The sequence below is a fragment of the Papaver somniferum genome, chromosome 2 (genome assembly GCF_003573695.1).
Source record: "Papaver somniferum cultivar HN1 chromosome 2, ASM357369v1, whole genome shotgun sequence".
In the NCBI taxonomy this organism is placed as follows: domain Eukaryota; kingdom Viridiplantae; phylum Streptophyta; class Magnoliopsida; order Ranunculales; family Papaveraceae; genus Papaver; species Papaver somniferum.
In genome coordinates this window covers 69,134,243-69,206,331 of record NC_039359.1, presented here as the reverse complement: position 1 = coordinate 69,206,331, position 72,089 = coordinate 69,134,243, and the positions used below count along the sequence as shown (strand labels likewise).

General features: G+C 36.3%; 5 protein-coding genes, 1 long non-coding RNA gene and 1 pseudogene across 6 annotated transcripts; 2 read left to right on the top strand and 5 right to left on the bottom strand.

Moving 5' to 3' along the window:
* Positions 1-14,684: 14,684 nt before the first annotated feature.
* LOC113353482 (omega-hydroxypalmitate O-feruloyl transferase-like) lies at positions 14,685-16,335 on the bottom strand. Its single transcript, XM_026597065.1, has 2 exons — positions 15,790-16,335; positions 14,685-15,675 (listed from the first exon to the last, which is right to left on the bottom strand). Exons 1-2 carry the CDS (start codon positions 16,273-16,275, stop codon positions 14,815-14,817), a joined length of 1,347 nt encoding a protein of 448 aa, XP_026452850.1. The 5' UTR covers positions 16,276-16,335; the 3' UTR covers positions 14,685-14,814.
* A 2,415-nt stretch (positions 16,336-18,750) lies between these two features.
* LOC113353481 (omega-hydroxypalmitate O-feruloyl transferase-like) lies at positions 18,751-20,312 on the bottom strand. Its single transcript, XM_026597064.1, has 2 exons — positions 19,752-20,312; positions 18,751-19,658 (listed from the first exon to the last, which is right to left on the bottom strand). Exons 1-2 carry the CDS (start codon positions 20,202-20,204, stop codon positions 18,804-18,806), a joined length of 1,308 nt encoding a protein of 435 aa, XP_026452849.1. The 5' UTR covers positions 20,205-20,312; the 3' UTR covers positions 18,751-18,803.
* A 23,983-nt stretch (positions 20,313-44,295) lies between these two features.
* Positions 44,296-45,861, bottom strand: LOC113351316 (vinorine synthase-like). Its single transcript, XM_026595325.1, has one exon. The coding sequence runs from the start codon at positions 45,859-45,861 to the stop codon at positions 44,296-44,298; it is 1,566 nt and encodes a 521-aa protein (XP_026451110.1).
* A 1,290-nt stretch (positions 45,862-47,151) lies between these two features.
* LOC113351315 lies at positions 47,152-49,310 on the bottom strand (annotated as a pseudogene).
* Positions 49,311-64,033: 14,723 nt separating this feature from the next.
* On the bottom strand, positions 64,034-65,220 carry LOC113347955. Its single transcript, XR_003359357.1, has 3 exons — positions 65,075-65,220; positions 64,853-64,947; positions 64,034-64,115 (listed from the first exon to the last, which is right to left on the bottom strand). It is a non-coding gene; the product is annotated as an uncharacterized LOC113347955 (long non-coding RNA).
* A 1,034-nt stretch (positions 65,221-66,254) lies between these two features.
* LOC113347952 (fatty alcohol:caffeoyl-CoA acyltransferase-like) lies at positions 66,255-67,882 on the top strand. The gene is made up of 2 exons (XM_026591642.1): positions 66,255-66,812; positions 66,915-67,882. The coding sequence occupies exons 1-2, from the start codon at positions 66,360-66,362 to the stop codon at positions 67,767-67,769; spliced, it is 1,308 nt and encodes a 435-aa protein (XP_026447427.1). The 5' UTR covers positions 66,255-66,359; the 3' UTR covers positions 67,770-67,882.
* Positions 67,883-70,346: 2,464 nt separating this feature from the next.
* Positions 70,347-71,870, top strand: LOC113351314 (vinorine synthase-like). Its single transcript, XM_026595324.1, has one exon. The coding sequence runs from the start codon at positions 70,347-70,349 to the stop codon at positions 71,868-71,870; it is 1,524 nt and encodes a 507-aa protein (XP_026451109.1).
* The last annotated feature ends 219 nt before the right edge of the window (positions 71,871-72,089 follow it).

Genomic DNA, 72,089 nt, shown 5'->3' with positions numbered 1-72,089 from the left:
AAAACTCATAGGTATATCTGTGGGATACATATTTATCTATTCAATAGACTTTTCTGCGTGAGACAGATTGGTTTATCAAGTCTTAGAATTTGGGTCGTATCAACTCTTAGTTGTTGGTGAGATCATCTAAGGGAATCAAGTGCGCAGAATCCGGTGTGGTTTTTGAGGCGTAAGGAACGCGACTGTACCTTTATCACTGTGAGATTGGTTAGGGATCAACTACATTCCAGTCTGAAGTTAAGTTGGAGTAGACTAGTGTCTGTAACGGCTTAATACAATGTGGTGTTCAAATCTGTACTAGGTCCCGGGGTTTTTCTGCATTTGCGGTTTCCTTGTTAACAAAATTTCTGGTGTCTGTGTGATTTCTTTTCCGTATTATATTTGTTTATATAATTGAAATATCACACGTTATGCGTAAGTTCAATCAATTGTGAATCCAACCTTTGGTTTTTGATTATATTGATTGACACTTGGATATTGGTTTTTGATACCGTCCAAGTTATTTCTTATATCCAATCCGGCTCGTAAATTCCTATACGTTTGATTGCAGATTGAATTAAGAAATAGAGATATAACTCTTGGATGTACTTTTCTTAAGATTGAGTCTGACTATGTAGTTGATTCTCTTGAAAGTATATTGGAGTTAGTCCATACACATTACTAAAATAAATATTGGGTATGTTTGTTAGCCCCCGGTTTTTCAATTGGTATCGGAGTAGGAAAACACGTTTAATACCTCATAAGTCTGTGTTTGATGAAATCTAGATATTATGGACGAGTTTATCTCTGATAACGTACCATGTCAGAAATTATTAGATGATTCTCAAAGCTTGGATTCACCTGGGAGAACTGTCACATCTAAGTCAATATCTAAACATTCTCTCAATGTAGAAACTGTTGATTGGGAAATACGCCTAGAAGAACAGCTGGATGAACTTTCTGATGAAGGTGATTCATATATTTTTAGAGATGTTGATGAGGAAGTCTCAGGGTATGTTAAGGTATTAAATTCTTTGGAAAAGAAAAATATGACAACTTCTCATGTCACACCTTTTCTGATTCCTCTCTGTCGAGAAAACAAGAAATTGAAAAGGATTTACGTGAGGTCTTTATGGTTGGAATCGCTCTTGCGAATCGATCCTCAAAGATTCTGAGGAAAACCTGAGTAGAAATTCACTTGAATGTGATAATGTTTATCAAAAATACTTCTTGTTGGAAGAGAAACTTGCAGAAACTGAAGCAAGGATTAACTCCAAACATTAGCAAAGAGGTAAAATTTATCAAGGCTAGTGATTCTTTTGGACAAAAGGTTTTTACTGATGGAAAAAGTGAAATACCTTCACCGGAAGTTAAGGTTCATAAGAATAAAGTATATCAACCTCCAAAGAGAGCACACACGGATCGAGGTAAGAATATTCCTTATGTTTTCCATTATTACGGAAATAAAGGTCACCTGGAAAGGAGATGTCGTTTCCGTATAAGGAATGAGAAACTTCATAATGTTTTTTTTTTTTGGGAATCACAAGAAGTTGTGAAACCAAGATCATATGTTAAGACTAATCCCCTTAACGTTACAGGTTGTAACCGTCCAACCTTTAGGCAAAGGAATCAGTGTTGTGATAAACCTAGATTTTTCTATAAACGTCATATGAATCCTTTTCACAGTCGTGATGGTTATAAAAAGGATAACTTCGTAAAGACGAATAAAAGATCCGATGCTCCCAATTGGAGAAAGACTAACTTGCAAAATAATAGTCAATCCAATTCTCTTCCGAGAATTATAGAAGATAGTGGTGGGAAGAAGGTTCTGGTTGTTTCTAAATGCACTCAGAAGTGGATACCAAAGAAAGTCAATGATGTTTTGAGTGTGAAAATGAATGATATCCCAGAATATTCCATGAATATGGAGAAAGCAATATCCATGATGTTGGAACTTAATAAGTTCTTTGGAAATATGGATTTGGATATGAAAGGTTCTAAAAGCGATCTCTTTCATGATAATCCAAAAGTGAAATGAAATAAAACAAAAACTATAGATGGTGAAAATTCCATAGTTGCGGAAAAGTCTGTTTCAGTTACTTGTGGTGAGAAAGACCTTATTCACCTCAACAAAACTTGATTGTGTTGTAAGTACATCCTCACCAAGGAATGCCCTGCTATGTATACTGTGAGGGAAGCACGAGAATTGGGGCGCACATATTATGTTCGGTAAGGATGTATAATTCGATTGGGTTCTTCTAAAAAGGTATGTCTATGAACTTGAGCAATCTTTGTGTTTTTATTTAATTAGAGTACTTATAATGATCCATGTACCTTGCTTATTTTTCATTCCTACCTAACTTGATCTATGTTTAAGGTTCTTAAATATTTAGGTTTGAAAATAGTAGTTCGGGACGTTTGGACTTCGTGGTACATATACCAGGTATGCATACCATCATTTAAAAGAAAAATCCGTGGATTTTAGTACGCAAACCATTTTGCAAACTGCTCCAGGTCACGAAAATTCGTTTGCAAAACGGTATGTGTACTAGCCTGTAAACGTCATTTTTTTGGTAAACATGTTTTGGCCGTAACTACTTCATCCAAACTTGAAATGACCTCATTCCTTTTGCATTCTCTTCCTCTTTGAATTCTCTTCAAAATGGTGATGAGAATTCCTGAATTAGGATGAGTTAAGATTGTTCATTGTCCTATCCCTTGTTTTTGAGTGTTTGCTCCGTTTCTTCGCACTTGTTTCACTTCTCTTGGACTTGGAAACTTGGATTCTTTGAGTACTTCTCTTCTAATCTCATTTGTAACTTTTGGAAGATGATTTTTCAGTATTAATCTTTATTGGTTTCATATATTGCAAAAATTGTTGTGGGATATGTGTGTTTGCGTCCGTGAACTATGATTGTCCCATATATGTCAAAAGTTAAGCCTATTGTGTCATTATGCAAATATTGATGGAAGATAGGATGAACTTTTGATTACAAAGATTATTCTATACTATCATTATGCAATTATTTATAAAAATAGAATGAATCTTTGAATATTCCGTAGTATTGATCTTTCCCTGATCCACTTTTGTGTGAAAGTACTATGTGGCTCTGTAAGTTCTCTTATGTTGAGCATTTCCGATTAAATTAATCATGGGTTCTCTTGTGGTTAGTTTAATTGAGTTTTCTGGATACAAATTCATGTTTCATGTAATTTGTTAATTTACAAATAAATCATTCTTTTCTTGTAAAAGCAAGGTCGCTCTTGTTGTTCTTTCGGGAGTGATATTTTATGGGGGAGAGTTCTTAATTGAACTTGTGTTTCTTTGCCAAATCTTTGTGGGGAGTGCGGCTGTGGAATATTGTAGGAGTTTTATTGTATCTTTATTAACTCCTTGATGAATGCATTTCGTTTCGACTATATGATTGCATCTAAACAAAGTTGATATGTTCTCTTTTGGTCATGAAGTATCTCTATGGAAATTTCATTAGGATCCCAATAGTTTTCGTACCTTTGCCAATTTATATTGAAAAAAAGAGGGAGAATTAATGTGTAGTTCACACTAAAAATACATATGGTTTAAGGATCATTATGTAAGGGGGAGTGGTTTTCATTGTGAGATGAAGTATTGACTAAGGGGGAGTGATACATATCACCATAGTATTGTTGTCAAAGTTGTGGTACAATTGAACTTTGATGTTGAGTAATAATACTATTGAAAATGCGGGGGTCTAACAACCACACCCAATAATTCGTTTGGCAATCTGAGAGGAATTACTCTAATACACTTTCTAGAGAATCAAGTGGACAGTCAGACTCAATCTAGAATAAAGTATACCAAAGAGTTTAATATCTCTAACTCTTAATTCAATCCGCAATCAACAAATAGAAATCTGCGAGCCCGATTGAATATAAGAGGAGTAAACTTGAACGGTGCCAAAGACCAATTTTCAAGGATCAATCAATATCAATCAACAACCAAAGGTTGGATTTCCTAATTGATCGATAAAACGCACAACCTGTGATATTTTAATTATATAACAAAATATAATGCGGAAAAGAAATAACATAGACACCAGAATTTTGTTAACAAGGAAACCACAAATGCATAAAAACCCCGGGACCTAGTCCAGTTTGAACACCACATTGTATTAAGCCGCTACAGACACTAATCTACTACCAATTAACTTCGGACTGGACTGTAGTTGAACCCTAATAAATCTCACACTAATTAAAGGTACAGTTGCGCTCCTTACGTCTCTGATCCCAATAGGATACTACACACTTTATTCCCTTTACTGATCTCACCCACAACCAAGAGTTGCTACGACCCAAAGTCTAAGACTTGATAAACAAATCTGTCTCACACAGAAAAGTTTATAGGATTGAATAAATCTGTCTCCCACAGAAATACGCAAGAGTTTTTGTTCCGTCTTTTGATAAATCAAGGTGAACAGGAACCAATTGATAAAACAGACTTATATTCACGAAGAACAACCTAGTATTATCAATCACCTCACAAATAATCTAAATTGTATGATGGCGAAACTAGATATTGTGGAATCACTAACGATGAGACGAAGATGTTTGTGACTACTTTTCTATCTTGCCTATAGAAGAAATAAATCTCAAGCCAATTTTACAATTGTACTCGTATGATAGAAACATCAAGATCAGATCATACAACAACAAGAGAAGTAGTATCGGTCTGGCTTCACAATCCCAATGAAGTCTTCAAGTCGTTAACCTACAGGGTCTCGAGAAGAAACCTAAGGTTAAAGGAGAATCGACTCTAGCAATACAACTATTGTCACACAGGAGGTGTGGTGATTAGGTTTCCCAGTTTTTATAGTTCTCATTTATATAGTTTTTAGATCATGGTTTGCAGTCCAAGTTACCTTGGTAACAAAGCACTCAATAATCACCGTTAGATGAAAAACCTGATTCAACCAAGCTAATATCTTTCAACCGTTAAATCGAACTTAGCTTGTTACACACAAATGAAATGTACCCTCATTTAGGTTTATGTAACCGTACCCAAATGTGTACACTCATGTTGGCTCAACAATTAGTTAACCGAGGTTAGCCATATGTTTACTATCATATTAACCTTATTCATCTTATCCATAAATAGTTCAAATGATTCAAATGAAACTAGTTAAAGAGTTGTTCAATTGCATAGAAGACACAATTGAAACCAAATCGGTTTGATTCACTCGAATCAATCATGAACATTATAGCCACGGTTTTCAAAGATTGCATTCCTTAAGATTTGAATGTTTAAGTTCATGAACAGACTGATTTGACAAAATAACTAGCTTAAGTATGCGTACGGGTATTCATACTTAAGCAATCGGATTTGAGTTTGTTAAGTTTCCAAACTCAGCAGAAATTCTCGGTTCGAAAACTTCCGCCAGTATGCGTATGGGTACGCATACTTAAGGTGACTAGTTTAGGAGTTTGTAATTCCCAAACTCAGCAGATATTTTCGGTTCGAAAACTTCATCTAGTATGCGTAGGGGTACGCATACTTAAGGTTACTAGTTTAGGAGTTTGTAATTCCTAAATACAACAAATATTTTCAGTTCGAAAACTTGTACCAGTATGCGTAAGGGTACGCATACTTATGCTGTCTCCTTCACCAATTTTGTATACACACATATGCATACACTTGGTTCCCGGTTTATGGATTTATACACTAATGTGCGAACACAATATATATGCTTATATCCAAAGATGGTTATATCATCAACTCTTAATTTCAATCATTGAAACTTTCTTAGAGGACGTTATATAGTTGTTGTTCACAAACTATTTTTCGTCAAAACGATTTTCAAGTTATTGAAATTATCATAATGAAACATTCCAAGGAAACACCAAATGATTGTATCACACAAACCATGTTAGATGTAACTCCGTAATTTTCATATGATCTTATTCGGACTTTTGTCACAAATGTAAGATGAACATCGCTAAAGAGAAAGCTTTCCAACACATATTTCGAGAAATATATAAGCGAGATAAACTCAGCTCGAAATCTCAAATGTGTATAATAGATAACTATATCGTAACACGACTTATGTCTCAATATAGGAGATAGAGTAGAAATATACTTTCCAAGTGATATATAAGTTTAAGTCTCCACATATATTTTGTTGATGAAGTTCCACAAGATCCCCTTTGTAGTTTTTAGTCTTCAAATGATGAACGCCGAGAGATCTAAGCTCAAATACACTATTTATGTCCTAGTCCGAGACATCTATAAATAGGCTAGAAATCAAGACTTATAGTTTTGACCACTAACATTGAAAAACATGCTTGACATAGCAACGCATGCGAGATTGACCGATCAATGCTCTAACAATCTTCCCCTTTGTCAATTTTAGTGACAAAACTATCAATACATATGTATTACAAAATAAATAAAAAATTGAAGCTTCATCTACATGCTTGATCTCCTTGGCATCTTCAACACGACTCGAAATCTTCGTCACTTCCAAGTACTCCATGATTCCAAAGGTTGTAAGTTTACTCTCATAGTTGTTGAAGATCCGTAGCTATAACAATGAGAAAACAAATTCTCTCTATCATTGTTATGCAGTGTCATGATATTATTACACAACATCAAAGTTCAATTGTATCACAACTTTGACAATAATACCATGGTGATATGTATCACTCCCACTTAGTCAATACTTTATCTCAACATGAAAACCACTCCCCCTTACATAATGATCCGTAAACCATATGTATTTGTAGTATGAACTACACATTAATTCTCCCCCTTTTTGTCAATAAAATTGGCAAAGGTACAAAAATTAGTGGGATCCTAATGAAATTTCCACGGAGATACTTCATGACCAAAGATATATTAACATACCAACAAATTTAGATGCAATCATAAAGTCGAAGCTAAATGCATTCATCAAGGAGTTTATAAAGATACAAGACAACCCCTAAAATATTCCATATTCGCACTCCCCATAAAGATATGGCGATTAAGCACAAGTTCAAAAGAACTCTCCTCCATAAAATGTCATTCCTAAAGGAACAACAAAGGCGACCTTGATTTTACAAGAAAATAAGGATTTCTTTTGATATAACCAAATCACATGAAACATGAATTTGTATCCAAAATACACAATTAAATTAATCACAAGCGAACCTATGAATAAATTCAATTGGAAAACACAACTAAATTACCACAAGAGTGTGATCAATTCAATTGGTCATGCTTGACGTAAGAGAACTTATGGAGCAACACAACTAAACAAACCATGAATATGATCAATTCAATTGATTATGCTCAAACATAAGAAAGCTTATGAAGCAACACAGTACATACACAAAAATGTGGATCGGAGATCGACCAATACTGCAGAATATACAAGGATTCATTCTATTTTTCATCACTATTTGCATAATGACATATAACATACTTATCCTTGTGAAACAAAAGTTTTATCCTTTCTTTTATCAAACTAATGACATAAAAGGATTTAACTTTTGGTTGTCAAAAGTTCATTCTATTTTTTATCAATACATTCATATCAACATAATAGAGATATCTTTTGAGAAAGTATGGGACAATCATAATTCACGGACGCCAACACCATTTCCCATAACAATTTGCAATATATAAAACATAAAGATTAAAATTGCAAACAATCATCTTCCAAATAACTTAGAATTTAAATAAATAAATCTAAAAACATTGAAGATGAAAATATTGGACATAGCTATGTGTACTAACGATAATGGCTATTTCAGACTCTAGTAATCCTTCTCAAAAATAAGAATAAATTCTCATAAGAAGTTTCCTAGGCATCAAGAAAAACTCGTAATGCACATATAAGATGATTTGTCCTTAGAGGATATAATCAATCTTTTTCGCCCGTATTTACACCAAGAATAGCTACCAAAGGTATATAAAAATATTTTCTTAACAAATAAGAACATACAAAGTCATTAATGACCATGCACCATAGTTCACATAAAATGATTGTGAACATTCAAGAATCCCATAGTAAAGCATACTAACTACTGCCCATTCATGAACTTCCTTCTTTGTGATTCACCAAAAACATTCTTGTATAAGCTACAAATAATCTTATAAGAGTAGTAATTCAAGAATCCAAGTGCCCAATTCCAAGAGAAGTGGAACAAGTGCGACGAAACGGAGAAAAACACTCAAAACAAAAGAGACAGGAAAAATACCAATCTTAACTCATCCAAATTTAAGGATTTATCATCACCATTTTGAAGATACTTCAAATAGGAAGAGAATGCAAAAAGAATGAGGTCATTCCGAGTTCGGACGAAGAAGTTACGGCCAAAACAAATTTACCGAATATCGACTTCAAGTATGCATACGGGTTTGCAAACGAGTTTTCGTATACTGGAGCAGTATGAAAACGGGTGTGCGTACTTAAACCCATGGATTTTGATTCTAAATGATGTTATGCATACCTGGTATGTGTACCATGAAGTTCAAACATCCCGAACTGTTATGTTCAACCCTAAACATTTAAGAACCTTAGGAAGATATCAAGTTAGGTAGAAATGAACGATAAGAAAGATCATCATAAATACTCCAAGAAAATAAAAACACAAATCTTGCTCAATTTTATAGACATACCTTCTTATACAAATCCAATTGAATTCTACAGCCTTACCGAATATAATATGTATGCTTCAATTATCGTGCTTCCCTCACCGTATACATAGCAAGGCATTCCTTGGTGAGGATTCACTTACAACACAATCAAGTTGTGTTGAGGTGAACAATGTCTTGCTCACCACAAGTGACTTTTGGATTATCATGAGAGAGATCGCTTTTAGAACCTTTCACATCCAAATCCATCTTTCCAAAGAACTTGTTAAGTTTCAAGATCATGGATACTGCCTTCTCCATAGTCATGGAATTTTCTGGGAGATCATTCCTTTTCATACTCAAAACATCATTGACTTTCTTTGGTATCCATTTATGAGTGCGTTTAGGAACAATTGGAATCTTCTTCCCATTACTCTCTTCTAGAATTCTACGAAGAGAATCGGATTGACTATTCTTTTCCAAGTTAGTCTTTATCCAACTGGGAGCATCGGATCTTGTCTTCATTTTTACGAATTTATCTTTTTGATAACCATTACGATTGTAAAAAGGATTCGTATGACGTTTATATGCAAATTTAGGTTTATCGCAGCACTGATTCATTTGCCTAAAGGTTGGACAATTACAACCTGTAACGTTAATGGGATTAGTATTAACATATGATCTTGGTTTCACAACTTCTTGTGATTCCCAAACAAGAACATCATGAAGTTTCTCATTCCTTATACATAAACGACATCTCCTTTCCAGGTGACCTTTATTTCCGCAATAGTGGCAAACATAAGGAATGTTTTTACCTCGATCAGTGTGTGCTGACTTTGGAGATTGATATACTTTACTCTTTTGAACCTTAATTGCCGATGAAGGTATTTCACTTTTTCCATCAGTGGAAACCTTTTGCTGAGAAGAATCACTAGCCTTGACAAATTTTACCTCTTTGCTAATACTTGGAGCATCTATTCCCTTATATCCCAATCCTCGTATATCACGATGATTTTTACTTTCTCCTAGCATAGTGGTTAACTTGCTTGAACTAGTATTGAACTTTTTCAAGTCATCTTCCAACATCTTGATTTATCAAGAGAAGCAGCTAAATCAGCCTCAAGACGTTTTTCTCGAGAGGGAAAAGCGCTTTCTCTGTCATCAAAACTAACTTGTTGAGAGTTAATCCTTGCTTCAGATTCTGCAAATTTTTCTTCCAATGAAAAGTACTTTTGATAAAGATTATCACATTCAAGTGACTGCATACGTAGGTTTTCCTCAGAATCCTTGAGGATCGATTCATTAGAACGATTCGAAACATAAACACCTGCGTAGCATCTTCTCAATTGCTTGTTTTTTTGACAGAGAGGAGTCAGAAGAGGTGTGACATGAGAAGTTGCAATCTTCTTCTTTTCTAGCGAATTCAAAACCTTAACATACTCTGAGACTTTCTCATCAACCTCTCTATTAATATCTGAATCACCTTCATTAGAAAGTTCATCTAACTGTTTTTCTAGGAGTATTTCCCAGTTATCAACATTTTTCACATTAAGAGAATGTTTAGATATTGACATAAGTGTGACAGTTATCTCAGCTGAATCCATGCTTTGAAAAACATCTGGTAATTTTTTAACTTGTACATTATTAGAGATAGACTCGTCCATTATCAGATCGCTATAAACACAGACTTATAAGGTCTTTAACGTGTTTGTCTTCCATGATACCAATTGAAAATACGGGGGTCTAACAACCACACCTAACAATTAGTTTGGCAATCTGAGAGGACTTACTCCAATACACTTTCTAGAGAATCAACTGGACAGTCAGATTCAATCTAGAATAAAGTATATCAAAGAGTTTAATATCTCTAACTATTAATTCAATCCGCAATCATCAAATAGAAATCTGCGAGCCCGATTGAATATAAAAGGAGTAAACTTGAACGGTACCAAAGACCAAAGTTCAAGGATCAATCAATCTAAATCAACAACCAAAGGTTGGATTTCCTAATTGATCGATACAACGCACAACCTATGATATTTCAATTATATAACAAAATATAATGCGGAAAAGAAATAACACAGACACCAGAGTTTTGTTAACGAGGAAAACGAAAATGCAAAAAAACCCCGGGACCTAGTCCAGTTTGAACACCACACTGTATTAAGCCGCTGCAAACACTAGCCTACTACCAATTAACTTCGGACTGGATTGTAGTTGCACCCTAATCAATGTCACACTGATTCAAGGTACAGTTGCGCTCCTTACGTCTCTGATCCCATCGGGAAACTACGCACTTGATTCCCTTAGCTGATCTCACCCACAACCAAGAGTTGCTACGACCCAAAGTCGAAGACTTGATAAACAAATATGTCTCACATAGAAAAGTATATAGGATTGAATAAATATGTCTCCCACAGAAATACCCAAGAGTTTTTGTTCCGTCTTTTGATAAATCAAGGTGAACATGAACCAATTGATAAACCGGACTTATATTTTCCAAGAATAGCCTAGTATTATCAATCACCTCACAATAATCAAAATAGTATGATGGTGAAACTAGATATTGTGGAATCACAAACGATGAGACGAAGATGTTTGTGACTACTTTTCTATCTTGCCTATAGGAGAAATAAATCTCAAGCCAATTTTACAATTGTACTCGTACGATAGAAACAACAAGATCAGATCACACAACTACAAGAGAAGTAGTATCGGCCTGGCTTCACAATCCCAATGAAGTCTTCAAGTCGTTAACCTACAGGGTCTCGAGAAGAAACCTAAGGTTAAAGGAGAATCGACTCTAGCAATACAACTAGTATCACACGGGAGGTGTGAGATTAGGTTTTCCAGTTGTTAGAGTTCTCCTTTATATAGTTTTCAAATCATGGTTTGCAATCCAAGTTACCTTGGTAGCAAAGCATTCAATAATCACCGTTAGATGAAAAACCTGATTGAATCAAGCTAATATCTTTCAACTGTTAGATCATACTTAGCTTGTTACACTCAAATGAAATGTACCCTCATTTAGGTTTATGTAACAGTACCCAAATGTGTACACTCATGTTGGTTCAACAATTAGTTAACCGAGGTTAGCCATATGTTTACTCTCATATTAACCTTATGCATCTTATCCATAACTAGTTCAAATGACTCAAATGAAACTAGTTAAAGAGTTGTTCAATTACATAGAATACACAACTGAAACCAAATCGGTTTGATTCACTCGAATCAATCATGAACATTATAGCCACGGTTTGCAAAGATTGCATTCCTTAAGATTTAAATGCTTAAGTTCATGAACATACCGATTTGACAATATAACCAGCTTAAGTATGCGTACTTAAGCAACCAGATTTGAGTTTGTTGAGTTTCCAAACTCAGCAAAAATTCTCGGTTCGAAAACTTCCGCTAGTACTTAAGGTGACTAGTTTAGGAGTTTGTAATTACCAAACTCAGCAGATATTTTCGGTTCGAAAACTTCTTCTAGTATGCGTACAGGTACGCATACTTAAGGTGACTAGTTTAGGAGTTTGTAATTCCTAAACACAGTAGATATTTTCTGTTTGAAAACTTCTACCAGTAAGTATGCGTAAGGGTACGCATACTTATGTTGTCTCCTTCACCAATTTTGTATACACACATATGCATACACTTGGTTCCCGGTTTATGGATTTATACACTAATGTGCGAACACACTATATATGCTTATATCCAAAGATGGTTATATCATCAACTCTTAATTTCAATCATTGAAACTTTCTTAGAGGACGTTATATAGTTGTTGTTCACAAACTATTTTTTCTCAAAGCGATTTTCAAGTTATTCAAATTATCATAATGAAACATTCCAAGGCAACACCAAATGATTGTATCACACAAACCATGTTAGATGTAACTCGGCAATTTTCATATGATCTTATTCGGACTTTCGTCACGAATGTAAGATGAACATGGCTAAAGCGAAAGCTTGACAACACATATTTCGAGAAATATATAAGCGAGATAAACTCAGCTCGAAATCTCAAATGTGTATAATAGAAAACTATATCGTAAGACGACTTATGTCTCAATATAGGAGATAGAGTAGAAATAGACTTTCCAAGTGATAGATGAGTTTAAGTCTCCACATACCTTTTGTTGATGAAGTTCCACAAGCTCCCCTTAGTAGTTCTTCGTCTTCATATGATGAACGCCGAGAGATCTAAGATCAACTACACTATCTATGTCCTAGTCCGAGACATCTATAAATAGGCTAGAAATCAAGACTTATAGTTTTGATCACTAACATTGACAAACATGCTTGAGATAGCAATGCATGCGAGTTCGACCGAGCAATGCTCTAACAACTATGACACTATATAACAATGATTGAAAGAAACTGTTTTCTCATTATTATGGCTACGGATCTTCAACAACTATGATGCTGAGTTGAACACGTTCAGAATCACTGGAGTACTTGAAAGTGACGAAGATTTCGAGTAATATTGAAGAACCAAGAAAATCAAACATTTGGATGAAAAGCTATAAAATTTTATTTATTTTACAAGCCTTTAACCCGGTACATACGCACATAGAGTGTGTAAAGTGTTTGTACATAAAATTTGCATTAACTAACCCCTACATGATTAATTTGTACTACAACCTCATCAACTGTGAACTCCGTACCTAGTTTGTGATGCAGAAATGGCATGCAACAAAGGAAAAGTATACCTTGATTTATGTGCAGAGATGACGTGCAACAAAGGCAAAGTATAGCAGTATATGTTGCACCGGTCGATGTAAAAGCAAACATCGAATTGTATTTTCTAATGTTATTCCGGAATCTTTTTCTGACCTTGGTCCGCTTTTATAGTCCAAAATTTCCTTCTAAAATGGAGTAGATTTTATTACCAGATGTAACCTTTTCTTGTTGACAACATATCAAACATTTGGGATTTGAGGTTTTCTTGCTTTTATAATTTCTTTCTTCATAACGTAACATGGCTCCACATAATTGGTAAGTTATAATGGACAATTAAAGCAGCCACCTGTGATTTGAGGTTTTCTTACGAATTTATTTTGTTTTGCCAATTAAAGCAGCCACCTGTGATATAGTTGGTAAGTTATAATGGACATGCATCTTTTTATCTCTTGCCAAGGACCCTCAATCTGACTTTTGCCTTTTCAGATTCTTCATGACTATCTTTTGCCATTCTGAACCCCTGTGCAAAAGAATTAGTATTCCCCCTACCAATAATTTCCCTCTTTCTAGAGACTTCATTTGCAGTATAATGTATCAAATCTTATGATTATTACCTACATAAGGTTCTTGCCCTCAATCCACTTGCTGTGCAAATATGGTCGGTTTCCATCATTAATTTGTTTTATCAAGGGTTCCACCCATCGATGTGAAAGCAAACACGCATCGAACTGTATTTTTTTTTTTGCCCTTGTAATCCAAGGGTTCCTCCAAACTATTTATAAACTCGCAAGATGTAATACAATTCTGGACTTCCAACTCGTTCAATTTGGAGTGTAGCCTTTGTATTGTTGTCATAAACAGGTTGAGTGTACAAACTAATATCCACGGGCATCGGCTTCAGATTATGTACGTCGCCTTTCCCCATCCTCAACATTCAACATTCATTCTATAGACTGGTTATGTGTGCTCAATTATTCTTCTGGTATGCATGCTTCTAGGAAAACGCGCATTACGTGATGATCAAAACATGGTCTAGAAAAAGGAATTAGATATCTGACAGAGTCACCAGGGATAGTATTTCACTTCTGAATTGGCAATCCTCTTCAAAAAGGATTAAGGAGGAAGAGATAATGTCTGGATGTGTAGAACTGACCTATGATGGGTTCACAAAGAAGCGAACGTATGTAGTATGTACCATCAAACATACGTACCTGCTCTAAGTCACATCATAGAGTTAGAGACATGGAATTTTTTGGAATAACAGACATGAATCACCAATATCAGTTTTATGTTTCTATAACAGACATGGAATTTTTTGGAATGCGACACAAATCATAACGCAATACACATTTCTCCCTAAGTAAGTTAATGATAATCTATAGAAATAACGAAAATGATACTTTTATTCAATAATCAAGTGAGATAATCTTGTTGTATTGAATACAAGAGCAATTGATTACACACAATCATGCATACCAAATATTAAATCAAGATCTTTGTTTTTTTATTTTTTTGTAATATTGTGTATATATGGAATCTTACAGATTTTCCTCTCGATTTTAATCGATTGCAGTAATTGTTTCTTCGAAGATCTTCATGGCAGAAACAGGGAGACTTAGACACAAGTTTATGCTTTTCCTTTCTTCTCCATGAGCCAAGAAAAAGACTACACTTGTTGGCAAAGTTGGAGGGCCTGAGAAAAAAGGCCCTCCCGAACCAAAATCCATATCATGGAATCCTATCCTAGTCCAAACACTTAGAAACAGGGTGTGAGCTTTAGGTAACGGATGCTCGTATTCTTCTAAGGAATCTATTGCTGATCTCATGTATTGGTCTGTAACCAACTTAATTAATTGTCGAATTCGCTCTATCATTGATGACAATGGACTTCGTAGAATCTCACTCACGCTGCATTGGCAGTTCTTTAATGCGAATGCATTTCCAAAGTAACCTTTTGGTAATGGCGGGTCGAATCTAGACCGAGCATCAACAGGAAAGAGTAGCCTTACTTGTTGATCAGGATGAAGTCTTAATGATTTAGTTCTCGCTCTCCAAATGAAAGAAGTAAGTGCTTCGAAAGTGCTGCAGTTTTTCAGAACCCCATCTTCCATGGCTTTTTTCTTTAGTCTTTCTAGCTTGTGGGGGTGAAAAATGAAGGATTTGTTAAGTAGATTTTCTTCCTCCCAAAGAGCATTAGTGTTTGATATGTCTATGATTTCCTCGAGTATATGGTTGAAATGGGTCTTCAGTGGGGTTCGTGCTTTGAGTAAGGTTCGATCTAGGAACGGCGGTTTCGTTAGTGGCAATCCTCTCGTAACTTCACCCCATGAGATCACAAACTCCATTGCTCCAGTTCCATCAAATACTGTGTGATTCATGCTTAGTCCAAGAATAAATCCTCCGCACTTGAATTTGGTCACCTTCATACAAAATACTAGGAGAATAAGAAGAAAGAAAATACCAACATACTCAATTAAAGATGAGTTCAAGAATTAACTTCGTAATTAAAAATATGAGAGGCATGTATTATAAACCTGAACCGCAAGTAGAGGAGGATTTTCATGTATGTTTACTGGACCAGGATTGCCATAAACAAGTTTCTTAAACTTAGCAGGATTGGGTTGCGTCAGGTCACCCATCTCTTCCAACGTACAATCCGCCTCAGCCTCAATAAAAAGAGTACCTTCGCCTGTGCAATCTATTGCAAACTTATTTTTATCATTCAAAATAAGACGTCCAGCAATAGGATAGTAGTGAACAAGAACTTTTGCTAAGCCATCTTTTAAGGCTTGAGCTGCATCTATTTTTTCATCGATTGTTTTTCTAAAACAATTAAAAGTTTGAATCATGTCAGCTCCCCTGTCAATGTTTGACAAGAAGTATATACCCTTTGGTGTCTCTTCTGCTGGAGTAACCAAAGTTGGTTCTCCAATAATCTTGACATCAAGATTCACAATATGTTCATCGTCAAAAGTTTCCACATAGACTTTCTGACAGCTAGAGTCGAGATTCTCCCCCATTTGTAAACAAAAAGCGAAAATGAAACTTAATTATGAATAAGAGCAAACAACTTTATTTATTTATTTATTTATTTAGATTGTCCGACTAGTTATATGAATCATGAATAGATCAAATGCAACTATATATGACCGAGAGAGTACAATTGTTTTCCTTGCTTCAAAAGAAAAACCACAGGCATTAAACTCAGTTGGTCCTGAATGATATCGATAGTTATCTAATACTCCCTAGTTTTCCTTGTGTGAAAACCGAAGTACACATCTGATTCAAGATAGGGTGGGGTGGCAGCCTCAAAACCTTACAGGGCTCAAAATGAGGAATAAGACAGAACAGGCAGTGAACCATAAAAGGAAAGAAATCGTGGGTTTCTATGCACCACAACTTTCACCTACTATAAACATAACAACGCCAAAGAAGACTTTATGACCTTATGAATAAGATGCCGAATCTAATTTTGATTAGACAGACAGACAGACAGTCACATCACATATGAACGAACATTGGAGCTTACCTTGCGTGAAAGCAGAAAGTTGGACTCTGCGAAAAATAAAATTAAAAAAGTCAAGATTTGTCCCACATTTTCTTGTGACATATTGTCTATACTTATTGGTAAGTCTCCCACCGACATTAACTGCTAGATGAAATATATTGAAAAAAGTCGTACTAGAAGTAACGTCTAGATCGACCACTGAAGGAACAGAACTCATGGACTACTGAAAACGATTGTTGAATGATTCATGAGGACTTTTTAAGTATAATGAAGGAGAAAACCCAGTTGTAGTGTGCGTGGTCTCCATCATCTACCTACCTATAATGGCCGAAAATCTAGATATAAATTAAGTAAAAGAATTTAGTCTGGGGTCAGTTCCATAAAGATTATTAAGATTGGTATTATGAAGATTGGACAGTGCTACTGCTAATGCCACTGTAAGCTGGGGGAAACATTTTGAAGGTTGGACGGTGTCATGGCAACCATAAGCTAGGGCGAACTATGAAGACTGGAAGGTGCCATGGCCTCTCTAAGATCGTTGGAGACAACGTAGGGACTAGTTTTAAATTAAAAAATTTAGTTAGGAGGCCCAAAGGGTTAGGTCACTACACTGAAAGAGCTGAGTAATGCTTATGGGAATTTTAAATAATGACTTCGTAAACTTTGTCTTTCTCCTTTCGTACCATTATAACTTAACCATTACGTAAATGGCTTAAACAATTACCTAATGATTCTCTTGAAATTAAAGCCTTTAATTAAGTAGGAAGATGTTCTGAAACAAATAAAACCAGGTTTTGAAACCTACACCATTATCATATGTAAACTTCACATATATAGCTCATAGGACGTACTTTTAACATGCGATAAGCGGGTCAACAACAATAAACTGGCTCAGTCTAAAACTGAGTCTGGTGTAGGGCTGCACAACGGGTAGGGTGGGTAGGATATGACCTATACCCGCCACCCTACCCGTTTACTGGCGGTTAAGAAAATCTTTACCCGCCATCCTACCCGCCATCCTACCCGCCAAATAATGGATAGGGTAGGATACGGTTAAAAAACTGGCAGGTAGGGTAGGGTTGGCGGATATGAGTACGGTATGTGCATCCCTAGGTAGGATGGGTAGGATATGGCCTATACCCGCCACCCTACCCGTTTACTGGCGGTTAAGAAAATCTTTACCCGCCACTCTACCCGCCAAATAGTGGATAGGGTAGGATACGGTTAAAAAATTGGCGGGTAGGGTAGAATTGGCGGATATGGGTAGGGTATGTGCATCCTTAGTCTGGTGTGGGGGTATATCACCCAGCAATATCAAATTGGTTTCGCACAGCTATATATATATCAAAGTTACGCCCACAGTGGTTATTGTACAAAAATCATAACTAAAACCGATTATAGCATGGCTTTTTCGGAATTAACGATTCTCAATGATCAAACTAAACTCTAATAAAGAGAATAAGAGAGAACCATGTTCTGAATCAGTACTATACGGATACAAGTATTGATGGGATGTTGTGTATAAATATAACAAGATTCCAAATTACATCGATGCTCCCTAATTATTTTTAACGGAAAATGGGTCATTTGTCCAAATATTTTTAAATCACGTTTCAAATAGACGGGTAAAAAATAGTTTGGGTGAAATGGTCAAAAAAAAATAGTAAGGATGAAACTGGTTTCATCCTAACTTAAATTTAAAAAATAGCAAGGATGAAACTGGATACATCCTGTTTAAATTAAAAATAAGAAAAAATATTTGAAAATAGGCACGATGAAATTGGTTACATCCTGCCTATTTTTACATTTTTGGCCATTTAAACAAGATCAAAATCTAACTGTCCATTTCACCCAGGAATTGTCGATTTTGATCTTTTTAACCAATTTTGTGCATTTTTAATACTGAACTACAGATAGACGAAATAAAATTACAGTAAATAATAAACGAAAATTATGAATTCCCAGATGCTCAAAACCACACGTCTAAACACACAAAAAGTAAAACTCAAGCAACAAAGACTTGTAATCTTTTTCTTACCTCTAGATATCAATTAGTTCTTCGAAGATCTTCATTGCAGAAGCAGGCAAACCAAGAAACAAACTTATATCTCTCTGTTCCTTTCCATGAGGTAAGAACAAAACCATATTTTTTGCCACATGCAAGGGGCCTGAGTAAATAGGTCCTCCCCAACCAAAATCTGCACTGTGGAATGCTAGCCTAGACCAAGCATTTAAGATAATGGTATATGTTAACGGTTTCCTTTCATGTTGTTCTTCAAAATAATCTATGCTTGATCTGATGTAATCATCGGTAACCATCTTAATTTTTTCTTGAATTTTCTGTATTGTTGATGACAATGGGTTGTCTAGTATCTCCCTTGCGCTGGACTGGCAACTCATTAACATGGCTGCATTACCAAAGAATCCTTTTGGTAGTGGTGGGTCTAATTTAGACCGTCCATCAACCGTGAAGAGTACCCTTACTTGTTGATCGGGATGAAGTCTTAATGATCTAGTTTGAGCTCTCCACATGAAAGCAGCGAGTGTTTCAAAAGTAGTACATTTTTTTAGAACCTCATCTTCCATGGCTATTTTCTTCAGTTGTTCTAGCTTCTCCGTGCGAAAAATGAAGGACTTTTTGACATGCATTTCTTCTTCCAACAGAGCCATGGTGTCTGACATGCCGATTATTTGTTCAAATGCATGGGCGAATTTTACATTAGGTGGGACTCGTGCTTTCAGCAAGGTTCGATCTAGGAATGGTGGGTTTGAGATTGGCAACCCTCTTGTAACTTCACCCCATGAATTCACAAACTCCATTGCGCAAATTCCATCAACAATTGTGTGATCCACGCTAAATCCCAAACAAAATCCTCCGCATTTGAATTTGGTCACCTTCGATAATATATAAAGCATACAAAGTAAAGAATAAGAAGTTCTATACATAATAGAGAAATAAAATTCATATACCTAATATGCAGTACTAACCTGAGCTACAAGTAGTGGAGGGTTTTGTACACCATCAATATCATAAACAAGTTTCTCGAGAGCAACAGAATCAGGTTTCATGAATTCATTGATGTCTTCCAAGGTACAATCAGCCTTAGCCTCCACAAAGAGAGCACCTTCACCTGTGCAGTTGATAATAAACCTGTTTTTTTCATTCTTTGCTACACGTCCGGCAAGAGGATAGTAGTAAACAAGAACTTTTGCTAAGCCCTCTCTGATAGCTTTAGCAGAATCTAGTTCACTATTGAAAGTGTTGTTAAAACAATAAATAGTATGAATCATAAACGGACCACCATCGAGGTTAGACAAGAAATATTCATCCTCAGGTGTCTTCTCTGCTGGAAATATCGAAGTTGGTTCTCCTTCAATCATGACATTAAGATTTACAATAAGCGCGTTATTAGAGGTGGTCGAGTTGCTAGTCTTTTCCATTACAGAAACAATATTAAGATGTTGCTGTCTGAATAGTTAAGCTTAATGTATATTTAGCTAGAATTTATATACAAAAAGCTTAATGAAACTTAATTAAGAATCAGAACAAACAACATAATTTATCAATCTCTATATGCTTTTTTGATTTTCTGACTAGTTATATATGAATCCTGAATAGATAAAATGCAACAATATATGACCAGACACATTAAACTGGTCCTAAATGATATCGATCGTTATCTAATATCTTCCTTCATAATGTAGCTAGGTTACATCACATACATATGTGGTTGTTCCTCAATCACATTTATTATGCGATCTTCTTCGCAGCCTATCCGCTCTTTATCAATTCCTGCAAAACAATATTAACTTGTGTTCTATTTTTCTCATGATGTCTTATTTTTCCTTCCTAAATAAAAGTCTTATTTTTCCTAAAGATTCTTCGCTCTAGTGCGACGAAATCGCAGGAAATCTTTACACCGTAGTGTACCGACCCATTGATCTCGCCTTATCTTATTCTTGTATTATTGCCTCTACAGGTTTTATATGTGCGTAAATATGACAAACATTAATACTCCCATGAGTAAAAAGCCTCATGACATTTACGTCTTTTGACCCAATTCAGCTCCCTAATGGAGGGTGCCGTCCTTATATTCCCCCTGATTGCCCCTTCAAGGAAGGTTACCTCTACCGGGTTAAGGTTGGGTCTTCCCATCCGGTAATGCAACAACCAGTTGTTTTGGCGGTCTCTTATCCCTCCACCGATATGGTTTATGGTTACAAGACCTCACCCTAAGTGGGGTTTCTTCGGACCGAGTGCATCATAGTCAAGACTTGTCAAGAATGGCCAGGTACGCTCCAGACGCCTCAGGCACTCTTGACTCCACCGTGTACCTCGGCGCCTTGATCGAGTTTCCGCACTCCTTAGTAGAGAGCTTCTTACCTTAGTCTTTCAACTAAGGCGCTCTACCGGATGGGTTTTTGTTTCACCCCAAATCTCCATTACTCAAGCTCCAGGGTCAGTGTAGCTTTCACTTGAGCCATGCTAACTAGCTTACGAATTATGACGTGTGTTAGGTCTTATTATTGTCTCTTTCTTTACGCGAACTAGGGTGCACGCCACAATCGCATAACTAGGCTCCTTAATTGGAGTCTTTATTCTGATGCCTTTTTATTAAGGTCTTATTGTTGCCCTCTTCTTCTTTGCTTTTCTTTCTTCTTGTTATAGCGCTCTATTCATATTTCTCTTGATGTGAGTTCCTCTTGGTGTGTAGATATCGCCTTTCATTAAGATAGTTGTATCCTTGGCCCCTTTTGTTCTTACAGGGGTGTATTGGATCAGGATTTATATGAATAAAAACAGGTACTAGTTTACCTGAATCTAGTGGATTTATAAGGTTTCTTAAAAGAATCTTATAGATATATAATTTTGGATTATATTGGATTGAGTTAAGATTAATTAAGATTTATAAAAAGTGAAGATCATTTTTCCCTTTCAAAAAAGAAAAAAAAAACCCATCAATAAAATTAAGGTGAAGGTGGTGGTGTGTGGGGCTGGTGGTGTGTGGTATTTGTGGTGGTGGCGGTGGTTGTTGTAGGTGGTGGTCGGTGACGATGGTCGACAGTGGTGGTTGTTGGTGGTGGTGGCGCTAGTGTTGGTGGTGTGTGGTGGCGATGGTGGTGGTTAGTAGTGGTGTTGGTGGTCGGTGGAGATGGTGGTGCTAGTGTTGGTTGGTGGTGTGTGGTAGTGGTGAGGGAAAAGACATAGTATGATGTGATAAAAAAAAAAGAAAAAAAAATTCCACTACAATCCGTGTAACTCTTGTGGTTTGGGTTGAGATTATAATGAGATAATAATATGCATAATTTTTCTACAAATATCCATAACAATCCTGATATATCATTCTTCTCAACTATCCTAAAAAATCTTAAATGAATTGAATACCTCGGATATTTAAAGATTCCTGACATATCCTAATTGAATACCTCGGATATTTAATGAATCTTGACATATCCTAATTGAATAGTATGCTTCATGCGATGATAATCTTTGTTGGTTTAATTTGATGATCTTTGAATAAAAATTTGCAAAAATATTTGTAGGAGTTGAACTCAGGACCTATGGATTGCATCTTCCTTTCTTGACCATCTTGCATCTTCTTGTATGCGGGATTATGAAACAATATTGTGGCTTTATCATATCTTCGTTCTTGTTATTTCATTTGTGCTACTTTTTTTGTGCGAAATGAACGCACAATGTGCAAACTTGACTTGTATTCGCTCATCGCTTTTGTAGAATTTTTTTTATGAAAAATATGAGTGTATGCGGATTCGATCGCATGATGCCTTGCTCATACTCTTCGTCCTTTACCATCTGTTCTGTCTCCTGCTCGTGGAAGAAAGTCAAATAGCCACACACTTATTCAAATCTTCTTCCTAATAGTTATAAAAAATGTGTGAAAAAATATACTTGCGGTGAGAATCGATCTTGCGATACCCAACTCGTGTTCCTGACTCTGAATCATGAAAAGAAGAAAACTATGCTCGCACGTAGATTCGAACTTCCGGCCACGAACGCACATATTGTTTTCTTGACCAACTGTTCAAGCACCTTCATGCGAAATTAACGCATAACATTTTTCTCTTATTCTTTGATTCTCCCTTGGCATTTGATCCAAATTATGTGAAAAATTTCGCGCTGAGAAGGAATCGAACGCGTGACCTATTACTTTTTCACTCAAACTCGAACCATCTGTGCTAGTATTCGCTTGTGACAGAAATTACAGCGTCTGCCTCTTATCTTTATCTTCGCCTTTCCTTTGTTTTCTTCACAAATTTGCCTTTTGCTTTTTCCTGAACATGAATTCACTGAAACTTCCAATTTTTCCTCGGAACTTTGGTTTTTTCTTCTGAATTTTGTAGATCTGGTAATATTTGTTGCAGGTAGGATAAAATCCTTTACTCTCCCTGTTTCTAGCGCCAAAATGTAGTTGCAGGAAATCCCACAACTAACACCCCTTAATAATTTCTATAGATCTAAATATATTTCTTGTAAAAATGATGATAAGAGTGCTGAAATTGTAAATGGACACATGAGATTTTTTACATGGTTCGATCATTGTGATCTACATCCATGGTTCTTCACTAGTGATTGTTGTAATTACATGAATATTACATTTAGAATCTCCATTAATGAGTATTTGGAACTCTAGATCTAGTTTTTGGGGAAGAAGATGATAAAGAAAATAAAGTCTCTCCCTCTACAAAACGTGTGTCTCCTCCCTTTCTTTTTCCTGCCTTTTTTTTATATAGGTGTTTACATAGTGGATGACAGCTAACATGTGGTGGGGTACAACTAATAAAGCCTTGTTTTCGGATATAGTGTGTGTTATTCTCGCACACTCATATTAGATCTTCTCGCACGTGCTCATGCTACGTCTTCTGGTGCGCTATGGAAATGGATGAATCCCGCACACTAATAAAATGTGTTGTGCCATATTTTATCCCTACATTATAAAGATTAGGAGTGGCAACTGTAAGTTGGGGGAACGTTTTGAAGTTTGGATGGTGTCATGGCAACCATAGGCTGGGTTGAACTATCTTAGATTATGTTAACATATATTCACATAATAGAGTAAGCAACATCGAAGTAATTAAATTTTGGGACCAACAATTTTTAAACCTACTATCCACTGTATACAATTAATTATATTCTGATGAGAAGCTAGCGATACTACTACCAAACTTTTCATTGTCCATTGAACAGCAGGGATATTGCATTTCCATAAAGCAAGTTGATCCTATTCACACTATACTGCAGGACTGTCGACGTTGAGATCTTATTGTACTATATGTCTATGTGTTTAGACTCCGGAACCAATGAGATTAATTACAACACTGACGGACCAACAGCCAGCATAAAGTCTTGACGATATTTAATTTGCTTAGACTCCATAAATTGGACATCCTCTCTCCAATGCAATTTATGTTCCCCAAAGCATAATCGATTCATTAATTCCCTTCAACGGGGTATTAAACTATGAAGGTCAATCGTATTCTTTACTTTCTGTGCAGGTAACTCAACTGTGCGACGGTGCTCTTTTCATAGCGTGCAAATCATGCAGTATGTGATGGTGCATCAATTTGGCATTTCATCAATCCATGGTCAGATATCTCTAGATCTAATCGTACTTCATGTCCTCCTCCGGTTTTTAAACGTTGGTTTATCAAGGAAACAGATTTCCCTATCTGTCTACCGTTCTCATTCGCCGAGATGTTTTCAACGGTAAGGAATACCAGAAATTCTGAAGTTCCATCGCTTGAGGGTCTTGTAGATGTTTTCGCTTCACTAAACCAAGCATAGCAAAACTAAAAGCAAGGGCTTTAGAGCTGAATTTGGGAACAAAGCAAAGTGCGGTAATCTCTTCATTACAGGCACTATTAGCTACTACCAAAAACTGTTGAGATATCAACACAGACTTCGTAGGAAAGAGCCCAACAAAGCCCAAACCCATTTGGCATAAATAGTTGGCATGTGTTAAAATGATTCTCTAGTAATATTTAGAGTACTAGGGAATCACCCATGCCTTGCCGCAAGGGCTATTTCATACAGTCTCATTCTGGGGTGCTTCGTTGTCGCCCAAATCACACAATTCCGTGTTTTTTTTCAATGAAAATTTAACTGAGGATTTTGTTGGTATATAACGATTAGTTAGAACCTCCACTACTGTTCATCAATTCAATTGTCAAAGCAATAACTTCAATTGACTGAATATCATCAAAGTTCTTCAATATGGATGAAAACTGAGAAGTTTGTTTTCGTTTTAAATCTATTCGATAAATGATGTTTTGTCAAGCTAACAGAATACCCAAAATTTCATTGATTAACTCACATTCAAAATTCTAAGAAACCAAAATCATAGCACAAAATATCATTTAACAGATACCGATATTAAATAAGGAAAAGAAATTCCAAAACCATAAATTCTTTAATTATCGGCACGACATGGGCTATTTCACACTGTTTTAAACTGAGGCACTAAATAATTCTAAACATCAACAACAACATGATCAGAATTTTTTCCATGTATCTGCGACATGTTACGTTACAAGCTTTGGGAAAATAAAACTTATCAGTAATAATAAACTGGAATTAATAATCTAAAATCGTATCTCCGTGCACCGTTAAACGACTACAGTGGGATAGTAAAATTTATGATCTGCCCCAAATACCTTTTTTCCCGAACAAAAATATTCGTTTCATTCAGGACGAAAGACCTAGCAAGTAAACAAAAGAATATTTTGTAAACTAAATGTAGTGGACAACCTAAGATCCAATCGAATAACTCCAGATAAGGCCCATAAGCTCGGCTTCAACGGAAGAATTCAAACCCAAATGGCTAACTATTGTAGAGTGACATCAGCAATTTGCCGCACTTTTTCCTCCTAGTCTTCTTTTCTTTCTTTTTCCCGATTTATATTTGTCTCCTTATTCGGTTTCGAAAAAAACAAAAAATCATGTTGCAACATGCAAACAAAAAAAGAAGAATAAAAAGAAAATATTTCCCATTTCTTTCTGTTGAATCATCATCATTATCAATTGCGATACATGAGATTGCATACACAAACTGCACAGCAAGTTAACAATTCTAATCAAAGAAGGTTTAAAAGAGAGAAAATCACAATAACTTTTGCATCTGAGGATAACTTTTGTACATCCACTGTCTAACATCTCCATGAAGCCAATAAAAGAAATACATGTAATAACCATCAAGAGAGAATAAAAAAAGGGTCGATGTTAAGTCATTGCATTCTAGAAAAAATCCAGTGTCTGACATTCAAAGGGTTCACTGAGATACATGGCAACATACATAGTAAACATCGAAGTAAGTGATATTGCTCAACAGATGAATAAGATGAGACTATACACATGCCTCATGGCTCCATGAATCTTCTGGATTTAAGAAAAAATCATAACCATGTTGCTGATAGCAATGTATCAATTACAGAGAAACTCTCAAATGAGAGGAAGATTCAGTTACAATTCATTACAACCACACACAGGCATTTGGAGAGTATTAATACACAAGTAAAAGTCAAACCATCACTCGTGTGAGAAAAGAATGTGGGATACAGAACACACACAGCTGTCGTGCACGTGTGACTAAGAGAGGGAATTCCTAATTCAAAACCTTAACCTGCACTGCTTTCTTCTCTTATCCTTCACCAATGCATAATATGCTATCATCCCCCCTCAAGCTGATAGGAGATGCAATCACATGAAGCTTGTCTCTGAGCATAGAAAATCTAGGTGCCGACAGACTTTTGGTGAAGATATCAGCAATTTGATAAATAGTATTGACATAGAAAACATCCAAAGCTTTGGACTGAACCAACTCCCTGATAAAATGATAATCAAGATGGACATGCTTCATCCTTGAATGCATAACAGGGTTTGAAGCAAGTGAAATAGAGATGATGTTGTCACAACCTAATCTTGGAATACCTGGTAGAGTGACATGAAGATCCTGGAGAAGATAGCAAATCCACACAACCTTTGCAGTACTATGATCCAGAGTTCTGTGTTCAGCTTCAGTGTTGGATCTGGCAATGGTGGTTTGTTTCTTAGAAGACCAAGAAATGACATTTGAACCAAGAAAGATACAATAACCACCTGTGGAGCTTCTATCATCTACACAACCAGCCCAATCTGCATCTGAGAAACCCAAGAGAAAGTCACTTCCTTTAGTAAAGTGAAATCCAAAACCCAAGGTACCTTTAACATATATGAGAATCCTATTTACTGCATCCATGTGAGAACTCCTAGGATGTTGCATATGCTGACACACCAAGTTAACTTCAAAAGAGAGATCTGGTCTAGTCCAAGTCAGATATTGCAGAGAAACTACAAGTGACCTGTATTCTGTTGGATTTTCAAGAAGAATTCCATCATCCTTAGAAAATTTTGTGGAAGTTGAAAGAGGTGTATTGCATGGCTGAGATCCCTTCTTATGATATTTGAGCAACAAGTCAACTGCATATTTGGTCTGAGAAAGGAACAAAGAATCTGCAGTTCTTGTAGCTTCCAATCCCAAGAAATAATGAAGTGGCCCTAAATCTTTGATTGGAAACTGATGTTGAAGCTCAGTGACGACAAAATTGAGAAAAGAAGTTGAAGACTCCAGTTAACATTATGACATCCACATATACCAAAGATACTGTGATTTGATTACCTTCTTGATGTACAAACAAAGAAGTATCAGCTGTAGAATTCTTGAAATTAAGAGCTAGAAGAGAAGAACTGAGCTTATCATACCATGCCCTTGGGGATTGCTTGAGTCCGTAAATGGCCTTATGAAGAAGACACACATGATGAGGTTTGGATTTATCAACAAAACCTGGTGGCTAAGTCATGTACACTGTTTCATTGAGCTCTCCATGAAGGAAGGAATTTCTCACATCTAGCTGATGTATAGGCCAGTTATACTTCACAACAAAAAATAGAATAATCCTAATTGTAGTTGGCTTGTCTACAGGGCTAAAAGTTTCATCAAAGTCCGTCTCATGCTGTTGATGATAGCCCTTAGCAACTAGTCTTGCTTTGTGCTTGTGAATACTTCCATCAGGATTATACTTTATTCTAAACACCCACTTGCATCCAACTACATTTTATCCTGGAACTGGTGGAACTAGTGACCATGTACCAGCATTTTACAAAGTTGTATGCTCATTCTCTGAAGCCACTTTCCATACCTCCTCCTTAAGAGCAGCAATAATACAAGAAGGAACTCTTGGCAAAAGAAAAACATGCAAAGGATGCTTAGTAGAAAAATAAGATTTTGGTGTATATATTACGTTCTTACCTCTAGTAGTCATACTATGATCATTCGCTGTTACTTTTGTGGGGATATCAGATGAAAAAACAAATGAAATAGTAAGTAAGGAACAAGTAGAAGTAGGAGCATCTGAAATGGATTTAGGTTCAACAGATGAAGATGAAGATTGGTTAAGAATGGAAGTATAAGGAAAGATTTTCTCATTGAAAGACACATGTCTACAAATGTATATAGCACCAGAAACAGGATCATAATATATGGAACCCTTTTGAGTAAGACTATAACCAATAAAGATACAGTGTTTACTGTTAGGTTGAAGTTTGTTGGTAGTATAAGGTTTGAGCTAAGGAAAACAGGCACAACCAAAATTTTTTTAAAAATTGTAGTCTGGTGCTCTATGAAGAAGCATTTCAAATGGAGTATGAAAGGCAATGGACCTAGTTGGTAGTCTGTTAATGAGATAGTTGGCTGTTTGCAAAGCCTCAACCCAAAAATCAGTAGGCAATCTAGACTGAAATAAGAGTGTTCTAGTAACCTCAATTAAATGCTTGTGCTTCACCTCAGCAGCACCATTTTGTTTTGGTGTATGAGGGCATGTCAGTTCATGAGTTATGCCTTTAGAGGAACAAAATTGTACAAGGAAGGTGTTAAGAAATTCACGTCCATTGTCAGTCCTAAAGTTGATAACTTTATGAGAAAACATGTTTTCAAGTCTGGTGACTCGGGCTATAAAAGAATGCTTGAAATCTTCTTTGGAAGAAATGGGAAGAATCCAGCAATACTTGGTAAAGTCATCAATAACATTGGCGTAATACAAAGCACCACGAGTAGATGAGGTATGACATGGACCCCATAAATCCATATGTAACAGTTCAAGTGGTTTTGTAGCTGCATTACAAGACATTTGAAAAGGAAGTTTATGAGACCTACAAATTTTGCATTCAGTACAAGAGAATGGTTTATTGCTAACATTTGGTAATTTGAGCCGATGACAAAGTCTTTGCAGAGTTTGGAAGGATGGAAGTCCAAATCTTCTGTGAAGCAAGGCATGGTCTATGAGAGTGGAAACATGATGAGCTTCAGGTGATTTGCTAAATGAGATAGGATAAAGACAATTTTTATGTGGTCCTTGGAAGAGAGTGGTCCCAGAATTGAGGTCCTTCACAGAAAATCCATGAGAATCAAGTGTTAAAGAGAAGTTATTGTCAGAGGTGAATTATGGATAGATAAAAGACTATGATATGATTGTAGAACAACTAAAACATTTTTAAGTACAAATGAATGATCATTAGCAGTTCTAGTAGAGTGGCCTGTGTAAGCAATGGAAACACCTTCATCATTTGATGTGTGAATGGCTTCAATACCATCATAAGATGTTACCTCTTGTAACTGAGTAGAAGAAGATGCAACATGATTGTTTGCTCCACTGTCTGCAATCCATTCTTCATTGTCAAAGATGTCAGCTGCTGCTAGCATTGCACTGAGATTAGATGGTGTAGGTATTCCTTGATAGGAGAAGTTGAGTCTTTGTGTATAATTTGGTGCAAGATGACCTTCTTGTTTGCACAGCTGACAAGTTTCTTGTTCTGGTGATGAATAATAACCTCTACCTGAATTATATCTTCCAAATATGTTGGTATTTGGATATCTTCCAGCATTATATCCACTACCTCTAGAAGAATTTCCCCTATAATGATTATAACCTCCTCTATAGTTACCCCTATGAGCAACAAATGCCTTTGCATCTGAGTTGTCAAATGTGGTTTTCTGTCTTTCATTGATGACTGTCTCTTCACTTAGCAGATTATTGTGGAGTTCTACACATGTAACTGGTGGGTTTCTGTGACGCATTGCAGTAGAAAATGGAATATGGTCGGAATGTAATGCTTTTAAGGTAACAACAACCAATTCTTTGTCTAAGATGATTTCTCCAGCAGCAGATAATTGATCAGATAAATACTTGATCTCATTAATCAATGAAAGAATAGACTTGTTACCTTGAGTGATTGAGAGCAACTTTGTACACAATTGAGTTGAGTGAGTTGAAGATGCTCTAGCAAATCTTTGTTCAATACTAGAAAAAAGATAATGTGATGTTGTTGACGTCGAGAAATAAGCAATAACAGAATCTGAAATTGTTGAGTTAATCCACATGATGATTGTGGAGTCTTCATATATCCAATCTAGATAAAGATTGTTCTCAATTCCATTAGCCTGATTACGAGCTGAAGTAAATCGAGGTGGACATGGAAAAGATCCATCCAAATAGTGACGTAACTTATATTTTTGAATTACAAGATTCATCAAATTCTTCCATGTAATGAAATTATCCTCCTTGAGTTTAAGGTGAAAAAAGCCAGTGAGTTGATTTAATGGAATTTTAGAGAAAGAGACAACAACAGTTGGATTTTCCATTGATTGAAAATAAACGAAATACTTGAATTGATGTTGATGATGAAGAAAAAGATCAAGAAAATGAAATGTAGCTAAAAAAGATTGTAAAGAAAGTAGATCTGAAGTAATTTATCAAGAAAAAAGATTCTTGATAACAAGATACAGACAATGTTGAATCAATACCTCTCAGATTCAAACGATGATACATTTGCTGATGATGATCTTCTCAAAGAAAAAAAATTTGGATCAATGAAATGTTGATTAAAGAATAACCCTAATCTAACCTGCTCATGATGCCATGATAGCAGTGTATCAATTACATAGAAACTCTCAAATGAGAGGAAGATTTAGTTACAATTCATTACAACCATACACAGACATTTGGACAGTATTAGTACACAAGTAAAAGTAAAACCATCACTCGTGTGAGAAAAGAGTGTGGGATACAGAACACACACAGCTGTCCTGCACGTGTGACTAAGAGAGGGAATTTCTAATTCAAAACCTTAACCTGCACTGCTTTCTTCTCTTATCCTTCACCACTGCATAATATGCTATCACTTGCTAGATAATGCACACCCAGCATGCCATCTCTGAACTACAAATAATGTTTGTACAGTTTTAATGTGATCAAGTCATCCTGAAAGTATTCAGACGTCGTCCAAATCCCCGCATTGATCTGTGTCTAATTATAAGATAATTGAAATGAATAGACAAAAAAGAAAAAAAATCGGAAAATAATTAAAGATATTACGACCCCTTGATATTTTTCAGTATCCATATCGCCATCCTTTCCCTCCAAAACAAATCCCTATCTAAGAATCACATTTTTATTTTGAAAAGATTTAACAATTATTCACGGATAAAGTATTTAAAGAGATTGATTGAGGGTATTTAGAAAATCAGTTGTTCCAAGGTTTGATACCTTGTCTTGTCAAGTTGTCACCACAATAAGATTTGGGTTAAGAGGGAAGAAACATATGTCAACTCATCCACTTCAATATGGCTAGCGACCCATATTGTGAGATCTTCATTAGTGAGTTTAGTAGATTGATATTTCCCTTGATACCGACATGGGAATGAATATAAGCTCCTAAAAAATGAAAACATAATAGAACTTGATTCTGGTAATGCATACCTAAAACTGTTTGATCTCTACTCCGCCATTCATCTATCCATAATAACAGGGATATTAAGTAATCTCCCTGCTAACAAAATCATAGTTGATTCTGGTAACGGATTGATACATGTGTATCTTCCTTTCCCTGGTAACTAATGCTCCTCAAGATGAATTGAGGATATAATCCTATATTAGGAAGGATTCCTTGTGTAGGATAAATTCCTAGTTTAGGAAGGAGCATTGTTTTGAGCAGTATTCTTAGTTTAGGTAATATACCTAGAAAGGGAATTAGTTCTACAAAAGGAAATAGATTCCTAAGAGGTTTGGGAAACCAAACCAAGCCTATAAATAGGGATGTTTAGCTCATAACTAAACACATCTAGTTAGTGTGTTCTTGATATTGACGCACGTAGACACAGATACTAGGACAGAAAACCTAGAGAAGTTTGTGAGACAATTATTTATTGTAAAAGCAATCTTAGCAAACAATTTAAGGTTGATCCATTGTTTAGAGAGATTGTGAGCGTAACAAAGAGAGAATTGTAATAATTTTCTTGTTCATAATCTAGAGAAGATCTATTTCTTCGAATCACTACTTGTGTCCTGTTTTCTAAGTTTATCGTCTATTATTATTCTGAATTCCTCTTTTATAGTAATAGTTACCAAGGTATAGAGGTCATACGTATCAAGTTTGGCATCACGAGCAAGGTTAGTTTTTAGGGTAAATCCCTGTGGTTTATGGTTTTCACTAGATCTATCTACATAAAGCTTGGTGAGGTACTCGAGAAGCTAGAATACTTTAAGAAAATAAGGGGAGCTCAAGGATGACAAAGTCAGATGATGATCCTAAGGAAGGCGAACCACAAACTATGGAAGAAAAGGTGGCTACGCTGCAAACAAACATGATGTCAATTCAAGTTACCATTCAGGAGCTGAGTGAATGTATTCGTTCTCATACACCCAATATGAAGACGAAGAAAAATATTATACCTTCACCCGAAGCTTCGGAAAAAGATGATTATGAAGAAGACGATTCAGAAAAACAAGAGGAAGAGGAAGAAGATGAGGATGACGAAAATAAGAAAAGTGAGTTTCTTAAAAGTCCTACATCAACTAAACCTCATGGTAAGAATCTGAAAATTGATTTCCGTGTTGATATTCCACTTTACGATGAAAGTGTCGATGTAGAAAAATTGGATGATTGGATTGAACGTCTAGAGACGTATTTTTCTTTCTTTGAATATGGTTTAAAGGAAAATATTGCTTTTGCGACATTGAAGCTACAAAAGCATGCTCTAACCTGGTGGAAAGCTTATCAAAGACATAACCTAGGTAAGGGGGCATTTTCGTGGAAAAGATTCAAGGCAGTTGTAAGGAAACAATTTTATCCGGTTGGCTACCTTGAGGAGAGATGGTTCAAGTGGTACAATTCGAAGCATACTTACAACCAAACCGTACAAGAGTATACTTCAGAATTTTAGAATCAAGATATGGTTTTGGATTTAGACTTGGGAGATTATGTTATCTATATGAAATATATTTCCGGGTTCATGAGTATATATGGAAGGAGTTGAAGAAGTTATCGGTGGATACTATCTCCGAAGAAAGTATAAAAGATAATGCCATTGAAGGCAGGCTTAAGAAAACTGATGTTGAGTAAAATGTCAAAGGGAAAGTATGCAAGTTTCGTCGCTAAAGGAGATGTAAGGAGCAAAGAGAAAGGCAAGTATAACGACCTATAAGGTTTAGTTTGTAATCATGGCAAACAAACATGGCATGTTGTTGACAAGTGTTGGATGAAGTATCCTAATCTAAAACCTAAAGGGTTGCAGAAGAAAGAATCCATGATGGCAACACTAGTCGCACAAGTTCCAAAAGAAGTCCAGGGACTAATAGAACCTAATCAAAAGCTCTCTCTAATGGAAGGTGGCGTAGAAGAACTTACAAAACACGATCCTAGGGAATGACTCTTCACGGTTAAGATGCAAGTTAAGACAACACTAATAGATGTTGTTATTTACATGGGAAGTCGGAATAATTTGCTTTCACATTCTTTTGTACAAAAGCTGGGTTTGAAAATTTTCAAACATCCGAAACCCTATCCTTTAGGGTGGTTTCAAAAGGAATGTGGTCTACAGGTTGCAGAGCAATGCACGTTCAAGTTTGATTTTGATGAGTCATACATTGACGAGGTTACATGCAATGTGGTTCCATTGGATGTTTGTCAAGTTGTACTTGGTAGTCCTTACTTGTGGGATCGAGATACGATTTTACATAGGAGGGGGTAGATGTATACCTTTACAAAAGATGGGAATAATTTTGTAATACGAGATATTGACTCTCCTCTTGGGGAAGCAAGCTTGATTACATCCACTCAGGTTAAGCGGTTGGTGAATGATAGTACAAAATTCATTCTTCTTGTGATCTGTTATCTTGACGAAAAGCCGAGTAGAGTTAGTTTGGAATACATTACCAGACAACAACAAGAAGACCTAAGAAGGTTAAGTATGTTTGAACCACCATTACTAGATGATGATGGAGATGACAAGATGATCTTGCCACATGTGAAAGACTTGTGGTTTGATAGAGAAGAATCACTTGAAGAATATTGCATTATGGAGCGAAGAGAGACAAAGACACGCTAGGAAGGGAATGATACTTTTCTAAGTAGATGTCAAGGTCAAGTTCCCAACAAGGAGAGATGGTTCAACAGGGTGGAAGGAACTCACGAGTTCCCTAACCTACAAATATAACTTTCACAGGAGTTCAAGTTCTTGGGGGGGGGGGGAGCATGATACATGTGTATCTTTCTTTCCCTGGGAATTAATGATCCTCAAGACGAATTGAGGATAGAATCCTATATTAGGAAGGATTCCTTGTTTTGCATAAATTCCTAGTTTAGGAAGGAGTATTGTTTCAAGCAGTATTTTTAGTTTAGGTAATATACCTAGAAAGGGAATTAGTCCTACAAATGGAAATAGATTCCTAAGAGGTTTGGGAAACCAAACCAAGCCTATAAATAGGGATGTTTAGCCCATAACTAAACACATCTAGTTAGTGTGTTCTTGTTATTGACGCACCTAGACACAGATACTAGGACAGAAAACCTAGAGAAGTTTGTGAGACAATTATTTATTGTAAAAGCAAGCTTAGCAAACAGTTTAAGGTTGATCCACTGTTTAGAGAGATTGTGAGCGTAACAAAGAGAGAATTGTAATAATTTTCTTGTTCATAATCTAGAGAAGATATATTTCTTCGAATCACTACTTGTGTTCTGTTTTCTAAGTTTCTCGTCTATTATTATTCTGAATTCCGCCTTTATAGTAATAGTTACCAAGGTATAGAGATCATACGTATCACGGATTCCCAAAGAAAATTTACGCAAGAGAAAAACTTTTATTAAGAACATAAACAAAACATGGACTTCCAATTGTACCCGACTCGTTCTTCTCTATGGTGACTCATGGAATTCCACCACAAATCTGATGTCTAATCAGTATGTTGAATTCAAACTGCACAATGCAGGTCAGTATTATCGTGAATGGATTCAATTCATAAGATTGGAAAAACAAATCACTTAACGATGTAACTGTATCAAAGTTTAGATTTGTATTATTACAGTCGATTAACAATGGCATACGAATCTTATTATATGATTTATTTTTCATTCAAATTTTTGATCACGGATAAGATAAAGAGTTAAGGTGAATGATAAAGAGAAGAAGATGAACCTTTTTGTTGCTTTTTCAATCATCACCAAGGAAACCTGTCGCTTTGAAGATCTTCGCCTGTGCTATCCAGTCCCTTAATGAAAGTTATTGTATTAATCAGATATATCATGCAGTTAGTCTAAGAACATACAAATATCATCCCGTAATAAGAAACACTAAAGATAAGATCTTTTCTGGAAGACTGATGGTATAGATCGCCAAAAACTTTGATTTACAATTAACCTTATACTTTTGGAAGTAACAGAGCTGAAATTTGGATTCGTCGGTTACGTATTTTTTTTTAAACTTTAATTGCAGAGATGAATTGGTTTCCCTGTGGAATCAATTTTTTATCAACAGTATATCTGAGCCCCCTCATAAGGGTATTTTAACACTAAACTTAAAACAGAATCGACTATATATAGGGAAGCAAACTATATGAAACAGTTTGGGTGAATACCTCCTGGTCTTCGATTACCATATCAACACTGCTAACTTCTTTGGTGGAAATAAAGTCTAATTCTTCCCAAGTAGAAGAGAGAAGCTTAGGCTGGCCCCTGCATGCAATAAAAAAATTAGCAAAACTGACATTTTTTTTTTGTAGAACGTCTCATAATTACTTTTCATTTGTCTTATCGAAAAATTGACACATTTTGCATGTTTGACGCATGCACGTATTAATTTAATATGCCGTTGAGAAGTCATATACAATGATCCTGTAAAGACCCTCAAACTCGTCAACGCTATTTGACTGGTCTAGCAATGATCAGGAGACAAATTAATGTATAATGACTCGATTAATTAGAGATGAACCTTAATTATAAGAAATTAATCTAACAACGATTTAGATTCGAAACTAATATCATGAGATAGGTCTCGGAAAGTTGTGCGCAATGGACTACTCGAACGTGTCATTTAGATACTGGACGAAGAAGATATCATCGGATGAGTTTGAAAGGAAAAAATTACTCTTGGACCGACTCGGGCCGCCCTTATCCGTTTCTTGGGCGCCTTGATTTTGTTTGGTCTTATCCCCAAACGTGTCGAAGAGAGAACCATTTCTCTTTTATTCTTCTCTTTCCTTCTTCTTTGAACAGGGGGTTAGTCCACGAGTGAGTTGGAGGGAGTTTAATGTATTTTGAATCTTGGGGATTTTGAGGGAGTATAAGAGAGTATTGGGAGTTTGAGAGAGTTTGGTGTGTTGAGTGTAGGGAGTTTGAGAGACTCTCCCAAAATCTCTACTTTTTTGAGAGATTTGGAGTGAGGCAAAAATACACTATAAACTCCCTAGAACTCCAAAAAAAAAAAACTCCCTATAATTCTAATTTTTACCACTAACAGGGAGTTTAAGAGTTTCTTTCAAACTCCCCCACGACTAACGGGGTTTTCTAGGGAGTTGGGGAGACTCTTCTAAACTCTCCCACGACTAACGGGGATTTTAAGAGACTCCCTCGAACTCCCTCACGACTAACGGGAAAAAGCACAACTACACCCAACTCCCCCAACTCCCTTGAGGACTAACACCCTGGAAGAATTGAGTTTGTTTTCGTTTGATATTCATTGAATATGGTTAGTACGACGAATCGAAGGTGATGATGTTGGTTCTGTGGCTGAATGAGATCGGGAGGAGAAGAGTTGGTTACTGCTATAAATTGAAGTTAGGATTCTTGAGTTGATTGAGGAATTTAGTGGATTTGAAGTGAAATTAATCAATTGAGAAAGATGTATAGATGAAGAAGGAGTCTCTTCTCTGTGAATCTTTCAAGAAGAATATGATACTGATTAAAAATCGAAATCAGGTAATTTAGAGTTTTGATTTGATTGTTATTTAATTATGTAATTGCCTTGAATTCTTAGATTAGAGGTGGATTTGTTGTTAATTGGAGTTTAGAGTTGTTGCATAAAGTTTAATTTTGATTTCAAGAATTTAGGGTTTTCTGTTCTTCCCTAGATTAAATCAAAAATTAGGATTTAGAGATTTAAACTGTTAAGGAAGAATTGAAGATGAAGAAGCTGTTGGTGTTATTGATGTAGAGATGGAGGAAAGAAGTGATGGAACTGGTTTATGGATGTAGTTTAGGTATTGTTGGGATACATGGGATATGGAGTTTGATTTTGAATTGAAGGTGATGGCTTGGGCAGTTATGGGGTGAATTGATGAATTGGGTTTGTTGTTGGTGGTTTAGAATTATAATTATCTAACCAGAGGATGTTGATGAAAGTGAAATCCGTGATGAGCTTAAGAAGACGATAAAGATTGATTGGTGGTCTTGTCTTGAGGTTGTGAATGGGATATTTTGATTCAACTGAACTGGTGTGCTAATGTGTTGTTTAGGAGGTGTTGTATCTAGAGATGACAAATGTGGTGAACTGATGTTGGTGGTGGAGTTGAACTGTGGGTGTGGTGGTATGAGATTGGACTGGATTGTGTGAATGGTTGTCTGGCTGCATTTCATGGTGCTGGCAGTGAAGTTAATGATGCGCAGGTGGTAATAGTGGTATGATATCTGGAATTGAATGAACTGGGATTGAGTTAAGGAAGGTGGTGTTGTTGCTTAGGTTTGAGTGGATTGAAGTTTAAATGTATGTTAGGATAACTGAGTTGAACAAGTAAGATTCAGGGAATGAGTATGACTTATTTGTGAGTTGCGATGGATGTTTATATGTGTACAAAATGAAGCGGATTTAAGCTTAGATGATTGGCTAGGGTTGTTGGGTTGCATCTGGAATTCGAGATACAAGTGGTGTTTCAGGTTGAGGCTTAATAGTGTTGTGGCAGATCGAGCTGGAATAGTTAGTTGAATTGTAACTACATGATTGTAGTGATTTATGATCTACAAGATTATGTATTGAAGTTAGGAATATAGATGGTGAATTCAGTGTTTGAACTAATACAATGAAGAGATGGTTAAAAGTGTGTGTTTTTGCAAATAAAATTAGAAATGCATCTTTTGTATTCTAGATATGTTTATGTTGTATCTTGAACTTAAGCCTGTCAATCAGCCCAGTCAGTCTAGCTGACTCAATTTGTTTAATTGACTTAGTATATCTGACTGAGTAACCCTTTGACTTGTATCAGTCTTGTTGACTGAGTTGACCCAGAGCGATTAATGTTTGACTCATTGACCAAGTTAACCCTTTGTGTTGACCTGACTTTGGACTGGACTGTTAGTTGACCCCATTGACTGTTACTGACCGTCAATTGACCCAGATGGATCAGGCCTTAGATTAACGGGTTGGGTTAGTGGACTTGGGCTTAGGCCTAGATTTCCTAGTTTGATACACTGGACCCCTTATAGTCCGAACTATCCCTTGTTTCCTTGTACAAAGTGTAGATATTCATAAGACGTATCTAATGGACTATAAAAACAACCCAGTCGAATTAGTAAACTCTTATATAAACTAAGAGTATAGAATAATAAGTTGTAGAACCATAAATGGGCTTAGAACCATTAAATTAACTTGTATGTTTCTTGTGTGAGTCATTTTGGCTAGATTCTTTGAGTTCTTCTCTGATTAACAGTTAATCTTTATTAACAACGATAGATTCAAAAGATGAACCCGTGGATTGTGCATATCGAGGTAGGCATGGCTTATCATCAATTCAAGTGGGAACTATGTAACCTTCTTGTAATCATTGAGCATTATTTCTATTGCGAGCATGATGAGTCTTTATTACTCTTGGCATGGTTGTGTGTTTTACTATCTATGTAAATGCTTTTTTGTGTCTTGATGTGCGTGTAATATGCGTTGTATGATTTCCCCGCAAGGAGTGTCTGTGATTCCCTATGGCTCTTTTCTAAGTTAAGTATGACGGCTTCTTCCTCGTTTAATATTACTTAGTAGGGTGGTTTCTTCCCCGTTTCAATATATTAGTAGGACGGCTTCTTCCCCGTTTCGATAGTATATACATAATATATAGGAGGGAGGATTCTTCCCCGTTATAATATTACCTAGTATGGCGGCTTCTTCCCGGTTTCGTTATTATATATACTATTTTAGTTTGGGAAAATCACTCATGTGCATATTATACTTGTTTGTAACTTCCTGATCTTGATAGTAATATTCTGAATCATGATTTGTCTGGGAAATCTGTCTGGACGATGTTATTATTATTTATTAGGGTTGCTCTCACGTCGTCTTCTCCAATGAGTTTGGCGATGTTAGAGCGACACTTGCTTAATGATGCATAAATAACTAAATGATTAATTTCTTCTTGTTTATTTCGATTTATATTCTTTTAGAACTGTGAAGCATGTTAGTGATTACTTGAGAGTTGCATGTTTTCGTTGAGCCCCCTTTTTGGGATGATGTGCTCATTCGTTCCCACTTCAGTTTCAGTATTCAGAAGAAAAGGCCCATGTGAAGATATTCGTTTCTGTAGCGTAAAGTCAGCGAATTGAAGATGTTTATTTATATTTTATATATGTATCCTTTCTCTGTAAACAACACATGGTTATATTCATATCACATGAGAGATCTTCATTTCTACTGTATCAGAGTGTATGGGTTTGCTTTTGGGCTTAGCTTATGTAGTCTAGATTCGTAAGATTATTAATCTAGATTTTATACTTCAATTAGTTTGTAATCCTATTAGCTAACCAGGTTTAGGATTTGGGGCATCACAGATCCATTCTTATATATATATAGCTAGCAGGTTACTTACCTACAACATTCTTGTTAAATATACTCAGACTTTGATTAGGAAAAAAGAATTCCTAGATATTATGTCTAAATTCAGAATGATATCCCTGTTTGCATGACCAATTGAAGCTTCCTTCCATATTCATGCAAATACATCCTGGTCTTTTAATATTACAGGTATGTACACTCGTAATCTCTTAATGCATTCATCAATATCTGTCCTGCAACGGTATTGGAAAAAATTCAATATACGTATCGTAATGGAACCCCCATTTGAAATTTCAGAACTAATCAAATCATTGCTAGCAATAATAATCAGTAAAAATGTTACCTTTCCTTGAACTTCAATTTATTATATGTTGTTCGAACGTTGAAGTGAACTAATGGGTTTTTTAATTCCTATGATATAAATCTACAAACACAAAACGATGAATGAAAAATACATATATTGTGTCATTTATTATTTGTGAAATAATTGATCAGCTGATTTCTTTGAGATAAATAAACCAAACAAACACCAAAACAACAAAAATTGAAAACTTAAAGAGGTAAGATACTAACCTACTATTTATCTCTGGTTAGTTTCACCCTTAAACTAAACTTCACTCTGTTAAATTTGTTCTTTGATTTTGATCTAGAAAGAAACTCAAATTCTTTCTTTCTAAAATGAACCCTGCGAATGCACCATTTGATAATTTAGTGGCAGAGAAGAAAATAGATCACTGAATATAACAAAATTGAATTACATGAAAAAGATGTATTAACCAAGTTTAAAACGTTAGTGTTTTGTAGCAATCCAAATTTCAACATACTTACAAAAGGAACTTCCAAATATAATTTGGTAATGTATTTCCTTAGGATCCTAAAATCTAAGAAATTTTATTATTTGACTACAAACCAATCTTTCAGACAGAAAATTATGCAACCAAGAAGGAGATGCCATATTAAATAATTTAATCCAAACAGAGGGATAACATGAACATCAACATCAACATAGATATTTTTAAAATTCCAGAAATCACGATCTCAGTGCAAATACTGGTTTGTGTTTGGAGGGTTTCGTATTCTGCCAGTGATAGAAAGGAAAGAGTGGTAGCAGCGGTGAAAGGCCAACAATGTCACCACTTTGAGTGTAAATCAACTTACAAACAATTGTTTGAAAATGTCAAGGAGATGCAAAAGAAGAACCCATCCACCATAAGTTGTGAACTTGGAGGTATTTGAGTAAACATCAGTTGAAAACTATTGGGAATTTGTTAACCGAATCTCTGAGTCAACAAATCATTATTATAGAAACAACAAATATACAAATAACAACTCCTAAGCAGGAACCTATATTTGTATATAACATAGTCAGGTTTCTTCAACCTAATAATTCCACAATCTAATTTTTTTTATGGGTTTCACATCTACCGTTTGTTCAAAATGTATCAATTATATGCAATTCTTATTAAATTTAACAAAAATTAGACCAAATAATTTTTAGATAATAACAAAGATAGGTTGAAATCTGTTACCTGCCTAAATAAAATCAACAGAAACAAATAACGAAGTATGCAGATAGAGGTTGTTGTTGTAGAAGAGTTTTATCGATAAATTTCTTTTCATACAATGATTATGGTGGCATATTCATCACTTCTGTTAATATAAATATGAAAGGACTAAGATGAGAAACCAAATACAATATTGTGATTAACAAAAAAGATAAGTAACAACAGAATCCGAAAATTAAATTACCCCAGATTTAGTTGCTTGGTTGATTTGCGGAATGCCCATACTGATTTTGTTATGAACATAAACAAAAGAAATCCTAATATGAGGTCTGACTTACAGGGGTGTATTGGATCAACATTTATCTAGATAAAATTAGATATTAGTTATACCCGAATATGGTGGATTATAATGTCTTTTAAAGAATTTTAAAGATTCTTATAGATATACGATTCTGGATTATAATGGATTGTCTTTGGAGTAGTTATACTTTTAAAAATTGAAGTATATTACAAATTAGTAATATATTTGAAAAAGCTAAAGTCATCATGATTCTTTCTCGATTTTTTTTTGAGGTGGTCGGTGGAGGTGGTGGCGGGTATGTGTGGTGTGGTGGTGTCGATGGTATTCGTTGTGCTGGTGTTGGTTGGTGGTGTGTGGTGGTGGTGGTGGAAAAACATAACATGTTGTGATAAATTTTTTTTTGTCCATATGTGATAAAAAAAAGTGTCCGCAAGAATCCATGAAACTCTTGCGATTTGGGTTAAGAAATATATGAGATAATAACATGCATATTTTGCCTATAAATATCCATATATATCATGTCCCTTAACTATCCTAAGAAATCTTAAATAAATTGAATACCTATGATATTTGTGGAATCTAAAACAATCCTAATTGAATACCATGAATATTTAATAATTCCTTACATATCCTAATTGAATACCTATGAATTTTTAGGATTGTTAAATATCCATGTAAATTCTAATCCAATACACCCCTATTATAGTATCTGATCCGGAGATGAAAACAATGAAAGTGAAAATTTTAATTCATTATCGAGGATAGGCGTTACATATGATAGGGTTTAGAATAAGAGAATAAAAACTGGGTTTAAATGAAACATTGATTACAGAAATTGTAACTTTATCAAATTAATAAGAAACCCGTTCGATCCATCGCTACTGATAATATGAAAGAGGGTTTAACAAATTGAAGATGGAAAATCAATGCACAAAAGTGGGCTATTTAATGAAGAAATGAAACGCACATGCAAAACTCCCATTATCGACTACAACCGTTGGATGCGTACATCCGTGATGGAACTGAGAGGGGGTGGAAAGATCACCACCGTTAGTTAGAAAAACGAATATATCCTAACCGTCCCGTGACACAACAAACACTACTGTTGTGTAAGTATTGATACAATCAGTGGCGTACTGGTTAAAATTATCTAGACTAGTGTAACCCGTTACTTAGGGAATTATTCTAGATAGTTCCTAGGCAAGTATAAATAAGAGTTTGTATTGAACTTGTAAGGTGTGAGGGAGAAGAGAGCAAACCTCTCCTTAGTGAGAGTAAGAGAGAGCTAATCTCTCCCTATGGTGTGATGAGTGATTATGTAGTGTGCATGAGTTGAGTGTACATGAGTGGTTGCTGAGTATATATCTAGAGTTTGAGTGTACATAGATAATGTAATAGTTTTTGGTGTACAATTAACAAAATTGTGATTATATTGGAGTCCTGCCGAAATCTCAACTCAATCTTTAGATTTCATATCCAAGGTTCCGCGCGTTAGACTAAATAAAAACTTCAAAGGAAAAAGATCTTTGTTCAAATCTGGACCAAAAAAGACCAATTCGAACAAGACAATTCTAGGACTTATGTCTTTTTTCTTGATAAAAGGAAGAAAAAAAAGAGAAGAGAGAAAAACACGTTGACATTTTTTTAAACTTTGATTAATTAAAATGTTGTTAAAAGATTATAATATTTTTTTAACAGATGTGAAAATATAGTACATAAAAGCAGCTATCTCACATTTTTAATGGCGAGGCCCAAAAATAGCCCCTACTAATTTTTAGGGAGGGGGATCCAACCTTTGAATGGGAAACTGTCTAAAGTGTTTTTTTTTTTCTTCAGCGGTTCGTATAAAATCACTGAAAATATTAAAAGATATTAGACCTACAAAAGGATAATGATAATCCAAGAATACAGGAATCAAAACATAAAAATGTGTTAAAGCCATCGGGATTAATCTGAATATAAATTCTTGGTACCGTTTTTCCGATTGAAAATAGAGAATACCGAAAGAAGATGGAGACCATGGTTTATTTCAATAAATTCGAATTTTCTAAGATCCAACACTTTGAGAGAGGATATCAGTCCAATTGAAACTGAACACAAAACTCAAAGAGCTTTATTCTAATTGAAGCTCAGTGTTGTTTCTATTAATATATAGGAAATCCCCACCGTTACACTTATGCTTCCGTAATATATTCCACGAAGTGAAATGAGATGTCATGAAACTTGGAAGATGTTATTCCCGAAGTGAGGTGTCATGAAACTTGGAAGATGTTATTCCTCCATCCTAAAACTTGCATGTATATTTAATTGACATGTTTGGTCGTGCCAAAATTTAGTGTTACTTTATTATTATTACTGACGTAATTTCTTACTTCTTCACACAAGTAAGGAAGCTTAAAACCACCAGAAAAAGACCAAACACATTACAAACACTCCATCCCAAGCTAGAATTCAACTAAAGAAAAAACATACAACAACATTAAAAAACTTATTTAGACAAGAGCAACTTAACAACAAACAGACTTAAGCAAACACAAACATAGCCATACATAAAAGATCAGGATGAGAAAGGTCGAAACGCAAGAAATGAAATCTTAAGAAGCCAATGCAACAAGTTCCTCGTGACGTTCAAATTCAACCATGTCTTCCTCTTTCAAGCTTACCCATGCTTCTATCCCATCCCCTGAACTTGTATCGAGAAACATAACACAATTTTTGTAAAGTAGCTTAGTAATGCTAGCCCAACTGGGTTTTCCCCAACCAAAGTCTGCTTCATATATGGGGAACCTACACCAACTACTGAACATTAGTAACTCTCTAGTGTTTTGATCAAATGTACTTTCCTTCATCATCTGATGCATCTTTATATTGTTGCACGAGATTGCAAGGTTTCTTTTCATGGCTTCTATGTGCTTATTGTCGACCAACTTTATGGAATCCTTGATCTTGGACACCAACTCTGGATAGTTTTGGCTTTGATCACGAATACCTTTCTCGTTGTTGAAATGATCACTACCAGTTAGGTTAAGGGTAACTTCTGCAATCGCAGTGTCAGTCATATTCCCGAAACTGTTGGTTGGCAACGGTTGAATCGTCCTAGTCCTCAAATTTATTGCAAATCCTGCTACGTACTGCACCTGCTTTGGAAGAGAAACCTCATTTACAGTATTGACAGGGCTGACAGCATCGTCTATTTGTTTCACTTTGAATCGACGATCCACATCCATGAAACACATCCATATAAGGGATGTTAATGCTTCAATACGTGACGGCATCTGCTGCATGTTATGCTCTTGCTTATCAACCTGATGATCTGATCCGTTATTAGTGTTTACGTGGATGCACTTTTTCTTGAGTTTAGCTATACTAGAATCCTTAAACACAAATCTTTTAGTCACTATTTCAATTCGATCTGGTACAAGTTGGGCTTGATCTGCAGTATCTTTTTCTTCTTGGTTGCCAAAACTTGTTGGTGGGAACATTGATGAAAATATGTAACAAGGCTTGTCAACCACTGCAACTTTTAGTTCATCGTCATGAGTGTCAAAACCACCACGAGCTGTAGCTGCCCAATCATTCACAAAATTAAGGATAGAAGTCGCATCAATTACTTTGTGTGAGCCGGAGAGACAGATAACCATTCCACCACAATCGAAGACATTGACTTGGATTTTTAAGAGAGGTTTGGAGTTGGAGTGTATTCCCGCTCGCCTAAATGCTGACCCAGTCCCTCCATAAGGCTCATAAGGTAGGAATGGTTCCATAACTTCAATATCGGAACTGGCGAGTTGTATAACTTGAGAGACTGTTATACCGACCACTCTGGCCTCGATATAGTCCACACCCTCGTCATTACACTCAACAGATTTCTCATCTTTTATCCTTCCAGCCAATGGATAGTATCTGGTTAACGTCTCGGCTAAGGATTTCTTGACAACGTCACAGCGATGACGAGATGATGCTGAGAAGATCATTTTCTTATCTTCCTCATCATCGCCAAGGCTGCTATCATTACTATCCAAACTTGGATAGTAAAGGATGTGATCCATATAGAATGCAGGGATAAGCTGATCTAAATTGGATAAATTGTGAATTTTGAGGTTATTTGGAGTTGGATATGAGGGTTTAATGGACTCTTTTGATACTACTTCAATCTTCATGGTATCACTCAAGTTTTGTGAACTACTTTGCACTATGAAGAAAAGATGATGAAGGAAATGCAGTATTTTCGGGAGATATTATACTAGTTGAACATCTCAAATAAACTGAGTGGACCACAGATTAGTCGGCTAAAACTTGGAAACCACTTAACACAGATTTTACGGCACCCCATTTAATAATGTTTGGACTTTTCAAGACTTTGGCCTGGCATTGTATCCAGAAGAGGCTAATATTGGTGGTTGAAGAGAGTGGGGACAAACATGCACCTTAATGTGCTTCGACTCCTTACCTACAATTAAACTCGAGGGCTGTAAGCGGCCTGAATCAATCCACATTCCATTAAAAGTGGGCGGCAGATTATGTATGGTTATGAGAGAAAAATGGTAAAACGGCACTATCTAAAAGTAGCTAAAAGTAGAAACATTTAAGGCCGTTTGAGTCTTCGACCTGGCTACGTCCTTAGAGCATCTGCAATAGTGGATGGTATAAATTTTACGTGGAATTTTTATTTAGATCCTTATTTGTGGGGTTATATATAGATAACACAAAGAATTATGTTTTTCGCATGAACCATTTCCAGTAGTGTAGGATGTTAGTTATAGGATTTTTTTTTTGTATAAAGATAAAAGTGATTCCCTTTTTTCTATTGGTTTAGAAAAATTTATTTAAAAAAAATAATTAAAAAATATAGCCAAAAACACGGAGGTCATTCCCAAATATAAATAAGACTTTCTCTAAGACCTTCATATTTATTTTGACACCCTTCCTACTTTAAATGACCTACTATTGGAGATGGATTTAATCTAAATGAGGGTCTAAAATCCTATGTGTAAAAAGAAAATAAAACTTTCACCTTTTGTTGGAGATGCTGTTAGCGTGCATCAGATTTTCCCGGTTTGTGACGTTACCGTAATAAGATATACTTAGAAGTATCTATTAAGACCGTCTCACTATGCAGCTACTTACTAATAGGAAGAGTTATTCATGCACCGATTCAACAATGCCATTTTCATGGTCGGCACATGTTTCTTTTCCTCTGCCACAGGGACAGTATATAATAGAAAAACATGTTCAATCAAGTTCTCCGGGTTTAGTTGCCAAACATAGAAGCCATAGAATGACTACAATAATAAGTTTGTAAGTTTAAATCCTCTTGGCCATTGTTTTCTATAAACCATGCATAGATCCTCCTGGATGAAAAACATTCCTACCCGTAAAATGGATGAAGTGGTCTTTGCATTTCAAAATAGTCTATTTCGGTTTTACATTAATATGAGATGGTAAATATATCAATGAAGACGCATGCACATTGTGAGACCATCACCAACAGGGAGTTGTGAAATTTGAATGCGGGAATCAGATGCTAGTTTCTTGTTTAAATCAACAAATACATCTTTAACGCTCTTCATATGTCCATCAAGTGATGAATCATCTTCCCACGCAACCGTACCCGACCAAAGTGTGTTATCGTAGAGAATCATTCCTCGGACCCTGTCTTTCATGATAATTTACGTAATTTCCCTTGTCGGCGTCAACGAATGCATAATCAAATTGACCTTCATTCTTTTGCTGCACACAATTAATGAAAAAATCTTAAGGTATTAATTAATTTAAACCCGGTTCACGATAAATAAAATGATGAACGCTGTCAAAAACTATTGCATGTACTTACATCTTCTAGTAGTTTGTCAAGAATAGGGAGAGCAATAGACTCAATGAACTCCACCTTATGTTCCACCATAGATTTTTTAAAGAACGGAAGTCCTATCTCGAACATTGACCGATCTGGATCAATGGCTATGATCTGCGTTACGTGAAGTGTATAGTAGATTAACTGGTGAAATATGACTAAATTAGGTTGTTTGATTCCACTTTAGAGTACAGTCTATTATATAGAGATAGGGGAGCCAAAATAATGATTAACCAACAGAGAAAAATCCCGAAAAATTTCATGTGGCTAAATCCAGCATTGGCCGTAAAACTCAATCTCTACTAGATGATGGCTTTTGCGACCCGATTTACTTAAAGCCATGTCTACAAAGGAGCTTTACATGAGGAAACCCGGGATTATTCTCGGTTGGTGTAAATTTACTGAATAACAATAAAGGAAGGTACATAGTGATACGGATAGAAACTAACTTTGCCATCTTTGGGAAGTGCAAGAGCCAGTGTACACTCCAATCTCAATCGTCTTTTTTGCATTCATAAGCTTTAAAAGAAGAGACATTATAGAACCTGCATCTGCTGCACAAAGCATCACGCTCCTGCAATTAGAGTCATGCAAGATTTAAAGATTATTAGATTAAAATAAGGGTTATTTGTATTTTGGTACTCAGGTTTTGACCAAAACTTAGGTTTGATCTAACATTTGTCCAGCCTTTGTGTTTGGTCTAAAGACCAACGTTGACTCGCATTGACTAGTTAAATGATGATGTGTCTAACTGTTTGTCCAGCCTTTGTTTTTGGTCTAAAGACCAACGTTGACTCGCATTGACTAGTTAAATGATGATGTGTCTAACTGTTTGACTTGGTTTATTTTTTCTGCACCCCTCAAATAATTATGTATTCGTTACCAGGGGCCCCAAAACTTCTCACCCTGTGACAAATACAACCACGGACAGCTCAATCTCCTTCTCTATAGTTCATTCTAACACAACCATATTCATTCATTCCGTACAATCTCATTCATTTAATCCATCAGCAGCACCGTAATCCTCTTTTACATCACTGTAGCACCCATAGCTCACTCATTAGGCCTGTGGATCATTTAAACTTAAACTCCACAGATAACCTCCAGCGCAACTCATCTTGTACTGTCACCAGCTACAACTACTTGCTACTTCAATACCTGCCCAGAAACTCACTATTCTTTCCCGATATTGCACCTGCATCATTTACCTACCGCCACAAGTCTGCCAACACAATCTGGACTGCTACAACACCCATTTACAGCTCTGCCTCAGGACATAAATTCACACATTCAATTTAGTTTGTTGTTGTACTCAAACTCACAACATTATCTCCCTAATGGCAACACCATTTCCATTACATTTTGTAGCTCAGCACCAACCCTATTTGCATACACCTGCATACACAAAACACCGGCAGTTCCCTTGTATCACTGCTTCTGCTTGTATTCAACCCAGACTCCATTGCAATTATGTTCAAGGCTTCACTCCACAGCAACACTTCTTACTCCCTTACGGATTCAATTCCACCACTGCAATCTCAGTTTTAGTTCCAATGCAACATCACTTGTTCATCTACAATTATGCCAACGCATTTTGTAATGCTTATTTACTTGTAATCAATTCAACACACACAACATAACCACAACCACACTGTCATCCATAACCTTGAACATCAACACTATCTTCACAGCAATACTCGCCAAAGACCTTGTCAACTGCACCGCTGCACAATGAACTCCATCCTGATTCTCTTCCATATAACAGCAGGAGCCAACACTTATCTTCTTCTTTAACCAGTTATTTGTAATTCTTCATTTAAAACCCCGAATTGAACAACCACAAGCCCTAATTCTTCATTGAACTTAGACATTGTCAAACCCTTATTTCCATTATTAACAGCAGCAATCATCTTCTTTCTCTGTTAAAAATCAATTCCAAACAAAACCCATTCTTCTCAACTTCAACAGACTCTCATCTAACTATTTTATTTCTGCTTCAACTCAATCCTTCACTTCATTTCACTCAATCACCAATTGATTACCATTCTTCATAAGACAACATATCCAGTTATTATTTCACCACAGAACTTGAATTTCTTCCATCTATTTCACAGATTCGGATCAAACCCTAAAATCGAATCGATCTCAGCAAAAATCTAACTTCAATTTTGTTCCATTATAACACTTGTAATTAAGAAAAACCTTCACATCAATCTTTCTTCACTACTGTTAAATTCAATTTGTTGATGTCTGATGAAGTCTGTATGCAATGATTGAAAGACAAAAAGAATGGTAATCAATGGGAGAGATTTTGATGTTTCTCTGTGTGCAAGACGGGAGAGGTGCGATGAAAAAAATCAATGGGGTTTAATTTTAGAAGGGGAGATATAGTTTTAGACACGGGTGCTGCAAAAAACGAGTTCTCATTTTTGGGGCCCCTAATAGTGAATATAGAATTATTTGAGGGGTACATAAAAATAAACCAAATCAAACAATTAGACAGGTCATCATTTAGCTAGTCAACGCGGGTCAACATGTGGTCTTTATACCAAAAGCAAAGGCTAGACAATGTTAGACCAAACCTAGATTTTGGTCAAAACCTGAGTACCCAAAACCAAATAACCCTTAAAATAATATAACGCAGTAGAAAATAGTTGATAAATATTTTGAAGATTTCATGGTAAGTCTAAAACACTTACCATGGTTGGGTAACATTAATTTCTCTTAGCTCCTTTAGAGCGTCCACAGTGGTGCGAGTATAACCAAAGACCAAAGACTAATAAAAAAGATCAAATTTGTTTTTAGTCCGTCGTGTGATGCAGTGGAGAAAGAGTATATTTGGTCGCGCGTTGATAAAGCTTACGCCTGGAATCAGGCGTTGATAAAGATAATGCCTTACATGGGGCGTTTGTAAAGATTCCGCCCGACATATTCAAAAAAAAAAAAAGAAATGGGGCGTTGATAAAGTTAACGCCCCAAGCAAAGTTTTGAAAACTTTGTGACTAAAGATCATGACTATATCAACGCCCCAAGAGAGGCGTTAACATTATGTACGTCTGGGTGCCCGGCGTTAACTTTACGTACGCCCCATCCAGGCGGACATTATACCAACGTCCCATCCAGGCAGACATTATACCAACGCCCCTACACCAGGCGTTAGCTTTACGAACGCGCGGCTACAAACGGACATTATACTAACGCCCGTCGGATAGGCGGACATTATATAAACGACTATATTTGGGTTTGGTCTTGATCGCCGACCAAATTTGGTCTGGGTTTTACTCTTTGATCAAATTTTGATCGATGGTCCGTCCCACTACGCCATTTCACTCGATTAAAAATTTGGGTTTAGTCGTCCACTGCAGTTGCTCTTAGGACTTCAGCCTCATTTGCGTACACATTTGTCTCCAAGATATACTGTACATCAACATCAAAAGGTGAAATTCTCACAAAGAAGAATCAACTCGACAATGGCCAATCTAATATGTATAATACATGTCACTCACCCTGTGATGAATACTCCCGCGTATTAAAAATATGTAGTATGATTCAGGATCATATCTTTAAAATATCTCATAAGAAATTCATCAGTTACGTGAACGAGTTACCTGATAAAGCTCTTTACTTTGCAATAAACCGGCATCTGCTTTTCCAATATCAAACACACTGAGTTTCGTTGGAGGTGTTTCCATGGTTTTCTTCCAACTCTTTCTTTGTTTCTACACAGATTCTCAGTGTTGCTCGTCTCGTTGTTTTTAAAGACAGCATTCAGTCGCGCTTCTCAACTACTCTTCTCTGTTAAGTCATGAATAAAGTTTGGCTAGGAATAAACAATTTCTTTTTGTAACTTGTTTTTCTTTTTTAATCAGGCCAAAGTGCCATAGAAAAAAGGATAGGAAAAAGAGAGTGCAAAAAGAGCCATTGCTTTTCAGTTTTAATTCTCTTAATCCAAAAGTTTCATAAGACTCATAAATGAAAGAATTTTTCGAAAGTTGGTTCTACTTGTTGACTTTCAGCATGTCTAGTTCGACCTTAACCCTCCTAAAATAAGAGTTATACCAACTCTTTCCATTTCAAGGTTGAATTGAAAATTCATCCCTGGAAAAGAATAAATAAAACCCTAAACCCTTTCAAAATCTCTATCAGTAGCCATGGATCCTATACAAAGATATACTAAGAGTGATGATGAAGAAGAAGAACCAATAATTTATCTTCCAACAAAATCTTCGGCTCCTCCAGTCGATCATACGATGCTTGCATTAACAGTAGTTGATTATAATCCAACTTATATATGATCAACTATGGGCACCGATATTGTTGGGAAAATTGGCACCCCGAGCACAGCGGAAATCAAGATCACAAAGGGCAATTTGTGATATGAACCAAACATGGGAGAAATAATTAAAAAGAGACAAAAGATAAAGAAGCACACAACCACTACACAAGATATACATGACTCACCTTTACATGCTACATCCACGGCCAACACCATCAGAAAAACTTTTATTAAAACAAAGACCATTACATGCTCTTTCCGCAACCCAAGACAAGAACAAAAGAGTTAACAAGACATACCCGAGAACACCATCGAAGAAACCAATTCCTAACCATTCTTCAAACCATCCTCATGTCTTCTCTTCTACACCTTCTTCATAGCTGCTAGTAACAGAGGAGAAACATGGAAACACTAGAAACTAGGTTTAAGGCAAAGCCTCAAACCCTAAACCCTAGAACACCAAAAATCCTCTTTATACAAGTTTTTCTCTCACACCAATATCGACCTTCACGGTAGCACACGATCCTCCCCTAACAAAGAGACCAAAATCCTAAGCACAAGGATTTACAACTCTTCTAGGTCGGATGTCTAGAAACCTACAATTCTAGTCATATATATAGAGAACACAAACTTGGTCACCAAGTATTAGTCTCCAACTAGTAAACTATACTCTATCCTAAATTCTATACCACCTAGATTAGGAAACCCACCCAATGTGGAAAAGGCCCAACAAGAAATCCACTTTTTTCCTAACAATCTCCACCTCAGATCATACTTTCAAGCATGAGACGATGATAGGAAATGACCTCCGTCTTCCACCAGAGTTATTGACCATGTCTATATCCCCGTAGAATTACTTTTGAATATCACACCGGACTTCCATCTTCATAGAACCATCTCTTCGATCAAAACACCATGTCGTTGATAAAAGTCTTCTAACCATCTTCTTTATGAAGAACACTTGTGAAACTGGCCACGCTTCACAAACACCATGAAAATCTTCAATCACTATCAACGAATCCTTGCACAGACTCCACCATTGATCACCAAGAGAACCATCCATAAGAATCACCATTAGCTCCACCTAACCAGTAAGCTAATTTCATATTGAACTCTAATCCAGAAAGGAATAATTAGCTTCAATATCATACTCCAGCACATGTCATGATTATCGTGTATCTGAAATAAACCATCAGATATTCCCACTGTGATTAACAGGCTTAATCCTTTAAGCGATTCTCAAAGCCATCGCCAATCCGACATACTTTTTACCACCATCACACCCAACATACTCGCTTACAATATATACCGTGTGAATGCCCATATTATTATGGTACATGCTTTCGAGATCGGGCACATTCTTGATATTACGTGCAAGCCATCAAGAACACTTTAACATAGACTTAAAAACATAAATCTATAACATCTCGTTCATAACTTCGAAGTTGCTGGACTTGCTTCTACACGAGATCTCACGACCCCATCCTTTCTTCGAACTTTGTAACCCATTCTTTATAGTGTATTATTACTAACACTCTTCAAGAATTATATATGTATTCCACCTCATCTAGCCTTATTCTGCATCCCATACTACATCATAAAACAAAACGGAGAACATACACTTCTACCAAGTTGAACCTCCGATTTGTAAATCACATCACAAACCCATCTTTGTGTAAACACCAGTTAAAACATTATCTTCAATAAATATTTCTCCACCCGAACAATAAACCATCGTTCAATTCCATGTTCAATCACACCAGCCCATACTTGTTGGGAAAATTGGCACCCCGAGCGCAGCGGAAATCAAGATCGCAAAGGGCAATTCGTGATATGAACCAAACATGGGAGAAATAATTAGAAAGAGACAGAAGATAAAGAAGCACACAACCACAACACAAGATATACATGGTTCACCTTTACAGGCTACATCCACGGCCAACACCACCAGAAAAACTTCCATTAAAACAAAGACCATTACATACTCTTTCCGCAACCCAAGATAAGAACAAAAGAGTTAACAAGACATATACCCGAGAACACCATCGAAGAAACCATAGAAACAATTTCCTAACCATTCTTCAAACCAGCCTCATGTCTTCTCTTCTACACCTTCTTCATAGCTGCTAGTAACAGAGGAGAAACATGGAAACACTAGAAACTAGGTTTAGGGCAAAGCCCCAAATCCTAAACCCTAGAACACCAAAATCCTCTCTCTACAAGTTTTTCTCTCACACCAATATCGACCTTCACGGTAGCACACGATCCTCCACTAAAAAAGAGATCAAAATCCTAAGCACAAGGATTTACCACTCTTCTAGGTTGGATATCTAGAAACCTACAATTCTAGTCATATATATAGAGAACACAAACTTGGTCACCAAGTATTAGTCTCCAGCTAGGAAATTATACTCTTTCCTAAATTCTATACCATCTAGATTAGAAAACCCACCCAATGTGAAAAAGGCCCAACAGGAAATCCACTTCTTTCCTAACAGATCTATGATCCGGCTCGTCCTTACGCAAATGATGGTATAGCTCAAGGTATGAGAAATCATAAATTAGGGTTTGTTGAAAACGCAGCGATTGATACGTATTTATATATACTAATATTGTGATCATCTCTTTTTGTGGCAAAAGGAAAGGAACACTAAGTTTCATTTCTTACTAATAAATCGAACACCATAAGTTTCTTGGATGTTCCTTCCATGAAAATAAATTAAGTATGTAGAAGCTTGGTTTTTTATATGTACGAAAATGAAAATGTAATTCATAATCAGTGTGAGTTGTTATGTCTTGGCCGGTATTAATGGAGTGATGTTATGCATGATGTCCTCGGGGTTTTTAGTATTACGTTCTTTTTTTTTTTGTTTATCAGAATGGAAGTTTAACAAAGATATTGAAGCTTAGAGAATAAGTTGAACAAGAATTCAAAAGAAAACAGAAACCACATACATATATAGTATTAAGTTACTACGTACAGACATAAGACAATTTGCTACTGTATTTAATAATCAAGTGAGACAATCTTGTTGTATTGAATACCGAAAATGGGTCATTTGTCCAAATATTTTTAAAACATAATTCAAATGGACGAGTAAAAATTAGTATGAGTGAAATGGAAAAAAAAATTTAACAAGGATGAAACTGGATTCATCTTGGCTTAAACTTAAAATATAGTGAGGATGAAACTGAATGTATCCTGTGTAAATTAAAAAATAAAAAAAAATATTTAAAAATTGACAGGATGAAACTGTTTACATCCTGGCTATTTTTACATTTTTGTCCATTTAAACAGTATCAAAATCTAAGTATCTTTTTCACCCAGGAATTATTGATTTTGATCTTTTTAATCAATTTTGTGTATTGAATACAAAAGCAATTGATTACACACAATTATGCATACCAAATATCAATCAAGATCTTTGTTTTTTATTTTTACGTAATATATATGGAATCTTATAGATTTTTCTCTCGGTTCCAATCGATTGCAGTAATAGTTTCTTCGAAGATCTTCATGGCAGAAACAGGGAGACTTATACATAAGTTTATGCTTTTCCTTTCTTCTCCATGAGCCAAGAAAAAGACGACAGTCGTTGGCAAAGTTGGAGGGCCTGAGAAAATAGGCCCTCCCCAACAAAAAACCATATCATGGAATCCTATCCTAGCCCAAACACTTAGAAATAGGGTGTGAGCTTTAGGTAATGGCGGCTCATATTCTTCTAAGGAATCTATGGCCGATCTCATGTATTGGTCTGTAACCAACCTAATTAATTGTTGAATTCGCTCTATTGTTGATGACAAATGACTTTCTAGCATCTCACTCACGCTGCACTGGCAGTTCTTTAACGCGATTGCATTGCCAAAGTAACCTTTCGGTAATGGCGGGTCGAATCCAGAACGAGCATCAACAGGAAAGAGTAGCCGTACTTGTTGATCAGGATGAAGTCTTAATGATTTAGTTCTCGCTGTCCAAATGAAAGAAGAAAGTACTTCGAAAGTGGTACATTTTTTTAGAACCCCATCTTCCATGGCTTTGTTCTTTAGTCTTTCTAGCTTGCGGGTGTGAAAAATGAAGGATTTATTAAGGAGCTTTTCTTCCTTCCAAAGAGTATTGGTGATTGATATGTCTGTGATTTCTTCAAGTATATAGTTGAACTGTGTCTTAAGTGGGATTCGTGCTTTCAGTAAGGTTCGATCTAGGAACGGTGGTTTCGTTAATGGCATTCCTCTTGTAACTTCACCCCATGAACTCACAAACTCCATTGTACCAATTCCATCGGATACTGCGTGATCCGTGCTTAGTCCAAGAATAAAGCCTCCGCACTTGAATTTGGTCACCTTCATACAAAAAAGACTAGGAAGTTAAGAAGAAAGAAAATAATCTGAGTAATACATAACGCACTCAATTAAAGACAAGTTCAAGAATTAATCTCGTAAAGGCATGTATTATAAACCGGCATGTAGTCGGGGCCTATGAACGAAGAAAATGCCGACTATCCTGGGCCAGCAATCTTATAGTCGGCATATAAATATTTGCTACACTGCCGGCTATATTAAACTCGGCGTGTAAATTTTTTGTTACCCTCCGGCTAAAAATTTGTCGGCAAGCAAATAACTTCTACACAATGCCGGCGGTTGAAATGTCGACAAGCAAATAACTTATAACCTTGCCGAGTTTAGATATCCCCAAAAGAAAACTGAATTTTGACAGATGCAATTCACTTTATTCATGCAATTTTTGTTACTACATTGATTGAAACATAAAATATAAATCCTTGTCGACGGAAATACAAATGCACTTAGCATGAGGGTTATAGTCTCGTGAGGGTTTACATAGAGATCTACCCACAAAACTTACACCCAAACCATCAAGCTTCGTCGGGGGAATCCCATTCATCTCCGGCCTCCATGAAGTCTGGTGCATACTCCGTATTTTGGATACCATGAAGTGATAGCTTGCATCGAATGCGAATGCTTCCTCATTTTCCTCCAAGTAGTGCGCTTTCACGGCTTTATGCTACAAAAACAAAACACAAACTTACTTTGTTAGTGGTGTTTAGTATAGGAAGATCAAACAACATGGATTACGTAACATAAACCACAACACATACTTACAAATTGTTCAATGGACAAGTTGAAGCGGGAAGCGTTAAAAATCCGAGGTTGGAGAGCTAAAAAAGAAAGTATCGCATTTTCAATGACTAAGTGCCTATCATGGACTTGTTGGACACTTCTTCTATTAGGATTCCCAAAGTCTTGACTAAATTTGTTGTGTACCCTAGCCCAAAAGGTAACGGCATCCACACTTTCGGAGGACGCATATAATGATTCGATAATGTAATCTTAAAAAAGTTAGAGAAATTCTAAAATACTTACAAAGAACGTAAGACTTATTGTCGGGTCTTTCGCTGCCATCTTTCTCTTACGAGCCAAATCTTCAGCAGTCATTTCCCTAATCACAGTAGGACAAGCCCAACCCAAGTACCAACACATGTATCTCCCATAAGCTTCATGACCTACGGTCACCTCGTCCAAAACACTCGTATCGACTTTACGGCCACTTCTACCATTCCAATGATTCGTACATGGCGATGGAGCGTAAGCGACGACAATACTTTTCTGGGATGTGGTGCATTTAGTCATATCCACTTTAAAGGATGGCTCAACATCGAAATGAGGTTCTTCTTGGACGTAGCCAACGGTCACATTACCCGATGTGGATCGTACATAGAATATCCATGGGTGAGCATCAAGGGACCGTAGTACAATGCAACATTATCTCTCCTTTGGATTAAACCTTGATTTCTAGCTTCTCTATTCGGATCAAATGTTACCTGATCCGCATTCAATTGGTCAATGGCGATTCGGAGTTTGATAAGTTGTAGCAGCATTTCCTTATCTTGACCACTCTTGAAACTATATCTCTGTCCTCTTGGCCTATCAATCGCTACATTCTCATTCACTTTGACGTAGGAGTTGCCTTTCATTAAAGTAGGGAAGCGCACATTATCCAAACCTATGCAAACATAAAATTTAGTAAGAATCTTACATTACAAGCATTTTGCAAATCACTACACCAAATTCAGTGATTAGTAACTAAAATTAGTAAGCAGCATGTAGCCGTTACTAATTCGTAACTGGAAATTCCATTGACTTGCGCAGTGAGTGTCCTTGAAGCCTTTGTCAACTCATTGTTCAAGTAGGCGACCACCGCAGTACCCCAAGAATACTGATGCATCTCGTCTAAGGGATGCAGTAGTTGACATACCTGGCGTCGACCGAGCTTCCGGAACTGTCGTGGAAGATACATTTGCCCAGGACGTATAGAAAATAACCTGCTGCTGTAGCATTGATTCGCACCAAGTCCACCCTTCCTTCCTCATTAAATATTTTCTTGGTCCCAGATAATGTTCACTTCAATTACTCAGATTAAACTTCTTGTCTAGACTACCAATCTTCAACTCAAGTACAGACTCCCTCTGAATCTGATTCCAACCAAACAAATCTCTAGTCAATTGAAGATCTTGGTTCAAGAAATTTTACTATTGAAGCCGTCAATGACTGCTTTTTCCTCAACCTCGAGACCTAGAATTTGATGAGAATCATCGGGGGTTATCGCCATCTCACCCAATGGGAATAACATAGTATCAGTCTCTCCGTAGAACCTCTCACAAAATGCAGATACGGTAACCCTGTCATACGCAATATTCGAACTCTCCACCTCAGGCCACAACCTGGAGATCTTTACAATCACTATCACCTCCTCACATTCCTCGTCAAGTGACCAAGTTTTAGTCACTAAACATGAAGTTTGGCGCTTCAAGAGACGGATGGCGTGCCTGTGATCCTAAATACCAAAAACACAAGATGAAAAGAAATTCAAACATTTGAAGAAAATTTAATATAAGATGGATACACTTAAATAAAAAACAAAGAAATATTGAGATTACTTACGATGGTATTTTGGATTTCACATGCCCAGGAGTCTTTGTATCTAAAAAGAACATTTCCACCATCTTTCGGGTTTCCTTTTTTAAGCTCACCTTATCTTAGTTTAACCTTCAAGTGAGCGGGAGGCATGTGGGAATCAGCTGGTTTAGTGATGTTCGTCTTCGGTCTTTCGACGGGGGCAGTTGCAGCTTGGGTTTGTTCTCCAACTTCTTCTTCTTCTTGTTCCACTTCATGTTCCTCTTCAAAAATTTCATCTTCTCGATCATTATCTTTATCTCCATTACCATCATCATCATCATCATCATCATCATTACCTCCTCCAACATGTGGCATGTCTTGATCACCATCATCATCATCATTGTTGCCTCCTCCATTAGCCGTAGTTATTTCAACATCATCATCATTATCATTACCTCTTCTACCAGATGGACTCCCTTGGAATTCATCTGGAGTCTCGTCTGAATCACTGGGTTCCGATGGTGCTTCAGAATCATTCGGTACACGGATCTTGAGTGTTCCCGGCACAATGTATGCCCATCGATGTGATGAAGTCAAGATTTTCTCACCAACACGAGGAGGCCTTGAAGGAGGACTAAGAGATTTCATAACTTTCTTCTTTGCCTTATGCAACCTGAACAAGAACAATTAAGAAAAAAATTATAAGTCGGCAGGGTCGATATATACAACCAATCTGGCGGACCAAGGTCGGAAGGGTCGATATCAAACAATATGCCGGCTAAAGCATAGTCGACAGGATTTTATTCCAATAACCTGCCGGATTTTAACAACTCCGAACACAAGGTTTTCAACATCAATAGTCGGCAAGATGTATAATCATAACAATGCCGGCCAACATAAATCCGGCAGGGTGGTTTTCAAATACCATTCCGACTTTCAAAATTCAAGGCATCAGGAGACACAAACTATTTTCAAAACAGCCGGCAGGGTAAAAAATTATAACACACCGGCAATAAAAAAAAAACTAACGCCGGCAGGCTCCTAGGTTGAATACCTTTCCGACCCTATAAGTTGCAGTTAAAGATACTAAACAGCCGACAAGATCGTCAACCAAAGAGCTTGCCGACTAAACCTAGCTATGAAAGGTCGGCAAAGTCGTGAAACAAACACCTTGCCGGCTAAATAACTGCAAATTCAGAATTTTGATTTTTCTGATCTAATTTCACATGCAAACATGAAACTGAAGTACTGGAGTTAGTTTAAGTAGGCCCTTACTTTCTTAATCGCACCATTTCTCCTTTTTCAGCGGCTATGAATTCTTCTTTTTCAACCGTTTTTTTGTTCTCTTTTTGTTGAGATAATTTTGCAAATCCAGGGTTGTATTTATTGGGTTTCTATTAGCTTCTTTCATATGAGTTCTCTTCCGTCGTAGAATTATAAAGGAAAAAGGTAGCATTGTAACTTCACCCATTAGAACTCCCCCCTAACCCTTAAAAAGAGTCCACTTAAAATTGAGTATATTCCAATTAATATAGGTATGTCCCAATCATGCAAGGTAATAAAAGTAGGTCATTTTTATTTATTTTCGTTTAATTTATGTCCTTTAATTAATTTTTATCTCTTGTTTCGTACCACACACTGTCTTCTTCTTCTGCTACTCTTTTACCATTGTAACTCTTCAAGTTCTTGAACACATACTTCTTCTTTCTGTTCATTTTCAAAAAGAAAAAAGTTGAAAGCATTCATATTTTTAAAGAAAATACAATCAAACATATTGAATTGAGACAAAGAATGATAAGTTTTTTCCAAATTGTTGAATTGCTAGCAGATAAAATAGGTGTTCTCAATGAAACAAGTTGCACCTCGTTATCAACTAAGAGAATCTATTGGAGATAACGGCGCAAAAATTCCTTCCAATGTTGTATTGGAGACAACATTTCTTTATATGCAACTAATAAACAAGGCTGAATTGGGGGTCATAGAAAATAATTAGGGGCCATGACACATTTTAGACCCACACCCAAAAATATATGTGGCTTCAAAAAATGAGGGTGAAATACCTATTTTATCCTTCTCTAATAAAAAAAACAGTTTGAGTCGTCAATATTAGAGATGTATAAAAAAACGACTCTCATTTAACATGAAAGGGTCATCCGTATATAGTAATGCTTAACTGACGACCCTTAGAGTGATAGCTACAGAGAGTAAAAGATTTTTTAGTCGTTCGGTTCTAAATATATAGAGTTAACGACTCTATATGACCTAAAAATTGGAGTCGTCATCTTTTAGGAACCTCATTGACGATTTTTCATAACTGAACAATGGAATCGTTTATTTTGGTGCCAATTCATTGACGACTCTACAGGGTCGTTAGTTAATTATACTCACGACCTAACGACCCTCACACTGAGTTGTTGGATAGTGACCATGAATCGACCACTTGGAGCACCATTCATGCGATTTGAAGAGTGTAGGAAGTTTACCTGATTGTTTAGAGCTTGGGATTCCTCATTTTGAGTGTTGGTTCCTTTATTTTGAGCAATAAGATCTTCGTTTGCACCATTGTTCATAGGTTCCTCTATCAACATCTCCTCATCAAACATCCAATCCATATGATTAGTTGAGACAATCTTGCCATCAACGCAATCATTGTTGTTGTTTGAAGCTTCACCAACATCATTTCCTCCACTAGAATCACTCATTTCAAATGACCCTAAGTTTTCCCCCAAAACTCAACTTCTTCTTTTCCACAACACAAAAACACAAATTTTCTTTTATCAAATTTTTATCCCTAAATCTAATTTTAATCTACCCAAAATAATTAACAACTAATCAGCGCTCAATTAACACTAATAATCCAGGGATAGTTTAGTCATTTTTAAAAATATGGGATAAGTAATAACTTCCAATTACTATTTCATGACATTTTTTTTTATCATGTAACTAGGGTCCCCGATTACTATTTCAGGACCCCAACTCAGCCCTGCTAATAAAAGATCAGATAAATTGAAAAAAAATATTAAAAAAAGAAAGAGAGACTAACAATAATGATTTTCTTTTTTGAGTAGAAAAGTTTTTTCTTTCATGGAATCTCAGAATGATAAACTCAAGATCAATGGTCGTCTTAATGATTAGAAGCCGATTTCAGTAGAACCCTATAATTCCTTTTAGGAACGCTGCCATGGATGAGGAGCAATTATCCAATCTGATTTAACTGGTTATACAATGATATCATCACATCCCCATCTATTATTTCATCCTTTTGCTTCTCCCGATTCAGTTCGAAAAACAAATTCGAAAAGAAGATGAAGTGAAACCTAAATCATCATCAGGTGACACTACAGAAGCCTCAAAGAAATCGACGGTGAGGAAAAGGTTTCCGATCAGAAAAGTCATTTTCTTAGTTTTGATTCACTATAAGTATAATGATTAAATTAAAGGACATGCGAAGAAATGAAAATAAACAAAAGGACCTAATTTAAATATCATAGCTTTCCAGCTGTAGTTACACTAAAAAGATAAAAACAAATAGTATAATTTAACGGTAGAGATGATGATCCAACGGACAGCAAGCTGCTTGCTTATTAAGCCGCCTGTTGCGCGGGACAGCACTGCTCAAAGACGAAAAACAGTATGCAGACTTAAAAATGACATACTGAATTTCCGACATATGCAGAACTTGCAAACGACCTTACTATATATCGAGCTTTGAGATGCTCAAAACAACACGTCTAAACACTCAAAAAGTAACATTCAAGCAACAAAGACTTGTAAACTTTTTCTTACCTCCAGATATATCAATTAGTTCTTCGAAGATCTTTATTGCAGAAGCAGGCAAACCATGAAACAAACTTATATCTCTCCGTTCCTTTCCGTGATGCGAGAACAAAACCATGTTTTTTTCCATATGCAAGGGGCCTGAGTAAATAGGTCCTCCCCAACCAAAGTCTGCAGTGTGGAATGCTAGCCTAGACCAAGCATTTAAGATAATGGTATATGTTAATGATTTCCTTTCATGTTGTTCTTCAAAATAATCTATGACTGATCTGATGTAATCATCTGGAATGCTAGCCTAGACCAAGCATTCACTTAATTTTTAAGCAAACTCTGGGACCAACTATCTTTAAACCACACCATTTTTCTTTTTCTAAACTCTATCACATTAACGTGAGGCCTTTGCAGTAGAAGGCAAATGAGACGCCCAACAATAAGTTACTTTGATGGGAACTCCCCCATAAAAAAATAAATTTAATATAAGCCGACGGCTCACATGTCAGATTTTAAATTGATAATAAAAACCACCCTACGTACCCATACCCACTGTAGATAATTTAATTTTCTGATGAGATGCATGACTATTATTAGAGCTGCACATGGGCCGGTTCGGACCGGGTTTTTGTGGGAACCGGTACCTGTACACGGAGTTGACCGGTTCTTCAATTTGAGGACCTGTACCTGTACCTGGACCTGGACTTGTACCTGTCCCGGTAAGACCGGTCCGGTTCCACTCCGGTACCGGTTTTTTACCTGAATTTTAACACACACAGTAAAGTAACAACCTAAGACTAAGAGTCTAAGACTAAGTTCAACATTACAAAGTTCAAAATAACAAAGGTTTAAAACATCACAGAATAATAAGTGTATCACACTTTAAGTTCAAAGTTCAACATTAAAACATAGTACTAAAAACAACATTTCCATAAGTCTGCGACAAGAAATGAAAAGAAATCCTTGCAAAGGATGGGGGACTTCTCGAACAATTGGCACTGGCTGCACTGAGTCACTGACACGGAGTTTACATCAAGCTTCTTTTAGCAGAGAATCCCATATGGCTGCAACATGGAACAAAAAAGTAAAACAAGAAAATAAACATTTCTGCAATGACTCAGGGAGCAGACATTGGTCAACAATAATTGTAAGCAATTCAGTTAAGAAACACTGGGATTAGGAAGCATTATGACCCTTAGTTCTCTTGTGTGAGAAATTCTAATGCTCAATGTTTCATTGTGCCGTATGATACTGCATTCACGCATAGCACAGTGGACCCAAAAAGAATAATCTTTGACATTTCTGCAATGATAATAATGTAGCAAAGTGGACCCTAAAAGAATATGGATATTGTACAGTACACCCATGCACATGTGTTTTTGGTATTTTAATACATCACATTACTGTTTACATCAAAAATACGACATGATTTCACCAACTCATCTACAAATTAATGCCACCAGTTGATGTTCTCGACAAAAGTGAAAGAAAAAAAGAAAAAAAAAAGATTATTATGGTCTTACACTAACAGGAGCAATGCCATCAGCATCATTGGAATCATCTGGTGCTTTGCGCTTCCCCATTTAGCACCTCAAAGGCCTACAAGGCTGCAACATATCAGTGATTCAGTGCAGGTAATTAACAAGACAACAAGATAGAGAAACGAGAAAGGTTTTCAATCAAAGCATCTTACAAGAAACTATATGAGAAACATTACAACATTAAGTCTACTGTCAGTGATCAAACGCCAAACAAACATTAGGTTCTACACACTGATTTCTCATGATTCTATATTTTGATTTTGAATGGTAATATTTGCTAATATGTTCAATCCAAACCTAAGTTCTATCCAAACCTAATTACAAAGACTAATTCATACAAACCCCTTCAACTGAATCCAAATCATTCACCACCCAAATCCATATCAACAGAACAACTTTATCAATTGTATTTACCAATACTAGATCTATTTCTACATAAGAACACCAACAGCAACACCCAATTCATCTTCCTCCCAAAACAATCCAATTAATTCTTAAATACAACCTAAAACCCTAGTTTCTAATTCTCCTATGCAGAACCTTAAACTATCAACCCAAATTCAATCCTAACCAATTCATCTTCTTCATCTGTGGATTCCAAAACAGTCACCCTTATTCATACGAACCCTAATTTTTGGGTTTTTGGGAAAAACAGGGGAAAACCCTAACTTTCTACAAACTCAAAAATTAAACCTCATGCAAAACTCTAACTAAAAATTTACAGAAGACTCATCTTTAATCTATCAGCACAAATCAACTTCAAGGAAAGAAATCAATCAATTCAGAAACCTAAATAATCTTACCCTTTTCTACTTCTTTCAGAACTCAAACAACAGCATCAGCGTCACTGCGTCAGTGCGTCACCTTATTCGTTAAGCTTATTAAGAATCTTTGTTTACTTTGTAGAAGAATCAGTAAACAAGAACCCAAGAAGATTCAGAAGAAAAACAAGGAAAGCAAATTTCTAAATTGAGAAAAAAAAAGAGAAAAAAAATTGAGATTCAAGCCAGGAGTCCAGGACTAACCTTGAATCTGTGGGGGGTGAAAATTGATACGTATGAACAAAGAAATTTCACGATCTATGGTGCATGTTGTTCACTTGTTCTTGTTCTCTTCTTCAGACTCTTCAGTGAAGGAGGAGTTCAGATCGGGAAAAACGAAAAAAATAAAATGATATACCCTATGTTTGAAGATGAGACTAAACCTACAAGGGATGGCTAGGATGTAATATCCTAAAAAATATCAATGGCTCTAATTTACCGGGTATTTCGGTCCGGTACAGATCGGGAATAGGCCAGAACCAATACCTGTACCGGTCTGTTCCGGGTATCAACATTCAGAACCGGTACCTGTACTGGCTACTCCGGGTCTGGGTCGGTACAGGTCCGGGAATTATGGGTTTGGAGCGGGTCACCGGGTCTGGACCGGGTCTTGTGCAGCTCTAACTATTATAAACCTTTAATTGTTTACTGGACAGAGAGATATTACGTCATTGTAGTACTATCTGTGGTGCTTGCTACATTCCAATCTTCAGTTGATAGTTTTTTTTTTTTTTTTTGTTGAGAAAAGTTAAAGTTGATTATCAGGTGCCAAGGAGGCACAAAAAAAGAACAGACACACAGCCATTAGAGAGGGACCGGAAATGCCAATAACATTTAAATTAAATTAGAACTCTAAATACTTTGTGTCGGTGATTTTAGATCCCGCTTTTTAATTCCTATTTGCACTATACTGCAGGTGAGAGGCAGCAAATTAAAAATTTACAAGACATTATGCTGTTTTTTTTTCTGTCAATGTTGTAATTAATCTCACTGGTTGCGGAATCTAAACGCATGGAGATATAATAAGAACATCTTGTGAATACTTGTATTCGATATTGACAGTCCTGCAGTATAGTGCGAATAGGATCAACTTGCTTTATGGAAATGCAAAGTATACAGTAGTATTGCTGTCGCGCTTCTCAATGTTCTCATCAGAGTTTAATTAATTGTTACACAGTGGGTAGTAGGTTTAAAAATCGCTGGTCCTGACGTCCAAAAAAAAATAAAAAAATGAACTGGTTGGTCCCAAAATTTAATTATTTTGATGTTGTTTACTTTTCCCACGTTAAGGTGTTGTTTACTCTATTATGTGAACACGTTAACATAATAAAGTTTGCTTAAGTTGAACCTCGTTAGGTTTAGTGAACGAATGAAGAGAAGAGAACTGCGAGTAAAACACTAATATCTCCATCTTTTAATCCTCGTTAACAACTTACATTTCATCTGGTGAACTTAATTATTCATATAACAACATTTCATTGTTTTTGTAATGGAAGAGACTAGCAACTTGACAACCTCCGGTAATGGGCTTATTGTAAATCTTAATGTCATGATTGAAGGAGAGCCAAGTTGGGTTTTTCCAGCAGAGAAGACACCTGAGGGTGAATATTTCTTGTCTAACCTCGACGGTGGTCCGTTTATGATTCATACTATATATTGTTTTAACAACACTTTTAATAGTCAACTAGATGCTGCTAAAGCTATCAGAGAGGGCTTAGCAAAAGTTCTTGTTTACTACTATCCTCTTGCCGGACGTGTAGCAAAGAATGAGAAAAACAGGTTTATTATCAACTGCACAGGTGAAGGTGCTCTCTTTGTGGAGGCTAAGGCTGATTGTACATTAGAAGACATCAATGACTTGATGAAACCTGATTCTGTTGGTCCCGAGAAACTTGTTTATGATATTAATGGTCTACAAAACCCTCCTCTACTTGTAGCTCAGGTTAGTACTGCATATTAGGTATATGAATTCTATATCTCTCTACTATATATTTATATATGGAACTTCTATTCTTTACTTTGTTTGATTTATATATTATCGAAGGTGACCAAATTCAAATGCGGAGGATTTTGTTTGGGATTTAGCGTGGATCACACAATTGTTGATGGAATTTGTGCAATGGAGTTTTTGAATTCATGGGGTGAAGTCACAAGAGGGTTGCCAATCTCAAACCCACCGTTCCTAGATCGAACCTTGCTGAAAGCACGAGTCCCACCTAATGTAAAATTCGCCCATGCATTTGAACAGATAATCGACATGTCAGATACCATGGCTCTCTTGGAAGAAGAAATGCATGTCAAAAAATCCTTCATCTTTCGCACGGAGAAGCTAGAACAACTGAAGAAAGTAGCCATGGAAGACGAGGTTTTGAAAAGATGTACTACTTTCGAAACACTCACTGCTTTCATGTGGAGAGCTCAAACTAGATCACTAAGACTTCATCCCGATCAACAAGTAAGGGTACTCTTTACGGTTGACGGACGGTCTAAATTAGACCCACCACTACCAAAAGGATTCTTTGGTAATGCAGCCATGTTAATGAGTTGCCAGTCCAGCGCGAGGGAGATACTAGACAACCCATTGTCATCAACAGTACAGAAAATTCAAGAAAAAATTAAGATGGTTACAGATGATTACATCAGATCAAGCATAGATTATTTTGAAGAACATCATGAAAGGAAACCGTTAACATATACCATTATCTTAAATGCTTGGTCTAGGCTAGCTTTCCACAGTGCAGACTTTGGTTGGGGAGGACCTATTTACTCAGGCCCCTTGCATGTGGCAAAAAACATGGTTTTGTTCTTACCTCATGGAAAGGAACAGAGAGATATAAGTTTGTTTCTAGGTTTGCCTGCTTCTGCAATGAAGATCTTCGAAGAATTAATTGATATATAGAGGTAAGAAAAAAATTACAAGTCTTTGTTGCTTGGTTTGTTCTTTTTGTGTGTTTAGAGGTATGGTTTTGAGCATCTTAAAGCTCAATTGTATTGTCCTTTTTAAATTGTATATGCTGGGAATTCATATTTTTCGTGTTTTTTTTTTACTGTGTTTTTATTTCCTCTATCTGTTCCTGTATTTTTATTTCGTCTGTAATTTCGTATTAAAAATAATTATGCAACGTTGATCCATTTTGTAATGTAGTTATATAAATGCAAACGTCCCATGAATACTCACATCGGTATAGCCTATACAGACTCGACTGACTCAGAACTTGGTTCTTTCTTACTCTCCTTATTGGAATTTAGTTTAAGCATTCAGAATCATGAATCCGAAAAAACCAAGCTATAATCAGTTTTAGTTATGAGTTTTTACAATAACCACAGTGGGTGCAACTTTGATATATATTTACCCCAATGAAATATTTACCCCCACACCAGACTCAATTTTAGACTGAGCCAGGTGACCATTGATTGTTGTTGAGCGCATTTTAAAATGGGAAAATTGGAAAAATGCCTCAATATGAGATGCAATGTTGGAAATCTGTCCCAACGTTAAAAATAGTTGGAAAAATGCCCCATTTCGTTAACTTTGACATCCAACCCAGTTAAGTCACATGCATAAAGCCACCATCACCACCATAACTACCATTAATACCGCCGCTTCCACCACCAGAACCTTAAACATGAACCCTAAACCCTCAATCCTGGATTTTGAACCCTTAACCGTGAATTTTGAAGGACGTATTTGTCTTTTTATTCGCGTGTGTGGGCTCACACATGTGACTTAACTGAGTTTTTGACGGAATGGGGCATTTTTCCGAACTTTTAAATGTTGGGGCAGATTTCCAACATTGCACCCCATATTGGGCCATTTTCCCAATTTTCCCTTTTAAAATACGTCACGTGCATCTTCTGTAAAATCATTATGAGCTATATTATATATGTGACTGTGAGATTTGTGAAGTATGGTGTAGCCGTGTAGGTTTCAAAACCTAGTTTTTGTTCTTTCGGAACACATTCCTAGTTCCCTACTTAATTAAAGGCTTTCTGCTTTCTTTAAGAGAAGCATTAGGCTTTCTGCTTTCTTTAAGAGAATCATTAGGTAATTGTTTAAGCCATTTACGTAATTATATATTAAAGTTATAATTGTTTCAAAGGAGCAAGACAAAGTTTGGAAGTCATTACTTTAAAGTGGCAATGGCACTGTCCCATCTTCATCTTCATATAATACCAATAATAATCTTTATGGAACTGACCCCAGACTGGTTTTTCTAGTTTTTCGGCAATTCTACGCAAGTGATGGAGACCATCGCACTCTACAACTAGTTTTTCTCCGCCATTGTACTTAAAAGTCCTCGTGATTAAATCACTCAGTAGCCCATAAATCATGATCTTAAATGAATTCTGTTCCTTCTTTGGTATATGTAGACGTTACTTCTTGTACATCTTTTTTTTCAATGGCCAATAAGTACACACAATATTGAACAACAAAATGTGGGATAAATGGGGAGCATTGAATGTGTGTTTCGCAGTCCAATTTTCTGCTTTTACGCAAGGAAAGCTACAAGTGGGTTCATTCATATGTGATGTGACTGGCTGTCTGCCTGTCTATCTGTCTAATCAAATTTAGATGCGAGATCTTATTCATAAGTTTATTAAGTCTTCTGTGGCATTATTACGTTTAGGGTTTATAGTACGTGAAAGTTGCGGTGGATGGATAGAAACCCACGACCTTTGACCTTCCTCAATTCCTTTCCTTTCTTGGTTCACTCCCTGTTCTTTCCTTTTGGGCTCTGCAAGGTTTTCGAGGTTGCCACCCCACCCTATCTTGAATCAGATGTGCTTCTGCTTTCAAACTACAATTGATTGGGTTCATCCACATATGTGAACATTGTGAAGTAACCTAGCTATATCAATGAAAGCAAGATGGGTATTAGATAACGATCGATATCATTCAGGACCAACTGAGTTTAATGCGTGTGGTTGAGTGAACAAAGAAAACAATTGTACTCTCGATCATATATTGTTGCATTTTATCTATTCAGGATTCATATAACTAGTCTATCAGAAAATCAAAAAAAAAAAAAACAAGTTGTTTGCTCTAATTCTTAATTAGGATCGTTCCATTTTACCGTTCTTCTCAGAACCATACATATTCTGCCGCCCACTTTTAAGGGAATGTGGATTGATTCAGGCCGCTTATATATAGTCCTTGAGTTTAACTGTAGCTAGTATTGGTGGTGGTTGAAGAGGTCCATACATATTATTGTTTGTCACCCTCTTCAACCACCAATATTAATATGCATGGACCTCTTCTGGATACAATGCCATGCCAAGGTATTGAAATGAGGTGCCGTAGAATCAAGTGTACTGTGTTAAGTGGTTTCCAATTTTTAGCTAACCAAATGTGGTCCGCTCAGTTATTTGCGATGTTCAACTAGTACAATATATCCCGAAAACACTACATTTTCACCATCATCTTCTCTTCACCGTCAAATTTAGGTTTCTCTTAGTGCAAAATAATTTACACAACATGAATGATACCATGAAGATTGAAGTACTATCAAAAGAGTCCATTAAACCCTCATCTCCGACTCCCGATAACGTCAAAACTCACAGTTTATCCAATTTAGATCAGATTTTTCCTCCATTGTATGTTGATCACCTCCTTTACTATCCAAACTTGGAGAGTAATGGCAGCAGCCTTGGCGATGGTGAGCACGGTAGGAACATGATCATCTCAGCATCATCTCGTCGTCGCTGTGATGTTCTCAAGCAATCCTTAGCTGAGACATTAACCAGATACTATCCATTGGCTGGAAGAATAAAAGATGAGAAATCTGTTGAGTGTAATGACGAGGGTGTGGACTATATCGAGGCCAGAGTGGTAGGTAAAGAAGTCTCTCAAGTTATGCAACTCGCCAGTTCCGATATTGAGGTTATGGAACCATTCCTACCTCATGAGCCTTACGGAGGGACTGGGTCGTTTAGGCGAGCGGGATTGCATTCGAACTCCAAAGCTCTCTTAAAAATCCAAGTCAATGTCTTCGGTTGTGGTGGAATGGTTATCTGTCTCGCCTACTCACACAAGATAGTTGATGCGTCTTCGTTCGCTAGTTTTGTGAAGGATTGGACAGAAACAGCTCGTGTTGCAGCGGTTGATAAGCCTTGTTACATAATTTCATCCATCTTCCCACCAGCAAGTTTCAGTGATCAAGAAGAAAAAGAACCTGCAGAAGTCCAAATCGTACCAGATAGAATTGATATACTTACCAAAAGATTTGTGTTCAAGGATTCAAGTATAGCTAAACTTAAGAAAAAGTGCATCAACGTAAACGCCAACAACGGATCAGATAAACAGATCGATAAGCAAGAACATAACATGCAGCAGCTGCCGACACGATTTGAAGCGTTAACATCCTTTATATGGATGTGTTTCATGGATGTGGATCTTCAGTCCAAAGCAAAACAGATAGACGATGCCGTCAGTTCTGTAAATGTTGTTTCTGATCCAAATCAGGTGCAGTACGTAGCATCATTTGCAATAAATTTGAGGACTAGGATGATTCCACCATTGCCAGACAATAGTTTCGGGAATATGACTGAGGGTACTTTTGCAGAAGTATCACGTAACCTAACAGGTAGCAATCTTAATAGCAACGGTTTTCATGATCAAAGACAAAACTATCCAGAGTTGGTGTCCAAGATCAAGGATTCCATAAAGTCGATCGACAATGAGCACGTGAAAGCCATGAAAAGCAACTTTGCAATCTCATGTAACCATATGAAGATGCATCAGATGTTGAAGGAAGAGGCATTTAACGATGATAATAAGACGTTTTTAATGTTCAGCAGTTGGTGTAGGTTCCCCATATATGAAGCAGACTTTGGTTGGGGAAAACCCAATTGGGCTAGCATATCTAAACTACTTTATAAAAACTGTGTTATGTTTATTGATACAAGTTCAGGGGATGGGATAGAAGCCTGGGTAAGCTTGAAAGAGGAAGACATGGTTGAATTTGAACGTCACGAAGAACTCCTTGCATTGGTTTCTTAAGGGTTCATTTTCGCATTTCGACCTTTATGATCCTTTATGTATCGTTAAGTTTGTAACTTTCTAATGTTGCTGTATGTTTTTTTGTTTCTTTGGATTCTTGCTTGGGCTGGAGTGTTTGTAATGTGTTTGGTCTTTTTCTGGTGGTTTTGAGCTTCCTTACTTGGGTGAGGAAGCAATAATAGCAAATTATTTTAGAAAATATTAACTCATAGGAAGACA

What these genes read in the sequence shown, in the direction of transcription:
- LOC113353482 (XM_026597065.1), bottom strand. Translation starts at nt 16,275, where the DNA reads ATGGGGGAGAATCTCGACTCTAGCTGTCAGAAAGTCTATGTGGAAACT. An exon ending in CTCCTCTACTTGCGGTTCAG is followed by an intron (nt 15,676 to 15,789) that starts GTTTATAATACA and finishes TTTTGTATGAAG; the next exon opens with GTGACCAAATTCAAGTGCGG.
- LOC113353481 (XM_026597064.1), bottom strand. Translation starts at nt 20,204, where the DNA reads ATGGAAAAGACTAGCAACTCGACCACCTCTAATAACGCGCTTATTGTA. An exon ending in CTCCACTACTTGTAGCTCAG is followed by an intron (nt 19,659 to 19,751) that starts GTTAGTACTGCA and finishes ATATTATCGAAG; the next exon opens with GTGACCAAATTCAAATGCGG.
- LOC113351316 (XM_026595325.1), bottom strand. Translation starts at nt 45,861, where the DNA reads ATGAAGATTGAAGTAGTATCAAAAGAGTCCATTAAACCCTCATATCCA.
- LOC113351314 (XM_026595324.1), top strand. Translation starts at nt 70,347, where the DNA reads ATGAATGATACCATGAAGATTGAAGTACTATCAAAAGAGTCCATTAAA.
- LOC113347952 (XM_026591642.1), top strand. Translation starts at nt 66,360, where the DNA reads ATGGAAGAGACTAGCAACTTGACAACCTCCGGTAATGGGCTTATTGTA. An exon ending in CTCCTCTACTTGTAGCTCAG is followed by an intron (nt 66,813 to 66,914) that starts GTTAGTACTGCA and finishes ATATTATCGAAG; the next exon opens with GTGACCAAATTCAAATGCGG.